At 36.2% G+C, this 57,688-nt stretch overlaps 1 protein-coding gene across 1 annotated transcript; it reads right to left on the minus strand.

The window, feature by feature from the left end:
- Positions 1-3,592: 3,592 nt before the first annotated feature.
- rab40b (RAB40B, member RAS oncogene family) lies at positions 3,593-52,797 on the minus strand. Its single transcript, XM_088599633.1, has 7 exons — positions 52,639-52,797; positions 51,864-52,115; positions 21,647-21,707; positions 14,895-14,955; positions 10,150-10,227; positions 7,472-7,694; positions 3,593-4,662 (listed from the first exon to the last, which is right to left on the minus strand). The coding sequence occupies exons 2-7, from the start codon at positions 52,003-52,005 to the stop codon at positions 4,388-4,390; spliced, it is 840 nt and encodes a 279-aa protein (XP_088455759.1). The 5' UTR covers positions 52,006-52,115; positions 52,639-52,797; the 3' UTR covers positions 3,593-4,387.
- Between the last annotated feature and the right edge of the window lie 4,891 nt (positions 52,798-57,688).

Here is a 57,688-nt window from a genome sequence, read left to right on the forward strand (position 1 = left end):
ACCATTTTCTGTTTTTACTACTGAAGATCTTTCTAGCTCGTGCATTTTGTGATTCTTGAATTATTCATTTTACTCTAAACTGTCATTAAAAAAGTCTTTTACACAACTGAAAAATACACTTGCATACTTGTCTAAGAGAAATCGGAGTTGTTTGCGTTGTCTATATTTTACTTGCATGTGCAGTTTGGCGGTGCGTTATTTTCACATGGCAACAGCGAAATTTTCGCCTAAGGTTGTTAAACATTACGGCATGGTGAAGCGGAAAAGTAGTCCCTAAGGGAAAATATGATACATTTGTGTGAAGCTTCATTTATTTAAAAGCCACATTCATTTATATATTTTCTCTTTCATAAGCTTCAGACACGCTTAAATTTTAAGCTCTTGATGTGAATATGACCTACTGCCTGCAGAAGTAGAACGATTAATCTGTTCTGAATTGACACTACAAAGCTTGTTTCTTCTCCTGGCAAGCTGGAATTTAGCAAGTAAACTGCTGCGAACAAATGTTATAATAGGTTTCTCGTCAGTGAAATTAAAATCCACTTTTACATAACATTCGAGTTTTTAGTCCCTCATATAAAATAATATTAAATGGAGTTGTGTTATTGTAGCTTATCAATTGGATAGAAAAGCATTAGAAATGCAAAAAATACTCATATATTCCATTCATTTTCCAGTTGAGGGTTACAACGCACTATAGTATTATTACTAGAAATTTTATTATTATTATTATTATTATTATTATTATTATTATTATTATTATTATTATTATTATTAATTAGTGCTCTTATCTCAATTGTGAATAATGTGCCAGTTATCTCTAGAGCCACATCTTGAATGAGTCACACATTAGCTTAGATGTGAATCCTTGAGAGCATATACTGTACCTACTGTTAAACAAAATATCATAGTAGTCATATGCTACAGTTACAGTGCCTAATCAACTCCTGGATTGTGAATCAGTAAACATGATTCTTTCTCTCACAGAACATTCCCAGTTGTAAACGCAGTGCTCAGAAAATCCCACTATTGGATTGATTCTTCCATTACAAAGCTGTTACTGCCAAATCACTTGCCTAAGGGACAGACTCTTGCTAAAGTGCACTGAGGCATGTGAAGCTGTGATGTCTGATACTGCCAAAATAAAATCAGTACCATCAATCCTGTTAGCCAGAAGAGCAAACTGATTTTTCCTGCCTGATAGTTACAGGTCGACTGTGTTTCTTCCTCCTGTTAGTGATCGGCCATGATAATTATGTAAGATTTAATCAGAAAAGGCAAAGTTGAAGGTCTCTGAAATATTCTTCAGAACGAATCTGTATTTCTGTGGCTTTATAACCCTCTATTTACTCTCTGTACAACTTACAAGAGCAATGAACCTCCTAATATAAAACAAAAATGAGGAACTTGCAGTTTAAAAATACTACACATAGCCCTTGAGTCATTCACTCTATGAAATCAGATCAAACAGATGTGTTATCATCACATAGTTACTAATATATTTAATTTTATCCCAACATTACATATCTAGAGGCCATTTCATTCACCATTGAAGTGCAGCACCAACATGATCACTATTACGCACCATCAGCCAGATTACACAGTGTAACAACTACAGAAGCGTGAAACTGCTTCACTAATTCAATTAAAGGAGAACTTTAGATGAGAAGATTTTGAAATCCTACAGTGTAATTTAGGACATGGGTTTAACACGTATTCTTCGATAGGATATTTAATGACCATATAGTGAAGACCTCTTAACACCTCCAGCAAATGGGAGTGCTCCATACCACAGAGTTCACCATGCTGGGGCACTGGACTGTTAGTTCTGATCCAGAGGAAGGAGTACCACCTACTGGTCCAATATCAATTGTTTTTCGCAGCAACCTAGTTTTCCCCTCCCATTCCAGTCCTGTAAAGGCTCCGTCTTGTTTATCTTTCAAGATTTGACAAAATCACTCCCGTAGAAAGCTTTTTATGTTCCTAAAATAATTAACTTGTATTAAATGAAACAAATGACCATATGTTTTATTTTTTACCACAAAATATTTAGCTTCCAGGTTTCCATAACCCTTTACTTGAGTTAGTGTCTTATTTATAATTGGTGGGTTGGATGGATGGATGAATCCACAGATGGATGAAACCACCAAAAACAGAAGTAATTATGCTTGGAACAATACTGAATAATCAATATCTTGTAGTTTAAGAGTGAAAAATACATTCAGAAGTGTGAATGGAAACTGTTCGTGGGACAATTGGTAATAACACCATCCATAGAAGAGTCAAGCATGTCAGAAAACAAAGGATCAAGGTAAGTGTAATAAAAAAGCACTGGTTTTCCCCACAATAAAATCAGAAAATGATTAAAAGTTGATGTACTGCAACAGGGAGAAACAAGAAAGATCACGTTTTTAGTGACTGCTTTTAAACCTTGAGATGTGTGGGAAATTAGATTGTTATTGTTATATTAATATTATATGTATGATATTTGTGAGTTCCTAAATTCACAAATATCATACAAGACCTTTGGCCTTAATTTATCTATTTGACACACTTTTGTATCACTAAAATACACTATGTCTTTAAATGCTATTCATAAGATTTTATTTCTGTAATAAAATCTTACAGACTACATTTAATGACATGGTAAAATAAAAAAAATGGTTAAACATTTCTTAAAACCTAAAATGGTTTATATGGTTTCCCTGGCAATAATCCATTCATTCATTGCATTTTTCATTGCACCACACTCTAAAAAATATCTTGGTGTAAATGTGTTGTGTTTGGCCAGCTCTCGGATGAAGAACTACATAATTTTGCTTATGATTGAAATGTTTTCTGGGGAAGAAAATGCTACAAAAGAAGAATTGTGGCTAACATCCTCCAGATGAAAATCCTAACAGCTTTGCAGCTTTCAACTTTCTCCAGCTCTTTTAGCTCACATTTAACTGCTTAGGAACAATTTTTTTACCTGTTTTACAAAAGCATGTTACTGCTGAGCTAAACCACAATTGAAGAAACAGCAGTATACTGTATTATCCCTAAATGGTTAATAATATTTCTATTTTATCATAAATCAGATATGAATTGCTAATTTTGCTTTGACACAGAATACCTGATTTAATGCATTCAGTAGTGCTGCAGGTTTTTATGAGGTATGAGCATAGTTTCCACTTTCCAATATTAGCATACCTACATTTCCACAATAAAATATGTAATCTGAAAACCAGTTACATGTTATATTGAACTCTTAACCAACAACTACATGTATTAGACCAAATAGTATGAAGATCATGAAGATCATAATGAAATGACACTAAGACAAGAATCAAGTCCATTCATTAATGTCAAAAGTGGCCCTACGTGGTCTTGGTAATGGATTACTACTATATACAGTACTACTCATTAAGTGTTCATTTCAAAATGGTTTAATGCACACAAGTTTTATCAGATGTAATAGATTATAGGTTTTAAAATAAGCAACTAATTTAAAATTTCAGATTTAATTTTAATAAATTATTATAACACTCATTGCATTTTTAAAATTGAGTCCAGGATTGTGCAATTAAAAGGAAAGCACAGCAAGGAGATATTTTCTTGTTCGAAACATTTATTGGAAATCTTAGTGTTCTTAGTTACAAAACATTGTGCAGGACATCTTCATTAATTCTTGCAGAGATACCTTCTAGACCCATCAAAAATGTCTTTGGCATCTTCCTGTGTTTTAACAACCCCCTGTCACTTTACACTGTTAAAAAAGGGAATTAATTTGTGATACAAACCAAACAATAAAACCACAATAGTATCAAACAACATAATTATATATATATTAAATACACATTAAAAGAGCTGCCTGTTCAGTTATTAATTTTCAGAGCAGATCCTCTCTTCATTAGTGCTTAGAAGAATTACAAGGCAATATGTTAAAGAAAATCCATATTATGGGCATCAGCAAGCTTTTGCATTTCCCACATCATGCAGCAATTTTGCAGATTCCAGATTGTATGGCATCAAAAAAATTCATGATGACAAACTTCCATGATACATCCCCTTGCAAAACTGAGCACAATCTCACATTTTAAGTGTATATCTTTTGGACTCAACAAACAAAAAAAACACTGGCTCAGACCCAATTTAAAATCCCTTGATTTTTATCTTATCCCCATCTTATCCTTACATCTGTACACTAAAGCAATTCTGTCTTTGGCAACACTGGTCCAGCAGTGACGCGGATGGCAATAAAACCCAAGAAGGCTGCTCCTATGCTCAGTCCACAGCTCCTAATGAAGGAGTCCACAGCACACAGCCTCTCCAGGATCATACGGAAACAACAAAACATGGCTTCAGATGAGTCAAAATCCCTGTAGTTGTTGTCAGAGAACCTCTGCTAGGAAATCTTACAGCTGTTCCTGGTGCAGCTCTGCGAGGGGCTCTGGGGGGGACGGATAATTTTGGTTTTCTTCAGGCTAGTCCTCTTGTTGCTGCTGTGGCTGGTGGTGAGGGAGTAGGAGCGTCCATGCATCATCCGGGCATTCAAACCGTTAGCCATGGAGAAGGACTTGAGGTGGCTCTTTAAGGCAACAGGGAGGGGGAGCTTGTCCACCAGGTGGACTGGAGTGCAGGAGACAATGGCACGGCAGCAAAGGTCTTGCAGGCTCAACACTGAAAGAGACAGAGAGGGCAAACAGGGTCAGGAAGAGGTATGAATGCAGCCCATTATTGCTTGCAGCTGTTGATTCACATTTCAAGACTTGCACATAGAACAGCATAAAGTGGCCACCCAATTTCAGCACAAACCTGGCTTATTTCAAAAGCTCCTGTCTGGCAGATGCCCCTTGGAAGAAAATGTTGGGATTTATATGTTTTACATTATAGGCTATTTTTCAATCAATTTCTCATTATACCCGTTTTATCTGCCGATATCTTTGATGCCACTCTCTGCATTAAAAAATGAAAACACATTAATAAAATTAAATGTAATGAACATTAAAAAGTGGTATGACTATAAGAGCAACATCAAACTTATATCCTAGGGTGTGCCAAACAAAAATACCCTAAGTTACAGAGTCAGTGTAGGCTTTGCAAGGCTAGAGTAATATCTGTTAATATTAAACTTTAAAAAAAAGCACTACAAAACAGTTTGTCATAAGAATGAGACCCCATGAAACAACAATGCAACAAATACATATCAATTCTAATAACTGTATGTGAAAAGCTTATTCATCACAACTTAACATATAATCCTCTGTTGTTTCTATTTATTACAACTCTAGTGGATACGAGATGAAGTTTGTAACACACCACTATACAAATCAGACAATTATTACATATAAACCTGAACATTAAAGAATAGATAAAAGGAAATGTACAATATTTGTGGAAAATATAACCCATATAGAACTAATAACTTATGGTAAAAAAATACAATTGGTTATTTTATTACAAACAATATGGCTGGCTGCATGCTGGACACAAAATCTCTCATTTCAAATTTTCCACAAAAAAAGAGTATTCTGCAGGCAGTCAAAGCAAAGCATAGTAAATTAAACCAATTGAAATAAAACAGTAAAATCAAAGGAATTATCCTAGTTACTTTATGCTGTTTTGTACTTAACCACTGGGTGGCAGCATTTGTATAACAGTGAATGCCAGCACACTCCTCTTTGAATTTCTCCTTCCATGTGTCTATGTTATTGTTACTCCACTTTAAGAAGAATAGATAGTTCATACAGTCACCCAGGTAGAAAATATGTAAAACAGAATCCCATAAAAAGCCACAAACATGCTCAAACATTTCAAGTAAAACTTGTGGGGCTTAGGAGGGTCATCAAAACGCTACAGGAAAATAACCATTTGGAAAATGTTTTAAATTTACTCTGTGGTGCATGCTGAACTGTACATCACTCAGAATGAAAGCCCCTGTGGGACAGTAAGAACAGAAGAACAGTTACAAATGGGAAGTACAACTAATCTATTTGGATGTTAATAACCTATTGATCCAAGGATTTCATCCAGCTGTTTCTTGAAATCAGACAGGGCACTGGCTTCAATGGTAGTTGTGGGTGGTTTGTTCCACACTCCCACAACCCTTTGGTTAAAGAAGTGCCTCCTGTTCTCTGTTTGAAATAAAACTCCACGTAATTTCTGCTTGTATCTTGTGCTTCATTTTTCACTGTTCATTCCATTGTCTAGAAATGTAAATTATGTCAGCATACATGTGAGTCTTTTTCACATTGTAAGTGTTCTAGCTTTATGTTTTCCATTTATAATTTGTTTTCGCTATCTACATATAAAAACCTTGTACTTGTCTACATTAAATATAACCTGTAGGATGTTTGCCAGTCTTGAATTTTTATATATATCTTCTTGAATATTGTGCTGCTTTTGTATTGAATTTCAGCAGCTACTGCTGTTAACTAATCAGCCAAATTTAGTAAAATCTGCAAATTTGGCTAGTTTACTAACTATACTAGAATCTAGGTCATTGATATAAATTCAAATTCATGGAGCAGTGGTCATAGTACAGATGGTACTTAGTGGTACTCTACTAATTACATCACCCCACTTTGATTCCTACCATCTATTATTTCTGAATTAAGCTATCAAAGCCTTCTGAAAGTCTAAATACATCTATGATGTATTATGTGTGCATCCACTAGTACTGTTGCTTGTTTAAAGAACTCTAACAAGTAGATTAGACAAGTCATTCCTTGTCTTAATCTATATTAACTATTCCCTAGTATCTGATTTCTATACTGCTGATCTCTAATTTAATTCTAATAACAGTTTTCATAACCTTACATATAATAAAAGTCAAACTTGTAATCAGTCTGTAATTACCTGGTTCAGTTTTGTCATGGATGGGCACTATATTAGCAATTCTCCAGTGCACAGGTGCTAACTCTGTCTTGAGCAACTGTTTGAAGAGTTGCAGCAATGGCTTCTGAATAAAATCTCTTGTTCAACTGAGTACAGTTTGTGAAATACCATCTGAAGGTAATAACCTGGGGATTATCAATATTTAGTGTTTTCAGTACCTGAATCATTTCTGCCTCGTCTATGCTAATAATCTAAAATACAGAACTCTGTCCTTCCTCTGCCTGAGGCGTGTTGTTGACTTCTTCTTTAGTGAATAACCCACGTGAAAAACTCATCTAGTAAATCAGCCATTCATCTGTCATTGTATATACGTTTCCCAGTATTGTTCCAGATGCATTTAACTTTTTTCTTTAAATTTCTCTCTTGGCCTTTCTAATTTATATATATTTACCGGTGCATGCAATTCACTATACTTCTTTTAACTGGATTGTACTGTTTTTTGTTTTTTTTTTAAAATCATTTTATAAAATGCTTCTTTTCCCTTATATTTTCCTACCTGATTTGTTGATCCATTTCAGATACCCTTTTTAACCTCTGACTTGCTCACTCTTGAGACAAAATAGTGTGCCCATATGACATGTAAACTCATTACCTTTGTTTGGCTTCCAGAGGCGCTCCATGCCATGCCTCATGAGCACAATCCGTGCAAGCTCAGTGAAGGACTCGGTGATGTTGAAGTTACACAGAGGACTGACTTCGAAGAAAGTGATACCCAAGCGCTCTGCGTACACCTGGGCCTGCTCCGTCGTCACCTGTCTCTTGTAGGCCAGGTGCAGCCTATTTCCCACTAGGATCTTGGGCACGCCTGGGGCATGCTGGGAAAAAATGTAAAGAAAATGTCAAAGCCAAGCAAGGCCTGATGATCATGACAAAACAGATAAAGATTGCTTGGAACAGGGCTGTGTAAACCTTAATTGCTACTATGATCTTTAAAAAGTCCAAAGCCAGGGCTTATATCATTCTGTATATGAAAATCGTAATTACATGTTTAAAAGCAAAAATATAACGTACAAAGTATGCTGGATCAAATCAGGAAAAAATGCTTTAGCCACGGGCTTTTGTTAAAAACAATAAAGAAAATCTAACCTCATACAGCCAAAACAACAATCAGGTAGAGCCTTAAAGACCGTGAATGCTGGATTTATTAGTTTCTACATCAAAGTTAAAAAATATCATCCTTCAAATTTCAGTTAATGCATTTAAATGACTATCAAATCTGAGAGATATCCAATGGTGGTTAACAAGGGACAGTACTTCTCAAATGTCTCAATCAATCAACACAGTCATCCAAGCAGTGAAAGAAGATGGCAGATGGGAGTTCTGAAATGGAACAGCTATGATACTGAAGTGCCTGAAGAGCATGAAGTGAGGAGGGTGCATTGACTTATTGATACACAAGGTCAGTCAAAAATGCAATGATGCAGCAAATCAGTATTTTATATGGAACGTGATTGTGAAGCCTACCACAATGTGCTGTTGTTGTGGGGGGAGTGTATTTAGCACATACAATGTGTTATGTATGTGATTAAGAGTCATTTAAAAAAACTGTCTTTTAAAATATACTTGATTTACAAAGATTTTACTTTAAATTAACAGTTATAAAATTGTTTAATAATCTGAATAATGGGATATAAAAGCTATTTGACATTTCATGTCTATATTGGTGCATTTGGGTAAGACCTTACCTGTAATAATCAGCTTTATGGCAAAAGAAACTTACTTAGCTGTTTAGGAACTCTTTTTAACAATATCTTAACATTACTACGTTTTTCAATTAGTTTAGAATTTCTTACACTTTGCAAAATGTGAGGTTAGGAAAAATATTATCGTAGCACAGGACTTGTAAGCTAATTAGTTTCATAACTAATTAAAAAACATAAAACTGGTAGAAAATAGATGTTTTATCATGCTATCAGAAAAGGGCTGAAATTACTTAGGGCTGAATCAAACTGAATCTACATAACTGCTGTAGCTGGACATACTACACAGAAGGACATTATCACCACACAGTCTGCAGCGCAGTTATACAGCCTCTTCATTTTAACCTGATCATCCAAACTATAGTCTTACCATAAAGAAATAAAAGAGCACTGATGCTGATTTGAGAACACAGTAGTCTAAGAGCATTCAACCAAATCAATGAAAATGGAAGTAAGTATGCATTCAGATCCAGTTTCATGGATACAACCCAAACACAGATGATTGTCTGGTATCAGATGAATGTATTACTTGATAATTATTCTTACTCTCTCGTATGAAACATGAACATAGTCCTGTACATATAATATATATTTCTTCCCCTATTTTACCAGGTAAATCAATTAAGAGCAAGTTCTCTTTTACAACGATGACCACTGCCCCAGATTTGAGCAATCTGACCTTGCTCAAGAGCACAGCAGGAGCACAGCAGCTGTGATTTGAACCCATGACCCTCCACATCCTATAATAATGCATTATGAGGGCTAAATCAAGATGCAATGATTCAATTTGTAGCTTTGATAAATACAGGTCAGAATATTACCTCTAAATTTAATGGTAATTGAAACCAAATCACCAATGTCTTATTCCAGACGTCCATGAGCTTTTGTGTAAAAGAGGTGTCTCTTGCTCTCAGTTTTGAAAGCAAGCACTTCTCCATAGTTAGTCTGCATTAAATGTAATCTTCCAGTTGACAGTTTTCACAACCTTAAATTCTAAATCTTTTTTTAATTCTCTTTGAAGTTGCTGCAGTGTTTGCTCATCTGGCTACTTTTGGTATCTACAAACTTAAGGTCAGTTCAGTTTAGTACATTTCTCCATTAATTTTTGAATATGTAATATATTTTATATAGTCTTTATTAATACTCCTGAAAAAACAGGACAGCCATGCTTTATTTCATCTGTAGTCTTTTAGCTCACTGAAGGTTTTTAGAGTCTATGGATGCTTTTGTCTTTCTGTACATGGCAATATCTACAGAAAATAAATGTTTAATTTTCTTAAAGGCACTGCTAAGATAAATACTGTTCTGAATTTTTTCACGATTTGCTAAGACACAGGTCAGGCCTGTTTTTCCAGCACTACCAAGAGCAGTTGACAAGCTAAAGAGTAAAGTGGTATTTGAAAAAGCCAGCACTCATCATGTTATAGTCATTAAAAAGCTACAGATAACTGCAGGTCAGGCAAAAAAAAGTACTGCATGTCTGGTGTTAAAGTTATATGATCCCAAGATGCACAGCACAGTGCTTGTATTTTTTTTCCCCTGTGATTTGCCATTGTTAGAATATGCCTACCTCATCAATTTCTTTGATCCACCTGTCAATTCCATCAAAGGACCAGCGATTGGTGATGTCATATACAAGGATTACCCCCTGTGAAAACACAGACATGGTCTGTTTTTAAACAGTAAAGGAGCAGTGATACTTGAAAAGCTGAGGCAAATGCAGGTTATTTAAAAAAAAAGGAGCTGACTTATATCATAAAAACATTCCATGAAAGAACCTGCTATCAAATGTACATGAAATGTGTAATTCCTTCTTTACTGAGAAGAACTTTCAGCTTTTCCACATCAACAAAACCATATCCAAACATGTCCAATATAACAGCATACATTTTTTTAGAAAACACTAATAAAGCATATTCAGTATACAATGCCTTGCAAAAGTATTCAGACACTTCTTGTACTGTCCCATTTTGTAAAGTTACAAAATGATAAATACACATTTTTAAACTGAATGTTTTATTCAAAACTAAAGATTCCGAAGGGTAAGCTAGGTTACAGTAAATATCACCAGAAACTAAAGAGAAAAGCCTGAAATATGTTGATTTGCATATGTAATCAAACAAACAATTATAAAATGTTTTAAAACTGTTAAATAGAATACTACAAATCTACAAACAACCTGATTTTAAAGAAAAGTGGCCATGTTAAGAAACCTGATATAAGCCATTAGAGTTCTTAAGATTGAATATTATACAGCAGTCTGGCACTTTGCAGTGGTTCAATATTTGCTGCTAAAGGGAAAGGGATTATTGAGCTGTCTTAGAATTCTGCCAGAAGTTACCAATACCATTAAATGCTAATACAGTTTACATTTTGCTACTGAGGATGTAAAAACAAATGTGTTTGTGCTTCAGAAACATGGACACAGTAAAAGCACTGAAATTCAGTGGAAAATAACTCCAAGCATTTGTCTACATTTACAGAAGATAAATCACGGAATATTGCAATGCTGCTCTGTAAAGAAAATTCCACTGTTCATCATTCATTCTTGTTGAATTGCACTACATTTAACAGTGATAGTTCCCAGACTGACAGCTATGGAAACTTAAATCTTTCAGCTAGCTATCAACCAGGAACGAGCCAAAAAAAGAGGTTTTTGTAGTAACACAGCAGTGTTGTGGAGGGCCATTCAGTTTTTCCAAATGAAAAAATGAGAAGATATATTGATATATTTCTGAAATGTAAAGGCCAATTCTCAAAGCTTCAGCCTTTATTCGTTGGTAATAAGAAACAGTAAAAGTTAGGTCCCTAGAATGTAAAAAATTTAGGTTTAGGTCATCACCCTTGCCTCAAGTCACTACAGCCTGAGTGCAGAGCTCGACTTTAAATAGCAGGAAGAATTTGGGGGGGGTGGGCTGCACTGTAAAATAAATGCAACTATTGCAATTCAGCTGTTCAGAACTTCCTGGTCTCTTATCTTCTCTGCATGATGGCATAACGGAAAATGATGAGCACACATTTATTGACCCTGACAAATTTCACTCCTGTCTCTCTCCAGTTCAGTTGCTTCTAAAAAAGCAAACAAACCAATTAAAGTTAAAGAACACAGCCACATTGAGAAATATACACAAATGAAAAAAGACATCCCACACAACAATAAAAATGTATTAAGAGTGGTGTATAAAATGAAATGTATTTGAGACTTTTCAGTCAGTAATGGTGCTGTGTTAAAGAAACAAGCCTGCCAAGAAAAACAAGACTTTTAATGATGTCAGGTTGCTTTTACCCAGAGATTAAGGTAACACAAAAATATTTTGTTCATAGCTTATCAGATATTCAAAATGTTGTATTTTGTAGGAGTTTATAAATAAAAAAGGAAAACAAAACGGTAGTGGTGTTAATCTTGCCAATTTTTTTCATGACATACAGACATTATTAATAGCCCCTTTCCATTGTGTTACCTGCTCATTTACACTTTCCTGTTGTGATTAAACAGGCAGAAATCATTAGCACACCCACTGACACGTTTTTTCCACAACAGACAAAGAGGGTGTGCTGGTGCTCAGAGGACAGATTGAATACCAGAGCTAACACGTAAAACACAGCCACAGTTACTGGATTGAAACTTACTGTTTTATTTCAACCTTTTTATTCATCATCATCATATACTGTACCTAGACTGAAAGTTTGTACAGGATTCTAACTGTGTGTTTAATTGCATCACACATTTAGTAGTTAAATGGGAAAATAAACACATACCCCTGCTTATCTCCTATTTTATGTTTAACACTCACATTTAACATTATTGCATTATTGAGGTTTAATGCTTAATACAACCTGTCACAGGTAAACAGACAATTTGTCTATTATTTTTGCAGCATTAGCTAATCATAGTACTGTGTTTACTCAGCTACCAAGTATTTTATCAGAAGGAAACTTCACATTGACAACTGGGATTTCAGTGTAGCCCAAAACACTGTGAGAAGATCAATCTTTTAGCAACTAATGATGCATGGCACTGTACAATTAAATGCACATATTTATCATCTTAGAGAAATGAATGTATATACTGTAATGGAGGAGTTCTGGATATATTAAAGGTAAAGGAGATATTGTATCTGTGACTTTCCACACTGTTTATCCTTTGAATACTACAAGGACAGCAAGGAGTTCCATAGTGTAATTTCCATGGTAACTGCTGGCCTACACACTAAACAGACTTCTGCCATAAGAAGGAACTGTTAAGAAGGAGAAGGTACAGTATCATTTTTTCCAGTTGGATTAAAATCTCTCCATAGCTCAGGGCCTATCAATTTGCAGTATGTCTTCTGCTTTCTTTTGCACCTGTCATTCTGTGTCTCCGGATAATGATGAATGATGATTCTGGGCTCTTACTGTTCCCTGTACTCACACTAACAAAGCTACTTCTCAAGGGGTCCTCTCCAATTGACACCTAACTCAACTGTGTCATAACATAATACGACAACTTGTCCTCACTCCCACAGCAAAAACACATACTACATGAGTCTTCCCTTTGCCAAACAGCACATATAAACACATCTTCAATTAAACATAAATGACATCCTCATTAACACCCCTCCCTCACTGAGTGATGCATTCATTTGTAAAACCATTTCCAGTCACCATGTACAATATATAGGTTTATTCCATGCTGAAAAAAAGAAGAAAGAGAACACAACGTTTCGGCCGTGGAGCCTTCTTCAGGTGTGAGAGAGACAATTGACTCTCTAACCCTAACCCTGACTGAAAACTGTCATTTTCATGCAGCTCACAAAGTTGAAATGGTGAGATGACAAACCTCACATATATCAAACAATTTCCTGCCCCTATATAAATGTGAGACATAATCCTTCCTTTGGATTATTTTACTTCTAAGCATTTTACCAGGGAAAACATTGACTAAACTGTCAATCCTGTTTCTTTACATTTTTTAGTGATTGTTGACTACTGTAGCTCAGAACAAAGAATAAATATTGGTGGAAACCCTAATTCTAGAATATTTTTTAAAGGTGAGCACAAAAAATGTCTCAACATTTTTTTAAATAACTCTCATTCTTGTAGAACGCACTAAAAATATTATTCATTTTCTTAATAATATAATCCCAGATCCAAATGCTCCAAAATGGCTGTTATGTTTCTACTGCAGATGTCATATTTAATTAAGAGAAGTTAACATGCTTTCCAGGTCTGTACTTTTTGACCTACAGGTTTGTGGCTCTCCAGGATCAGGGTTACATACACCCACCAAATCCAAAAAGTATTACAACGTTGATTCAAACCATAAATGACACAGTATTATTCAGATGAATATCGGTTTTCACCAAACTGTGATCCCTAAGGTCACATGATAGATAACCATCTGGTCTTCTAGTTGTTGGAACAATCTAAGACAGACAACCATTTTTTAATGCTCGAAGAGTAAAATATATAAACATGTCTATTAAACTTAAAACCTTAGTTGAATTTAGTACTCTTGCTTGCATAGGACAGGGCCTGATAATGCAAGAAAGAAAAAAATTGAAATATTTTAATTAGCATAATTCATTTAATTATCCAAGTTAACGTTGTTTGTCTTTTGCTAATTGATAATTGATCACCTTAATTTTCACTGACAGCCAGGTCAAATCAGTTAACATCAGATCCATTGAGTTACAGGAACAGCTAATAGCTAAACCAGTTTGACTCATAGCTATGCACAGTAAAGAAACATCAACAGGTCAAGTTGAAAATGTGTGACATTTAACTGACATATTCATTTTTTTTAATTTCAGGGCAGGTTTGAAGCCTGTTCTGTCTGAAGTTGCTTACAGCAAAGCTCAGTGGTAAAGCACACTTTCAGTTGTATTCCAGCATCTAAAGAATGAATTGGGACTTAAATCCCACTAAAGAATATTAGAATATATAATTGACTAGGTCATACTGCAGTGGAGAATATATAAGAAACAAACACATTATAAAAGTATTTAACAGCTGAGATAATTAAATGATAATACAACAGACAAACAATAAAACACAAAAAAACAATAAACAGAAGATAAGTAATTTTAGTGTAATTTTAACAACAAAAAATTATTTGCTTTGCAGGTTCAAGCTGGATTTGTGTGGTGCTTGAAGATACTGTGAGCAATAAAAATATGCGGCTTTTGTTATAATTCATGCCATTATTGTATTATCTAGAAATTGTGCATTTTTTTCTATTCTGCATGTTTAAGTCATAGGAAAAAGTTCCTTATAAATAATGCTTGAGCTAGATATCGGCTTTGTTCACGTTCTGGGCCTGACCACACTTCCTACCTGGGCTCCTCTGGAGTACGAGCGAAATATGGTGCAGAATCGCCCCTGGCCAGATGTGTCCCTGAAAGACAACAGAACAGAAGGTCAGTTTTACAGGTTAACGATACACAGATTTGGCGCAGTGGTTAGCACTGTACTGTCACAGCCCTGAGTCCAATTCCGGACCTGGGGTGCACTCTGTGTTCAGTTTGTGTGTTCTCCCTTTGTTCATTTGGGTTTCCTCCCGCAGTCCAAAAACATACTGGTAGGTAAATTGGCATTTGGGAAAATTATTCCTGTATGTGTGTGTATGTCTGTATCGTTATGTGCCCTGCAACGGACTGGCATTCAGGGCGTAGCCCACCTCGCGCCCGTTGCTAGCCAGGACAGGCTGCGGCTTCCCTGTAACCCTGAAGTGGATGAAGCGTTTAGATAATGGATGGATGGACTTATCCTCTGGATGTAGCTAATGAAAGAAGCCACATGTATTACCAATTAATTTACACACTGTAACTGGCTACTTAAAACATACGGAACTAGATGTCAGGACATATTAAAAATAAATCCTAAATTCTAGGTGACATCAGTGCTCTCAAGATATGTTACCTACAAAAATGCTTATATACTATCAAGATGTCGTTACCTACAAAAATATCATTCAGTGAAGAGGTGCCATGTCTGCCTTACCTACTCCACCATGAAAAGTGTCTCAGAGGAGGAGAAAACGATTCAGATTCCAAGTAACTGAAATCGGTTTCTGTGGGTTGGTCCACTTAAAACAAAACTCACTACCATGTAAGCTTGAAAATTAAATTTCAAAGTTTTTTGTCACTAGTATTTGGGCATAGTGTTTGGTCCTAGTCAGGGAAAAAATACTAGAAGAAATAGATTTAGTGTTACTGTACAGTATGTGCCTAAACCAACAACACTCCAGTTCAAATGCGGATTGCTTTCAATTTTACTCATTCGGCAACATTAATGGAGGAAATGAACATGGATGCTCAGGACATTTTGAAGCTCAGAAAAACAGCTATCTTCAATTACAGGGCAAGGGGAAGCAGGGGAGTCCGTCACATATACTGTATAATATCCATGCTTTCTGGAATGTCCACATGTTCTGTTATCATAGTGTAAAGTAATCAAGATGAACAGAGAGCTGTATATACAAATACAATCATCAACTTTAATAAACTATGCTCTTAGAAAAAAGGATTAAAATTTAAATGATAGAGCTTTTCAAGTATATACCTCTATACTGAACAGCCAAATAAAATTAAGACTTTTTCAAAAGATTTTTCTACGACTTCCAGAAACCTGTACACATAGAAACGAAAACTGAAAAAATATTGTTCTCAGAAGTTCTAAAAAAACTTTATCTCCCCTGAATCTTTAATGCAAGCAATCTTTATTTTAAGGGACCTTCTGAAACTATGTCTGCTTGCAACAGATATTTATTATGAGACTTGCGTTAGAATGACAAGCATAAAAATTAATAGGAAGACATAAGAACTTAAGATGCTGCCAGGATGCAGCCTTGAATATGGTCCATTTAAAACCATCGGGTCACGGGTGAGTTCTGTTTATTTGGGATGGAAATAAAAGTTGCTCTTGTGCATGCTTGAAGGGCTCAGATTATTAAACCACAAAAGGAAATCACATGCTAGGTTACATTATCTATTGATCCTGAGCTTGTAGCTGTGCTATAGAAAGATACCACATCAGTGTTGTTCTGCATTCCGTCTGTCAGACAGTGATACAGCTGGTAAGCAATTTTGTATGTCTACGCTTATCAGGACTTCAATAAGTTATGTATCATAAAATACTTTATACAATAACACTTCATTTTCTTCTAAAATTATTTCAAAATTCCCCCATTACCATAAAGATACAGAATGGTGTTGCAGGAAACAAACTGATAATTGACACGGATGTTCTTTCAATATTCTCATGTAAAGGGAGTGAACCACAGCTTGCAGGACAGCTCTCCTCCTAATAACTTTTATCCAAAGTGATGTTAAAGGTCTGAGCTAGTTTAATTTGGATGGCTTTGAAAAAGCTTTGTCCAGCTCAGTTTTTGGATATTTTTGACAGAATAATAAAACAGCTGCTTGCATAAAAATTCGGTGGCAAGGGAACTAATTTTCCTTGTTTTTGTATTGGCTTTGTTTTTCATTATCTGTTTCTTGTACAGTATGTAACACATTTGGCTTATCAGTTTCCATTATATAAAATTCCTGACTAGCAAAACAACTCATCCTCTGACGGATGTTCATACTTCACATATAGAGTGCTGATTCTTTAACATTAAAACATACATCTCTCAGTTGGGATGGGGGAGGGTCCTATTTAATTAATAAAAACAAGTGTGCTTCTCAATGATTTTTGAAGCATTTAAGAAGCAACTCATGTTTTATACTTCTGTTGGAAGAACCATAGTTATACTATGGAATAAGAAGAGTCTGCTGAGATTTATCATCAAATAAGTATTGATTAAAAATGATATAATTCAGGCTTTGCTGCACGTATTCTTAAGTGCGTTTTGCAACCTTTCCACAGTTTGATCTGAGAGCCTGAGATGCAATATAGAACGGCTAAGAAATTAACCGAGGCTTCAGTTTCAGTTTTTGTAATTACAAATCAAGGAACGGAAGTTCTCATAATGTTGCGTGGTTTTATGTACAGTATGTCATTCAAACAAAACTGGTAATATAATTTAACAGAAAGATGATACCACATTAAGACATTAACAAAGGTGATCTGTCATTTTTATGTTATGACAAAATTCTCCTCTAAGAAAACCTGTGGACTTTCAAAGTCTTGTCACTTTCAGTCTTTGTACTTTGATACAGACTAAGAAAAACCTAAAAAGCATTAATTTCAGAAGATGATGATGATTATTGACTCTCATGATTGATAGTCTTAACTTTAATGGTAATGCTGAAGAGCCACTATACTAGGCCATTATTTGACACTGTCTCCAAGAATTGTAATGTTGTTTTTTATGCCATTTTCTTTGTCAATGTTATGTCATATTTTATGTCATTTGTCATGTGAGGAAAGCACGCAAAAACGCATTTCATTGTACTTAGGTACATATGACAATAAACTTGAACTTGAAATATTAAGGGTAGGTGACACGAAACATTGACGTTTTGTTTCAGTCTTGTGCTCCACAAGACGTTTTGTACACAACACAAGTCAATCGCCCAGGTTTCTGCATTCCAGAAAATCTGAACACAGAGCTGACTCAGACGTGGCCTGGGCTTCATGCCAGAGAGCAAAAAGCCTGCACAATACGGAGAGCTCAGGAGTCTAGTACGGTCAATTGTACTGTTGTTACAGGCTCCAGCAAAAGGGGCACGGGCGTCTGAGAAAACTAGAGAGGAAACGGAAAGGACAGAGGTGTCTTTATCTGGGAAGACTGAAAACAATTCCCCTTCTCTGTAAACATTTCACTCATCATTGCATTTGACAGTTAAAACTCCACTGTCAAAACACAGCTAGCTTCTCTCTAAATTCAGAATGCCCACTTAAAATTACATAAAAAAAGGTACATTTGAGCATCTCACTATGTTAATTTGGTCAGATCTTTTGGCAATTCCTATTTTTAATATGGTTTATACACATTTATTTCAGAGCACTTTGGAATACTAACAAGAATACCACTACAACAAATTAGATTATTATAGTTGCACCAGGTTGTTCTTTTTATAAATAAAGACATATTTGCTCCAGTTGCAAAACACTATGTATGATAAGATCACCAAACATGCTCTCTATGGAGTTTTTCCATAACACAAATCTTAATCATTATTTGATCAATTGAAGTCACAATCTTAAAAGGCGACTTCAGTAAAAACTGAAGCACTGATGCACACTGAGCTGAAGATGTCTCTTGGAAGGCAGGAACATTTTAACAATTGCTTGTGTTTCTATGCAAGATAACATCAGTTACTGTACCTTGACTGTATAGATATGTGGTATCGGTTTTCCTGGAAAATTACTTCCAAGTGAAAAAGTGCAGGCAGCTTTGGAAACTGCTGTCAGGCTTATGAGTTTGTAGTCACACCTGTGTGGCAAAGGTCACATTCTCAGCCACAAAGACAGACCTCTTATGGCCTTTATAAACCTGTTCCAATGGCATCAGGACATGCATGACAACAATTAAAAGCCCTGTTTTGGGAAAGATGTGAATAGTGTGAAACGTGAATAATGAATGTACATAACCTTGGTTTAACACATTTCAAAGTAATAGAAAGTATTTAGTAAAAAATGTGGGACTAATTACAGTACCTTACTTTTATACTTATCTGAACAAGGTGGAAGCTCAGCCATGAGCTTTCTAACCTTTGTTCTAAACTCCGTTAACAGTACCTGTCACGTGTTCAGTTTCTTGAAGCACCTTCAGCATTTTTCCCTCAGCTACAGCTGTATACATGACAGTCAACCAAATAATAGCAGATATCTCCTCTTGCCCCTTCTGTTATGTGGTTGCCAGATGGGTGTGATTCAGATGGAGTCTCTAGCTGATGTCTTTCAGTAATGTACAAGGTACATCGTCTGAAAAGAGACAGTGCTCCCCATTTTGATGAGTATATCCTGTTGAAACTAAATGTGATCTGGTCTTAGAAAATGGCTTTCACTAACCATCTAAGAACAAAAATTATTTTAAAATATCCTTTGGTGATGAGGCCAAGAGGTGCTCGGCCTTGATCCTGACTCCTGATTGGCAACTGGAGTGCAGCCTTTCAGTGGTTTGAGAGGATAGATCACTTGAAAGCTCATACGCGTCCAACATGGATCTTGTCAGATGGAGGCTTTTACAGCATTGTGAACAATGCATTTCCTAGTAGTACATCTGACTTAAAAGACTACAAGAAAATGCTGAATAACGTTTCTACAAATGACCACTGACGTTCATTAAACAGTTTGAGTCTAGTCCACACCAAATATTTACCACAAAGTCATTGTGTAAGGTTAATTTGGAATTTCTGATTTATTTAATACAACCACCCTTTTCTTAGTTTAGTAACACCACTGAGATTCTTTGTAACAGACAAAATTACACTATTAACTATAATAATACTTCTGTATTTCTGAGCTTTGACTTGTACAACAACTTTTTTGCCTTCTTTTCTTTCCACGGCACCTAAATGAAGAAAAAGGACAGTTTAACAAGTTTTATTTTTTGATAAAATGACCATTTATCTCTAACTCTTTGTTGTTGTGGTTACACTTTAGGTCTGCTAAAAGCTGAAGTCTTGAGTTCAGTTCAAGTTTTCTTTCTAGTTAAAATGTCCTGGACAGAACTTCAAATCTAGAAGTACATTGCAAACTTGTTTCTCTGGCAAAAACTGGCAAGAAATGAGATCACAGAGTACTGGAATAACTTAATTGTCTAAAGGTTAAGCAGCATTAAATCATGACCCTGACTGAATTACATATAGGTGGTGGAGATGAGGTGCTTATTTTTTATTTTGCCACATGTTTTTACTATATAGATAGCAATGTTGAGTACTATTAAATAATTCAAAGAAATGGGATGTAAAAGTAATGTATAAGTTGGATACTGGAAAATTGGAAACACCATTTGAAACAGCTGTATATCCCAAGAGAAATCTTACAAAGTTTCAACATTTATAATTCAATATTTACTTCAGTGTGGTTCAAAATTTCAAGTTTATTCATAGATTTTAAACAACAGCTAAAACATTTTTTTTTTAGAAAAATGTGGAAAGCAGCACTGCTTGAGCAGCTGTGTATGAAAAGACCACATTGCAAATCTTGGAGATGCTTTTGGTATGCAAAGATATCATTATGTTCTAAAAAAATAAGAGTCCACATGCTTTGCATTTTGCTTCTGATCAGAACATTACAATACAGTGTTCTCTCTAAATGAAATTCAGATTAGATCATGGAGAAAACTGTGGCCTTTGAGAATTTAGCATTCTTTTCATGTTGTACATTAAATCAAACTAGCTGGTCAAAAAAGTCTAAAATACTGTGTCTGCAGACATTTTAAGGGTGGATTGTAAATGTTTGTAATGTTTGTAAAATTAGAATTTAACTAACATTTAGAACATTATAGAGGAATCAAACCCTCCTAGATTTATAAGTATTTAATAAATACTCCAGATATTTATAAAATGTTGCTTTCTGCTTTACAATATGTTTTAGCTTCCGTTCAATTAATTTACTTTTAGACATTACTAACTTAAAATTTCCAATTGCTTATCAGCTAGCCTGCTGCTAAAAACCCTATACTGTTCCGCAAAAGGAGAAGGTAGACATGTGCAAGTATTCATCTGACATGCTGAAGTTCCAGAGCCATTTGCCATTCGACTTGTGAAGTTCTGCCTTATTGGAGAGTGCATTTAATTTAGAGGAGTGATCTCTCTTACTGACAACACTTGACAGTACGCTGCCCTTTGACGGTGACTCTGGCCTACCCCATTCTGGTAAACTTAGCATCATATTCCAGGTTTGATACAGTAGTGTCTGCTCTACAGGGCTCAATGTTAACTCTGAGCAACTACCTTTACTGTTTGAGCCATTTTGGAGGATTTCTTCACAATAACAACACAATTTTGAAAACAAATTTTAGAGAGATGTGATGCGATGGAAGAGGCTAGTGGGCGAGGCAATGGACTGGCTTCCATTTGAGACGCCACTTCAGTAAGTAAGTAAGAAAACAAATTCAGGACAAAAACAGCAAACAAAGAAATGAAGATCTGGATTTCCAAAAAAGACTGTATTTTCTTTTAGAAACTTACCAGAGCTGTAGTTTAACCCTTCGTCCATCTAACAAGATAGTTGTTGTCTTGTAATCAATTCCTGTCAAAGATGAGAAGAAAATATTAGAGTTATCTGAATTCGGGTGAAAAAAATGCAGCATGCACACATAACACGTAACACCCACCGATATGAGAGAAAGGATTGTATTGTGTCTCTGTACGAGAAACAAATGGGAAGTCAGAAGTGTCACCTATGATAACAGATCAAAGGCAATGGAGAATAAAATTCACTTGCTTCATTCAGAATGTCTCCTTTTTCAGTTGATAGGAAAAAAATCAGGCATTTCTCATTTGTTTTATAAAACCAAAATCTTGCTTTGATATTTTTTGAGAACTCAAGAACTGATTCTCTCTTTAAACAGCCATTTATTCAATTACATAGTGAACGATTCAAAAACTACCAGCACATCCTTCAGTGATCGTTCAGTTGTTCATTCAGAATAATTCAGTGGCAAATTCTACATGAAATTCACAGCCCCATTCGCATCCTGTAATCTGTTGGTCAAGCAGATTGAGCGTTGTAGTCCAGGCATTACAGGTTCTAGTGAGGGCTATGTTATTAGGCAAATGCAGCCAGACTTCCCAATGTGAAAAAGCTAGATTTTCCATTTGCCACCTTCGCTGTCTGTGTTTGTAACTGAGCAATGTATACTTGCACATCAGTGACCTCTGTCTAAGCGCTAGAAAGCGTCCCACCATTCCTTCAGAATTTCTCACTCTGAGGCCCTAACTCCAGCTTTGGTGTTTTAGGCGAAATACCAATCATGAAAATTACTTAAAATACCCTCCTGCCAGCTATACCTTTCCATATCTATCCAAGGTTAGTATGGCATCACCACAATACAGTACTTTTCAGAGAGAGCACCACTTCACACTTTAAAAGGAACATGCTAGCATGTACCATGTCATTTGGAAACACTTCCAACTCTTCATGAATCTTTTGCCCTAACAAATTGCATAAGGAACCTGCACTTTTTCAATAGACCACGATTATTTTTTAAAATCTAATCTACAATACAAGTAGAAGCCACATTCTTTTTGAAGTGATGCTTTGATGAAAATCATGAATGCTCCCTGGTCTACCCTTACCAGACAGGTGGGGGGACTAGAGTTTCACACATTGTCCTCCTTCAGCTGATGAAACACCACAGGGAGCCCACTCAGTTTGGGTGAGCCAGTGGAATAGGGTAAACATGCATCTTCTGAGGATGCAGGTTTGTGGTCTCATGATTTCTGTACCAGCAATCAGTTTTTGCCTAAAGATCTTTAATATACTGAAGGTTTGCAGAACACTTCAGCCGAGCAATGATGCAATAGGATGCAATTCTCTCTGATGCACAAAAACCCAAAAGTTGGTAGACATGTACTGTAGCATTTAATACTGTATCTGCTAAAGAACCCTCTTGTTTTCCTCACGAATGGAGGCTGTTGTGTCAGGTTCATCTGAGTAGCTGACAAAGCCTTCTACATTCACTGTAATTTTCTGAGATTCTTTTTGTTACACTGGTGCTTAGGGATAGAAAGGCCTCAGTTAAAAGCAAAAGTCTTTCTTGAAATTTTACATAATATTGGTCTTATAACAAGCATGTGTTTATACCTTTCAAAGTCACTTAAGAGGTTAGACCCTCTAGGTGCATCTTTGAAACTTAAAACTTCATGCAATCTGACTAAACCTGTAAATAAAACTGCTGATAAAGCTTTGCAAGATCCAAAGAACTTCAGATTTGCTATATTAATTACAGGGTTGAAAGATTATTACAATAATAATGAAAGAAATGGCATGGAAATTACTAGAATTTCATAGACCTACAGTACATGATCTCCTTAAAATGGAATTCAGTGGGTGGCAAAGGTAAAATTATACTGTTGAATTTTAGAAAAGTATTCCATAGCCCTTTCAGATAATTAATTTTAAGATAAATTAATTCACAATAAATCTACAACATAAACCTTTCTGTAGCTTTGTCAGGTGCTGATAACAGGAGGCATACAAATAAATCAAAACGTAACCAAAGAAAAATGTTTTCAGTTTTCAAAATATAACAAAATAAGTTAAAACACATTTTCCAAAGCTCAAAACTATGATGAACAAAATGATTTAACATGAAATTTCATCTCCGTCCGAGGCTCAGTATTGGACCCACACAGGAATGAGTTTCAGTGGAGGCAACCATTAACCAAAAATCACCTTTTCCTGAAAAGCAGGTGAAAATGTTACCTATACCACCTTCCAAGGTGTACTGTGTACACAGAACCTTAAAGTACAGTATATTTAACTGCTGAGCTTAGGAGCAGGGGGTAATGATGTTTACCTAATAACAAAGCAAGCCCTGGTCCACTTTCAAAGCAATCTATTTAAGTGGTATTTCTATACAGATTATTATATATAGTGTAGTGAATAGAGCAGGTCCCTGAGCTGTCACCCCCTTTAAAATAACATAGCTCTACAGACTTTCACACACTGCCTCAGCGAACAGTCAGAAATAACATAGTAAGGGGACCAGGATAGGTCATTATAATCTGTGTAAGTCATGTTGGAAAAGAAACAGTAGACAAATCAATATTATGAGGCACTGGTGATTCAGTGGTTAAACGCTTGCCTTGGGTGCCAAAGACTCAGGTTTGATAGCTAGCCAATGCATCACAGCTGTTCTTTACTAGGTGTAGGCAAATCGACAGACATAATAGTTTCTTCCAAAGCTGTACATGTAATGGACATTCAACTACACAAAAACAAAAAGGAATACAAATGGATTGAGACCCTTTGATTTCCAAGGCCTTTGCGTAATTCAGATACTGAATTGGCCATGACGAACAGCAGTGGCATGGGGGTCATTGCTACTGACTTGCTCCAAGGTTCAAGGTACTTGGACAGCAAATGCAATGTGGAGTCTGCATGTTCTACTCAGGTCTAAAAGGGTTTTTTCTCTGTGCTCCTATCTCATTCATTCTCCCACAGACTTGACAGGCTTTTACAATTGATTGGCTACTCCAGACTGTCCCATTGTCCAGGTGGGGTTTCATACTTGGAGGGTATGTTATCAGTACAACCAATTCTGAATATGTAGCTATGGAGAAAAATATGGCCTCCTGTCTTTTGTGGCTTTTCTGATGCTCTGAGCTTTTTATGAAATTCAATACTATAAAAAGCTTCCAGCGAAAGCTGCTGATTTATTATACCCAAAGGTCTTTTCTTTTTCTTTCTTTTGATTTTCTCTCTGTTTCCCAGAACCATTAAAAATGACTTCATGATGTTTTTCTGATATACTAAACTATATTTCATGTTGTAATGCTATGTGTTAGGGATTATTCCTTTGGAAGGCATGCAGTATACAATAGAATTACACTGTGCTACTAATCTTATTACTAGGAGAAAAAAATATAAAGAATCTTGGTGTAAGAAAAACAAAACCGAGCCACATCAACCTAATTTACAAACTGGTTTAGTGTGAGCCAAGCCAGATGTGTTGGCAATTAAGTAACAAAGTTTCAAAAGACAGTCACTGTCTGTAGTAATATGTAACAGCTTAACATGTGTGAGGTAATGAAAATAAGGGACACATTTCAGCATTTGAGTAAAACATTAATTTGAAAATTCTTTAAATTTAAGAAATTTTAGATATCTAAGATTCAAAATGCATGTCTTTTGAATGACAAAAGACTAGTAATTGTATTGTGGCAGAATCCTAGCTCAGCAGCTGTGTGGAGGAGTGGTTAGGGCTCCAGATTTGCAATTTGCTCGCATGTAGGGTTTTGTACACTGAACAAGGAACTTCACTCAGATTGCTTCAGTAGAATGTCCACTGCAATATATGACTACAAATGTAAGTCATCATTTTTGATAAAAGCACCAGGCAGACAAATTAAATTGTAATAGTTAATGATTAGTAACAGATTATGTCAGACAGATGGATTTTGACCTAAGGAAACTAATCTCAACTCAAGACTGCAGTATCATTCAATTAACTGTAACAAAGAGACAGAAGGTGAAATTGTACGTTAGGCCAGAAATAAAATGTTCTTTACCTCAAACTACACATGATCTTAAAGACATGAGGTACTGCAATGTAAACTAATCTGTGAGAGGACCTCTCTGTGTATGAGCAAAAACAGTCTGTGGAAATTCACCAAACACAAATGTTAACCATGGAAACAAAAGAAGTAAAGATGATACACTGCTACCAAAACAGTGTGAAAAAGATAAAATTCAACAAAAACAAATCTGACACAGGCAGAAAGAACTGGAAGCTAACTGCAGAACTGCTAACTGCAGAAGAGGTTTTGAATCACAAAATCACAAAAGAGCTGTGCTGCTACAAGCAATGAGCTGTGATGTTCTGACGAGTGACAGTGAAAGAAAGATAAAACTGGAAAAATCCAAATATTCCAACAGTTCAGATCATTTCAGACATTCAACATCCCACATCACAGAATTAGAGTGCTTCACAATGACATTAAAAATGCCCAGAAACGATGGTGAAGACGATGCTACAGATCACTCTGTGAAGTCTGCCTGCAAGACAAGCCTTTTCATGTTGTCTTTAACGATACAAAAATAGACATCAATGTATAAAAATCTCATCTAGTGGGAACATGGTTGTGACTGTATTGTATATTTTTTATTTCATTCTGATAAGAATGATTTGTATCGATAATCACAGTGACAAAGACTTTGAAACCTGGAGTACAAGACTTTCATTCTTCTTGGAACTGTAAATTTATACACCTCAACATAATGCACCACAAAAACAATTTCCCTTTGATGGCTAAAAGGACAAAACAAAGATTCTTCTTGTTTTAAAGAAAAAAAAAATAATCCTGTTTAAAGTTGTGTTGAAATCTAAACTCTAATTTGTCTCAGAAATAGTATTGAAAGTATATAACAAGCAAAGAAATTCTGTGATGATTTATTATCAAGAAACAGATCAAAGCAAGTGGGATTATGAGGAAGAGAAAGCACACTCCCTCTAAAAACAGTGTAGCACGTAAAGTTGGTAGCTCTTCTCCCTATCACTTCATCAGGGCAGAGGTTTCTGAAGCCACAAGAAAACAATTTAAACCTTTAAACATGACAGGAATTACTGCCTGCAAAACCATACAAATTAACGCACTCATTTCAATAAAGAAGTAATATGTCCCCATGCAGAAATTAATTTTAGGAAATGGGACTAGATGTGAGTATCTGCCATTTTCAACCTTATTTTTTTAAATATTGAAAAGGGAGACTGCATGTTAATCTCCTAGCACCCACTGCAAATACCTAACCTTGGGGCCTGAGGTTTTGCTCAGTCTAGAGAAATGCAAATGGATAGCTGACAAAGCCCAGTGAAAATCAAATTCTGCCTAATAATAAAATCTTTACAATTATACGTATAGGGGTTAAGACAACAATGCCTGTTGGACTGCTGATCCCAGATTGTGCATTACACAGACTGTACATTTCATATCAATACCCATACTTACTCTTACTCTTAAATCATCCACAAAAAATATCTTACTTCTGTTCTAATTTTTTTAATAAATTATGAAAGAAAGTGGACAGCATTTTCATCACTTAAAAAGTAGCTCAGTTTAAACCAAAAGATGCACCTTTGAATAGGAAACAAAGGCCCACTGGACACGTCCTATCCCTTTTCACATGCACAGACACATGTCTGCACCCACAGGAGTTTTCTCTCAGTGTATCTTTTTATTTTTTTCCTGCCAGGCAGATAGGGAACAACAGAAGGTGGGTTTGGAAATGAACAAATAAGAACACAGCACAGTTAACCACGGTGGCATCTGCTATTGTGTGTTCTTTATTTTTGCTTCAATAAATAAAAATAGAGGAAGCTGTTTCTTAGTGTTTGCCTGCGGTACACTCTGGCTTTGAAAAGAAGGTTCTTTATAATCAACGAATGTCAAAAAATTGCTTGTTCCTGACAGCATTGTTCTGAATCAGAGGCTGCTAATAACAGACCTCTTCCAGGTTATGTAAGGGAGCACTCACTTGAGCTGACACTATTTCTTCAGCTCTTGAGATGGAGAATCAAAGAGCTGCCGAACTCTAGTGGTTCTCGGGTCTTTGTGAGTGATTAATGTTTTAAACAAATGTATGTATTAAATGAGAACAGTGTTGCTTTATCTGCTTCTGACAGCATAATATTAACCATGCACACACGCCACAGGCACAGAGGAGAGGAAGATTTATTTTATTTCAATGCACCAGACTGACAATGTCCAGGAGGTATCTGATTTTCTTCATATTTACTTGATTTGAGGCACTTCTCTTTCATCTTTTAAAATTAAAATTAGTAAACACATCTATATTCAAGGAGTTTCAATCATGCATGTGATAAGCTGGAAAAAGATGCAGGAATGCATCTAACACTTATATAAAATTGCTGAGGAGACAGAGCTCTCACAATATGCTCAATATGTGCACTTGATCCAAAAAATCCATTCTAGGCCACTTAAAAGGAGCCATCTACACCCAGGAGACATAGTTGACTGTTTGCAAATCAGTGAGAAAGGTATCTAGGAGATACTGCAAAGAAAGCATCAGATGCACCAACAGCAAATTCGGCTTTTTAGGTTTTTATAGAACAAAGAATAACATGCTATCATTATTAATAATAGTGTATGAAGTGTAGAATCAGATCTCAATGGGACAAAATAGCACAATGAAGAATACAAAAAGGCACCTTAATCAAATTGGCTAGAAGCAGTAAACAGCTATGAAGCAAGAGCACATAAATCTAGAGTTCTTTCACACTCTGAACACCAGCTGAAAGTTAAAACATCAACATTTAAAATACTATCCCTAAGTGTTAAAAAAATAAACTTTTTATTTTCAAGTGTAAATGGGGTAGCTTTAGAGAACAGCACATTTTCTTACAGTTTCATGAATATTAATTTACCTCAACAGGCAGTCTTTCTTTTTTACCTAGTCTGCCTTATCCACAACACGGAATAGAGCACAAAAATCAATTCTGTGCTAGCACTGCATGTACAGTACATTTCACATCTCATTATAATGACACTGCTGAGAGGTCTCCTATTTAACTATTACTTTAGATCAAATGGAAATGCCTATAACACACACACTCAGTATACCTTGTGACTAAAAAAGTTTTATTAAAACAAGATAAAACTGACAACAGATTTTGTTTTTCTTCCCTCATAACAACACAGAAGAGGATATACAACACTTAATGCTCATGCTACATTCAAACCATGCTTGGCGACCAACAACAATTTTTGTTTTTTTAGGGTTTTAAGTACGACTGCTATTCCAGAATGAAATTATTTGATTGATTTTTGTATTTTGTATTTTTTGTATTTCCTGGCTACAGTTATTATAACAAATTACAACAGGTCAATCCAATCTACAGCACGGAAAACATTCCCTAACAGAACATGTTCAACAGATTGCATTCTAATAAAATAAATACAGCAGACGTCACACTGTATATTTGCTGTAGGACACGAGAATGACAAGCATAAAGCCAAAAAACAAAACTTTCTAGTTAGTTCATTAGCTTGCTGAAGGAGGTAAATCTGGAGGTGTGAGCACTTTTTAAAGACCCAAAGAAATCTGAGATTGTAAATCCTGAGATTTTGAGGACATGGAAAACTCTTAAGCTTATTTGGTAACTAATGTATTTTCTTCAGAACTTATTAAAGTGAGTGGGTTTCATCTTGAAGCTAGGTTTGTAGAACATGCAAAGTGAACCTTTTTGACTTACAGTAATAACCTGCTAATGTTCACAGTAAAGTAACAAGAAGATTTTGAATGTACTGGGTAAGAATGTATAAAGAACCTTTTGAGAAAAGCATAGGGAACACAGGGAACTGAGACAAACAAATATTGTACTTATATTAATTAGCCCTTGCCATTTCACTAAGATGAGAGACAAAGCTTAATTAATAGTCTTCTAATTCTGCTTTTTACATGATTTCAGAATCACAGAATATACATTCTATACACCTGTGTCCAAGATGTCCCTCTGTCAGGTAGTGACATAGTAGCATAGAATCAACAAATCATAGTAGCACAGAATCAAAAAGTGCCAATGCAGCTCACCACCCAATGAACACTGTCCATGTGGGAAAATGGATGGAGAAGGAACTGGCAGAACACTGACATCAGTCAGCAAAAGACCTACAACTGGGACCAAATTTAATGTTTCATAAATTAAAGCAGAAAGCCACAGCTACATTATATTACAGCTGTGGCCTTGTGCTTGAGTTTATAAAAAAATGAAATTTGGTCCCAGTTTAGTTCTTGTAACTTTTGATAAAATATAGTAAATATCCTGGGAAGGCCTAGAAGAGATAGCTACAAACAGAAAACTTCAGGAACTGCAGAGCTCACAACTGAAAGTAAAGACACTTTACAAATGTCCTTCTGTACCTGTATTCTAGCTGCCAAACCACATTATGTGTTGGTCATCTGTAATCCCATGCTGATAAAAGTGCTCAACCCAGGTTTGAGCTCAGCGGGATTATGTAAGAGATTGTAACTATAATCATAATCTCCTATGACATGCATCACAAATCCTTATGCTCACCGGAAAATAGAAAAGTTCTGTGAAATGCAAGTTAAATAAGCACAAAAGAAATACTGTGAAAAATTTCTCCACCATTCCAGTTTTTCATTTGCCTATCATCTGCAAGTGATAACCCCTGAATTTGATATCCACAAACATGGGTATTACATTTTAACAACTGAGGCTTTTTCCTTACCCATCTCAATGTGTGACTTGCCATCAAGTGCAGTGGGTATAATCACAGCAGCTGCATGGCTTAATGGGACACACCAGCTTCTACAGTTTAAAACACTGTCATTATAGATTTGATTTCAAATCAAAGAAGAACTTCAATGAAAAAGAGACTGTATGTAACTTACATGTCATTTATAACTCGACCATTTGGAGAAACAGAATAACAAATCCAAAACATATTAATGTGTAGTGGGAAAATGCATCAATATGACTATACATTGTAAACACTGTGCATCTTTATATTACACCTTCAATTATTCCACTGTCACTGCCTGACGAGGATGAATAACGTCTGTAAACTCAAACAATGACTTCATTAACTGCAGACAGTAAACCTTGGGAAATGTATTGCAAAAATGAGGACGTTGACAAGACATTTGTTCTTACTGACTGTAATTTACTGTAATAATTCAGTCACAGTATTACAGTTAAATTACCCACTCATTAGAAATCAGTAGTCTGCACACTGCACCGGGCTTGATACTTGCTTTTAAAAGCTTATAGTATGAACAGTATGAATCCTAACTGTGTACATAAATCATGCTAACAGACTATTACAATATCTGGAATGACAGGAATGTCTTTTAGTTTAATCTCTGGTCAATTAAGAAAACATTAACCCACTCGCCTGATATCTATTGACCTTTGCTTCTCATTAAATAGTTTGACCCTTGTCTTGTTGTACAGCATGAACACTGTGACATAATAGGGTATTTCTGCTTTGAGGTTTTAGTTAAAAACATATTAAAAATATACAGATATATAATATATAGTCTGTCTCGTATTTTTTATTTCCTAGCAGTACACAGATCTGAGGACCTCATCCTTTCCATGACAAAATAATGTTACAATGCCTACCGAAAAAAGCAATTCATACTTATTTTAGTGACTTATTTTATAGATTTACTAGTTTCACTAGTTTTATCTATGCATTCATTTCCTCAGGATTTAAATTTCACAATATAAAAAGAGCAGTATACTGCTCACAGACAACTAGACGGTGATATAGTTTTGTTCTCATGCTTTTGAGCATGAAGAATTATGGAATAGTGAACATCATCATTTAGCATATATTTTCCCCATTAGTGGTAAAATAATCATACATGTTGTTGAATATGATACTCAAACTGGCTTCTTTTGAGAAATGGCTGGACAAGATCCTTGGATCAATTAGCTAATAGCAATCAAACACATTTAAACACATTTAATATGATTTTCTGTCTCAACTTAGAATAAAGTATGTGACATTAAAGATGTTATATGCAAAATGCTGTACCATGCAGCTATTTCTGGATATGAACATGTTCTTTAAAATATGTTGAATATTATATAGGTTTGATGTGGTTCATTTGATTAAACACCTGCTTTCGTAAGACATAAGAAATTCCTAGCTGACCCTGAAGACCTTAACTAGGTTACACTGCGAATGGACATTTTAGACAAAAGACACAGCATAAAACAGACTAGAGAATAAAATACATAAAACTTATACCCTGGACATCCCAACACAATTTCATAGTATAAGCAGCAGTGAAGAGTACCGTTGAAGTGAAGTAACATAATTAATCAGCTAAACCAATAAAATGTAATTGGAGCTAATAGTTAATTTTACAAGTTCAATTCATATCACCTACACTCAAAAAATAAATTATCTTTTTATCTAAAATGAATAAACACCTGAGTCTACTGCAGAGTAAAGGTTAATACCCTTCTGAGACTTCATTCCAAGCAGAGATTATTATAATTAAGAACAGATCTAGAGATACTGTTGAAAAATACTGGGGGTGTTTACTTGCTGAAAGTTCACTTGAATTACACTATGCAAAAAACATGACTAATAGCACTCAAAACTTCCTGGATGAAAGGGAGGAGGTTAGTGTTGAACACCTACAGTTGGTGTGGCAAATGAAAATAAAGAACAGACACAGCCAACTGAAATAAAATTCCTTTCCCCTTAAAGTGAAATGGACACATCTTTATTCACGCTTGCTGTTATAGTATCTGGGGAATTGGTCAGGTATGCTATTAACTTGCCTGCTGTCACCAAACCCATTCATTACACTAATGATGAAAAATGTCAGTGGCTGCACCCTACACAAAATCTCTGTGTACCCACTGTATGTGTTAGCTAGCAGTAGGAGGTACGCACAGTGTTTAGGCTCATTTCTCATTCTTTGAATAGTTAGCACAATAGCTTCCTAGAGGTTTTCTGTGCTTCTGCTTGCTATTAATCCACCAAAATTAAGAGTCTGGCTGACAGAACTGCAGTGCACAACAAAATGTTTAGTGAGGAGAAAAATCTTTAAGAATGACAGGTATGATTTCCCATACCGTATGTTTCAGAGTAGTTTCTTCACTTAATGCTCTTTCCTGAGAATGGTGTGCTTTTCAAGAGATATTACTCTCTGCTTGTGATGTGACTGGTTTCTCAGTTGCAAAAGACGGCTTAAATCTTGCATCTTCATTTACGACTGGCATGACGTATGCCATATAGACTCATACAACTATTTTTTAATCAAGTATACCCTTAAAATGAACTCAATGAAATCCAAGTAGGCTTACTGTATCTGTGGAGTTGAGAATTGGGAACCAATGCACTTTTAATTTACAGTATTACAGTATGAAGCCATATTCATTGTCTTCCAAAATAAATTACATTCCAGCACATCAAATCTTCTGCATCTCATGCTGGGTTGACTTTAACTATTCCCCCTACTGTCATTTGTCAAAACTAACAGATTTCCTCAGTAATGTAGGCTTATATTGTTCCATATTAACTCTAGAGTACACTTTCAGTACATTATGGGAATAAGGCATTATATGAGGCACAAATTAACACAATTTTCATTTTATACCAGATTCATACATGTATGTTAATGACAACATTATTTTATTCTCACTTAAAGGGCAAATGAATTACATACTTTTAGTTATTTCTAATTGCTTTCATTGCCCTGTTTCTTTTATTATTAAGCTGCAAACAGCAGTTTTGAAGTCTAAGTGACAAAGAATCATCCTGAGCTGTTCTAATCCTTCAAACACCAAAACGCACTTGAGCTCTACAGACACAGAGATGACCAGAAAAGACTTGCTCCCCATTGAGCAGTCCTCCACTCCTCTGCTGCTGAGAGCAGTGGGATGTGTAATATACTCATCCCAGGTGGCTCCTTGGTCTTATGATTCATTTACACGACAGCATCTCGAAAATAACAACTGCTTACATACTGTATCTTGTGACTGGCATCACACACATACACACCCACAATTCTACTTGTGCCACAAACCACTTTATGTTCTGCTACTTGAAACACTTGGCTTACAAAAGACAGGCATGGCATAAGTAGTAAAAGCTTCCACTTTGCAACTGCAAAATTCCCATATCTATAGATATCATCAGTGAATAGTGGGACATAATTGACCATTTATTGCTGAGGAGTGTGGTTGACTCAGGGAATCTATGGCTTAGGTATACAAAAAAGCATGTGAACATATTGAAAACAGACCTCCCTACATACCATAAGGTTTTATGAAATGTTATGCGATATAATCTGCACTGGACAAGTAATACAAGAAAGTGAAGTGTGGAGACCATGGTACAGATTCATCACGCCCTGTTCATCTTTTCTTTATCACATTAAGAAAATGATCATCGCGAAGAAACACAAACTCACAACAATCTGTCACTAGAATAAGAAAAGTAAAATAATTGAGCAGTATAATATTAGAAAATATTTCACGCAGCTCAATAAAACAGGCTATTTTTGGCATGACTGAGGAATGACTGTCATACTGTATCTTTTCAATTAAACATGTTTGTGACCACACCCCAGATACCTGTGACAGAAATGAAGAGGTCAGTGCACTGATATCTTTAATTCCTTGGGAGAACATATTAAATATTGTTGCAAAAATACTCATTCAAGTACTGAAAACTAGTTAGGAGCTACACTATTATGTATTTTAATTAACATTTTACTTTCTACTCATCAGCCCAAGCCACCTCAACTGGCTCCTCTGGATGAGCAGTGACTCTACTCCAACACCCTTCCACACTGCCGAACTCCTCACCCTCTCACGGCGAGTAAGTCCATCAACCCTTCAGAGGCGCCTCATTTCCGCCACTTGTACTCACAATCACTTTCTTTCAGTCACCACCCAAAGCTTGTGACCATAGGTATGGATAGGGACGTAGATCAACCAGAAAACCAAGAAACTCAGCTTGTGCTTCACCACCATGGTTTGGCACAAAATCCATGTTACTGCAGCCACTGCACCAATCCACTGGTCAATCTCACTTCCCTCTATCCTGACTCGTCAACCAGACTCTTAGGTAAACTCCACTACTTGGGGTAGCTGTTCCTCCCTCATGTGGTGAGAAAAATCCATTCCTCAGATTTGAAGGTGCTGACCCTCACCCTGAATGCAGCACACTCAGCTGTGAATTTCTCCAGTATGTGCCAAAGATTACAGTCAGATGAGACAAAGGGGCAATACCATCCACAAATAACAAAGATACAATTCTCAGGCTGTATATACTCAAAACCTAAATGTGTAGAAGTTAACTTTAATCTTTTAATTAACAGGTGCTTAATAAACATGCACACAGCTTAGAAAAGGGCTATGTTAGATAAGTCAAATACTTTTTACTAAACCACCACATAATAAGGATAAAGCTGATATATAAGCTAATAATGGACAGCTGTAGATGTTGGTCTCCACCTTTAGGAATAAAGATCTGAAATAGGATGGACTCTGTGTGAATCTTACAGCAAAAAAACAAAGCCTGAAACAGTTCACACCAACAAAGAGGTTAAAGTGATGTTTTAACATACTGTATATTACTGCACTTGGCCCTTTCCCATGACTTTGAATTCATTAAGTTGCAACACACGAAAGTTTTTTTCTCTTAGACAGACAAACCAATTATTTTGAATTTTCTCAAGATATTTTCCCTTCTCACTGCATAATGTTTCAAGTAGCACTTGCAAAGTCATTCTTTTTTGGAAATTCCTTGTTGTCCTTTCCTTAGTAACAATGCAGAAAATATGTTTGAAGTGACAAAAATATGTTTCTCTAGCCCACCAGCCTTCAGTGTTCGGTATTCACAGTTATGGCAAGTCTCCAAAGTATGTTTTTCATAAACATTGCCATCTAGCCGTTCAGGATTTCATTGTAAACCTTACAGAAATAATCAACTTCTGATTAAACTTTATAATCCCTACTATAGCCTCAGATAAGAAACAATGTATGTAACTGCTTTGCCGTTGTCTTGTCCAATCATTTTTATGAAACATTTAAAAAGTATAAAAAACACCATTTATTACTGTTGGGAGCAAGACATTAGGAGAGTAGTGTACTATTAAAATTATTTGGATACCAAAACCAAAGCCATAATGCAAACCTTCATTATAAACACACCCTGCTCATGCCAGATAGTGCTTGATGTTTCTCAGCTGTTGCCAAATATTTTTACCATATTGGGATGGGTTTCAAATAAGACATGACATGCAAATGATATTTAAATTAATAAGTTCCTTATTAAGAACCTTCATGAAAGAATTCCCATACAGTCTCATATTCCCCAAAGGAATATAAGTGCATAAGGAAAGTTAAAGACTTAAGCAACTTAATCCAAGGATATCGCAAAATAAAAGATATTCATCAGGACTGCAAGATTGATTCTCATGCATGAACAATCAGTTGGCCTACTAAATAAGAAAACAACAAGAATTTAGCACCTCAATAACTAATGACATTCAGATATACCTCGGGCTGAAACAAATGAGTACATTAGAGGCTTGTCTGCTATCTTCCAAGGGATTCCTACTTCCATTATTTGGTATGACAGTTTTCTTGGTTATAGTCACATACTTAAAAGCTCAAATACAGACTGGGCTCCGTATCTATTAAATTCAAATCTAATGTTTATTTCAGCATCCTATTCAATTTCTACAAGGTCTCCAAAAACCCTGCAATCTACCTTATTGTGACAAACAACATGCCTATAGTCTTGAATAGATTTCCTTCTTCTCCTTGTCTCAATTCCACTTGTTAAAGAGGAGATTTTGACAGAAAATGAAGATGGTATTTAAAACTTAATTATAAACTGCACAGCTTCTTTATTACTTGACCTAGGCATTTACAAGTTATGGAAATACCACATGGGCATAGGACCAGGCAGAAAGGAACATAAATGACAAGTATGTCTTCTGTAAATCCTTTGCATTAAAAACCTATTATGTGTTATACAGCAATATTCCATTATTACATCTGAGATTTACAAAAATGTGTTAAGTATTTATTTACTGTAGAATGAGATACAAAGATGAAAACCTAAAGAAGTATTGACTATAGAACCTGTATTCTGAAAGGAAAGAAAAAGTAATTTCCATTATAAAACATGCAAATTATATGTGAAAAGGTCTTGTACATACAATATCTCTGTTAATGAGCACTTTTTTTTATAAAAATAATTTACCAGAAATTGTTAATGGAAATTGTCCTTGAAAATTCTCACTGTTCCGTTTGCCAAACTGCACAGATGACATGTGCAGGATTTAGAATTTTTCTAGCTAGCCTGGGTGTAAAATTCAACCCACCAGGTGCTTCAGCTGTAGTGTACTACTTGTGAGCCAAGAGCACAGTCTCCACTGAGTCAGTGACACTGAACTGTCCAGTTGACCTGACAGAGCAATGAATAAACTTGTTAGCCATCTGCAAAGGGACAGAAAGTGTATAGGAAAGGGTACGGACCATCATCTTTGAACACATGCAATGAAAGAATGTTCAAATCAAGTTGCTATGCTGTATGTGTAAACAATGAATTCTGAAACCTCTGAAAGTCTCTCATGTTCAAGAAATCCAAAAATGAATAGATCTTCTCTGTCTGTATTCATCCAAACAGTTCATTTGGAAATGAAAAGTTACCCTGTAAAGTACATGTGGTCTCAGTTAGAATATATCTGTTGGATTATGTGTGGAAATAGTGGCACCAACTAGTCTAATATCTGCGGTTCATGGCCACATTGCTATTGATACATGAGCTTTAGTATTTTTATGTGTGAAGTCAGCTTTGGTCTTAACACTGAAAAATGTAAACTGTTTTCATAAAGGCACTTTCGTCCATTCAAAACCTGAACCACATCAATGCTCTGATCAGTGCCTTTAAGTATATTTTCATAACCCACTGTAGACACAGATACAAGCACTGAGAACAAATACTGTAATTGGACACTGGGCCTCAAGAGAAACCACTCTCTGGCAAAGGAAGACTACCCTACAACCCAAGTAGTTCAAGGAAAATCTCTGTAATAATTTGTATGTAATCTCTAAGAGATGTAGGAAACTATTAGGGATTATAAATATGTACTGCCAAAACTAGCCACTAACTACACTTTCAGCTGATTTAAGACTGGCAATTTGCTCCTACTGGTCCTGTATTTCAGCTGACTTTACCCTTTCTGACATCAGGCAATTTATAAAAGCAGGCCTCTCACTGCTTTTATAAAACAGAGGGGTCAAGGTCACCCAGGAACCTGCAGGCTTATAAATGTAGTTCGCAGAAGCCAGATGGATGAGAATAGCTGAAGACAAATTTTGTGCAAGAGCCGTGGGGAGTCCTTCATCAGCTTATTGGACAGAAAAAAACTGGATAAAGGCTGAAGACTATGGTGGTGGTTAAAAAAAGAATCAATTCCTTTACAGAACAGCATGCAACTGATGAGCAAGGAAAAACAAACAACAGCTACAGCAGCAGGGAGGGGACCTCGGGGATCTGGTTTCATTCTTTCTAGCCATGATGATGCAATACGAAGAGCTGTTTATATCCTAGCAGGGCCATAAACCTGGAGCACCAAGGGAAAAGGAGGCTGCCAGCTACCCGTAAGTAGCATATCAGTGGAATCGGGTATATTTCCATATCTTTAACATGGCCCCTCATTAACCATTCATTTCCAGGCAAGCTGCTGTTCACAAATGAATCCACTGACACAGAGGTTGGAAAGTAGCACTCAAGTTATGCATAAACTGTTTTAGACTGAAAGAAAACATGCAAAATGTGTAAAACAGTGAACACACATAGCAAGCAAAATTGCCTTATTTAGCTGCCATCCTTAGCTGCACCGTGCTTTCCAGGAATTCACAAAAGATAATAGATTAAACAGATAAAAGATAAAATTCCATGTGTTTCAGCAGCCTCTTGTTTTGAGACTGCTTCAAACACTTTAATAATTGTCTGAAATTTATTGGTTATTGTCTGAAATTTATGGGTTACAAAATACAATTTCTGTCAAAATCAGTTTAATTCATCATCATACTGTATTTAGTGTTAACATTACAGAAGAGTATTACTTCTGTGATCATAACCTCGACATGTTCATTAAAACCCATTTCACAAGCCCATTTTTCAATTTCCACTTTAGTGGTCCAGATTTCCTAAGAGTGAACATTAACATTTTTTTTCCATAAGATTAACATCTTCACACATAAACCCAATTGGACCATCACGCAAGTAAATTAATCATTCTTTTCTGTCTTACAATAAATCCCTAATTACACATCTCTCACGAAAGAAATCGTTACAAATCTGGTCAATTTAATCAACTAATACATTTTTTAAATCCCTATTCAAGAAATGGGAAATTATAAAAGCCTTCGGCACTGAAAGCATAAAGATGAAATAACTAAAATCCTAAAGTTATACTATATACACTTCACAAACACATTGCTATTTTTTGTCACAAAATATAACTGTTGCACGTATACCAAATGTATGATTTAAATAAACACATGCGTACGCATTCAATAAACCTACACAGTTTTTGAAGCCTTCACTGCCTGCCACTAAATTATTACAGTATGGTATGATTTATTAAAACTGTACAGCCATCTTCCCATAAAGGCCTTTCCATTGAAGCAGACAGAGCAAAGTCATGTCTCCAGCAGAGAGTATTTTTTTGCCAGAAGAGTCCAACTGTTTACATCTGTGGGACTGCAAAAAAAAAAGTCTGGACCCACACCAGAGAGTTCACATTTTGCGAATGAGCATGTGACTCCGCAAACAAGCAACTGCTGCATCATGATGTACACATGGGGCTCAATCTCATGTCTAAACCCATGATACTCAATCAGCTCTGGCCAAAGCATGAGTGTAGAACTGGTTTAAAGAGCTCAGGTAAAATGGCACAATTAATCTCGCACTGCGTTCACAATCTGACCCTGTACTCCCTAGGCTCTCTCCTGTTGGTCCGAGACCAATAAGACAAATTTCAAATTGGGAGCAGGGAAGAAAACAAATGTGCTGCGAGACTTTGGCAAAATGAAAATTGTGGCAAACTTTAATAGTGCAGATCAATTACAGTACATGAAACCAACTAAACCCTTTTCATTTTGACACACAGCAGAAAGGCCAAGGCACTATATGAATGCTGCGTTTTCCCCTTTTTGTCCAGGAGGAATTCAGCATACACTCAACAGATGAGCCCTTCACGGGACAAACAAAAGAAAAACAAGCAGTACATGCCAAGGACAATCCTGGAAAAAAACATTGGAAAAGAACAAGAAAAGTTATCAGGAAAAAATACTGCAGAGTACTACCATCAGCTGAAACAAAATAACAATATCAAAGTACAGTCTTGCACATTCAACCACTGCTGCTGTTGGTACTTGTAATAAGCTTGTTTTCTAACTGCAAAAAAGATTACAATCTGTTATGTAAATGTTTTGTACTTAAATCTGCTTATATGAAAATCTGTGTTTCAATAACATTAACAATAACAAAATAATGAGTGATATAATTTGGCAAGATGTGTAAAAAAAAGGAAAGGAGGCCATCAAATTGCAGAAGGATTATATTTAAGAATTACAGAAAATTAAAAGGAATATTTAGTTAAGCAGTCTTAAATAGTTAGCAGAATAACAGTATCTGGTTAATACCCTTAATAACCTCATATTGATCCATTCATTTTCTATCCACTTCTTCCAATTCAGAGCCCATCCTAGCAAGAAACAGCGCAAGGCTGGGCACACCCTGGACAGGATACCAGTCCAGGACAGACACGCGCACACATTCACACCGGGGTCAGCTTCCCAGGAGCCAATTAACCTACAGTATGTTTTTGGACTGTGGGAGGAGACTCAGGCAAACATACAAACTCCATGCAGACAGTACCCCAGCTCCGGAACTGAACCCAGGGTCCCAGTGTTGTGAGGCAGCAATGATAACCACTGCTCCACTGTGCTGCATTAATAGGTAAAGCACAAAGAGTTAAACACAGTACACTGCAAAGCACTACAAAACCATAGGAAAACTGTAATATTGTGGACATTTACTAAAGAGAACTTTCTATAAGGGCATCTGGTACATTTCTTCAAAGAGCTATAAAGTTACTTGGTATAACCAATGTACACAAATGACTTCATCAACTGCAATAGATCAACAATACAGTATCAAGCAAATTTACTTTGATAGAGGCTATGTTAAAAAGTGTATTGAGTGTAGCACTATTGCAGCCAAATATTTGAAATGTACTTCTCACTATAAAAATGCTTATCATGGTTAAACATGGCATTTAAAAGTCAAGACAATTACTACAAACACTATGCAAAACAGCAGTATCAGCTTAATTCATATCTGACTAGGAAAGAAAAACAGAGTTTACATCAGAATAAATTAAATCATTTGGTTTCTATTACAGTATGCTGGACATTGCTTCTATCACACAATTCTACTAAATATGAAATTAAAAAAACAACCACACACTTTTATATTCATGCTCATGTAGTGATCATGCCTACAATACAGTAAATATATACGCTTATGACCGTTATTTTTAAAATAGCATCAGCTCTTATACAGGGATTTCTCATTTCTCTTTGAGGTGCATCTGTACCCAGGCTGTCTAATATGGAAAGATCTCTCCCAACACGTAAGTGATGCAAAGGTTTAAAATTAGAAGCAACATCAGCTTTCTTCCGGACACTTCCAGGTTAGAAATAACACTCAGTTACCGAAGAAGGAGCTATTTATAAACACTTCCATATCCGTTCTGCTTGAAAAGGACATGTGACTTAAGTCTATCCTGGGCAACCTGCTTCCCTGATTTTCAATACACCAGCAGCTGTTGCAGCTCAAAAATACCTCATGACTTTACAGAAAGAACAAGTCACCAAATATGCCTGGCTTTCTAGGTCTCCAAACGTAACAGTGTCACCTAATGACCTCTGTAATTAATTCAAGGTCTACCACATAAAGGATTTTTTTTCCAAATCCAGTGCAGAGCGGAATTGTTCCCTAACTTTAAGCCAATTCTTCTCATCAGAGCAAGGCCTACGAGCACAGAGTCTCTGAAGTTGCTGAGTGTGAGCAAGAGTTTCCAAATTACACTCAAGGTGATCTTTCACTGGGTCATTTCAGGGCTGTGACTTTTTGTTTGTAAATGTGAAGTAAACATAGCAGAGTAGTTATAATTTACTTATCCTTAATTACTTTAGCCAAACTTTAAACCTGAATCAAGGGAATACTGGAAACATGTCCATGAACTTAAAATGACTAACTCATTTTGGACACTGTATTGTATATGTAGCCTAGGTATTACAATTATTACACACTAACACACTGCAAATATTCAGCCCCTATACAGTGAAAATACAGTGTTCTATACAGTGAAGAAAGGCAAGGTAAATTACTTTCTGAATAAACAGCAGTAAGTAACTTGTAATCAGCTCACTATACCAATCCAGGCTGAATCAAAATTAAAAAAATGGAATAACCCAGTGGTCTTTACCAGGACCACAGCCTTGTACCAGCAGGCAAAGGAAAAGGAAACTCCATGGAAACAAGAATTCCATCTGTAAGAAACAAATCTCCTCTTCACTGGCTAAAAATGAGCGAGCTCCTGAGAATAAGAGCTATTAACTAGCCTGGGATAACCCAACTATTGTAATTATTCATCTTAAAATTGCAAGCACATTCATAGAATAGGGGATACTGAAACTATAACCTTCAATTGGTATATTTTATCCAGTAGTCTGGTTCAGTCTTTCTAGGCTTCTTTTTAAAATATGTTTCTAAAAAACATACCTAAAACCTTTGTTGAATAATTCTCTATAGGTACTGTGGACTCATCTACTTCTTTATTTCATTGTTGAGATGTTTGGAATTTTTTAATTGGTCTATGATTCTACACAATTCTAATTTTTGGAATTGTTAATACATAATTCTACAATCTTGTCGCTTACATGAATTCTTGCATTGATTTAAAAGCAATATGATTACTGAATCCAATGCTAACAAGTTTGCAATATGTAGGTGTTTAACCCATCATAGCTATATGATTGGCTTTAATGAGGTGACATTCAAATTGCACATTGCAGTTTTCTGAAATGTTGGCTAGTTATGAAGAATAGTTTAATATTAGTATAATCACCACACTTCTAAAATTTCACCACTGAAGATTGGAAAACCTGGGTATAACCTTACGTTATTCAATTTCACGATACTTCAATTCCCTAGATATTTACAATGATTTAGCGACTCTACCTTCAGATGGGATTTTTTATTTTGTTCCAGTATTTGCTTGTTAATTGGAACTAATTCTTTCTTTTCCTCTTCAATAAACTTCAAACCTCTTAAAGAAAAAATGAAGAGTTAAAAGGCTAATGTTCAGACAGAGCAAACAATATATGAGTTTCTTTCATCAGTTTAGCCCTGAAAGCCACATTACGGTCTACTGTTCAAACATGCACTGTATCTGTTGCATCAGGTTTTAGAGAATCACATTATAATGTCAATATATCTTGTGGATTAAAAAGGACAATGATGTGGTTTTTCTTCTAAAGGGTTTTTTTCTATCTACTGTGAATAATAAGAGATTGTAGTAACATTTTATAAAACCCAATGGCTGAACTCCTAAAGAGTAGACAGATCCCTCCAGGTTTTTAAAGCAATTGCTGCTATGCGTTTCTCATCAACACAGAAATGAATGCAATCCTACTGCACTTTAGACAACTTAGGTGTTCCAGCTGTGCTGCAGGAAAATTATGCTCAGTTGCTGGAGGGCATAGTTTCAGATAGGCATAATGTGTCTTAATATTCATTTTACATTGATACTATAAAATCAAAGTAGTAGTAGGCATGCCCTACATACAAGCAAAAGGATTCGGGCTTTGAAAGCATTATTTTTTCTAATTATACAAATACATATAAAGCAATAAGGGATCAATCACAAAGTAAGAAGGAGGAACATTGTGGTCTTCAGGTTTTATGCAGATTTTATGTAGTTCTAAGTATTTGTGTATCCCTAGCAGGCCTTCATTTTTATGGATGAAATTACACAGCAATAACATGTGAACCAATGTCTTATCTTTAACGTAATTGCTAAAATTGGGCTACATAGTTCTTCAAAAGAAATTCTTCAATTCAAAGAGAATGCAGACATTTTTACCTGTACAAGAATTGTCTGTTAGCAGGATTCACCAGCAACATTGAGTTGACTGCTGTCAACTATAAGATGAAAGTTGGCAAAAATTGAATTTATATCACTTAATAAATTTCTACTGTAACTAAGCATAAACAAGGAAAAATGCCAATGCAGACCAAATGCATGACTTTCAGAGTTTGCATGAAGTTTAATGAAGACTACCAAATAATGTACTTATGAATGAGCTCAAACAACTGTTACACATCTAGAACAGTTTAAATGCTGCTTGCGCCTACTGTATCAGTCTTACGTGGATCAGCCAGCAGCCATATCACCCTGCAACTCACAACTGACAACCCACTGAAGCTAAGCAGGTGTGAGCCTGGTCAGTACCTGGATGGGAGACCTCCTGGAAAAAACTAAGGTTGCTGCTGGAAGTGGTGTTAGTGGGGACAGCAGGGGGCGCTCACTCTGCGGTCTGTGTGGGTCCTAATGCCCCAGTATTGTGACAGGGACACTATACTGCAAACAGGCGCCGTCCTTCGGATGAGATGTAAAACCGAGGTCCTGACTCTCTGTGGTCATTAAAAATCCCAGGGCATTTCTCGAAAAGAGTAGGGGTGGCATCCTTGACAAATTTCCCATGGGCCCTTACCAATCATGGCCTCCTAACAATCCCCCCCTATGAATTGGCTACGTTACTCTGCTCTCCTCCCCACTAATAGTTGATGTGTGGCGAGTGTTCTGGCGCACTATGGCTGCCGTCACATCATCCAGGTGGATGCTGCACATTGGTGGTGGTGGTGGAGGGGAGTCCCCATTACCTGTAAAGGGCTTTGAGTGGAGTGTCCAGAAAAGTGCTATATAAGTGTAAGCAATTATTATAATTATTATTATTTGTCACAATCTGTTTAACTTTTATCATGAACTTGTATGTTGTATCAGTGTTAGTATTTCAGATTTGTACTGGTAGCATCCATTGAAATGCAAGGTTCAACACCAGGTGTGTCAACTTTAACACAATATTTCTAAATATTTTAATACATTATATGTCTTATAACTACAGTTGTTACAAACCATGCATTTATGAACCCTTTACACACAATGAGCGCATTTCATTGAACTGTGCCAAATCCTACTTACATACTGAGCAATGTAGTTAAAAAGTCAACTGTTGTTTAAACAGAAAACAGCACATTTATTGTAAAAGGTAGGTACAGTAGATGTACAGTATAAGAAGCATGGTGAGGGATTGGAAATTTTGGCCACTATCAGAACGTAGTACACCTAGGTTAGTTGATACAAAGAAAATGTATCAAAATGTTACAGCAAAGAGATTTTTAGTGAGCAGCCACCAATTAATTATAAGCTTAAGTGTTTTTACAAAAAGATTGTTTTTATATTATTAAACCATGAAGAACGGTAAGGTTTTGCGGCATGATGATAAACATCATCCACAGCAACAATTTCTTGAGAACTTGTTGAAAGACTCGTCTGTTACAACTGCCCTAACAATGAGGACAGTCTCTTTGAAATAAAATGTTTGACTGGAAGCTAGGATTTTGCAACAGCTCAAAGCAAAATTATTTTTTCTTTTTATATTTCTGACCTCACATAATGCCAGTCTTGTCTTTGCAATGGTTTTGTGCATAGTTGTCTCTCTATAATGCCTTCTTTATAGCACCAGCCCAGCTTACTGCCAAAGTACACTGGTCTGTAACTTCTAAAACTGTATCACCCACCATTGCAGACTAATAATGAATAATGACTATTTTAATGTCATATTACCTTCCAGCTTGCCATCTGTAGAATCAAAAGGAGTTTTTTTTAATTATTTTAGTTGTGAGTTACATTAAATGCTTTTTAAAACCAATAAATCACTGAAGTCAGGTCTGACACATTTGATGCAGTTTAGTTCAAACCTTCTTTGAAATATATGTTGCTTTTTGAACATTCTCTTCTCCCGGTCAGAAAAAAAGTGGTGCAAGATGGAAGATACTGCACAATCAATTTCAGTTCCAATGGATTCCAATTTCTATGCTAAATTTCTATGCTAAAATCCTAACTAAAAAAAAAAACAGATAAGAGACAAACTAACAAGCAAGTCAAAGATTTCTGAATGCAGAAAAAATAAACAATGAACAGCAAACTTACATTATGTCATTTGCTTTAATGTTTTGGTTCCCCGAAGAGGAGTTACTCATTTGACTAAATGTGAACTGAGTCAAATGTAAGAACTCACAAATGTCCTGAAGATTAATCAGTGGGAGGGAGAAATCACAGGTGGCCAGATTTTCAATTAAAAGTTCTTTGCTTTTGTGCAGATTTTCAATATCGGCACACTTGGAGAAGGAGATGTGTCTTGGCAGCAATTTCCAATTTTAAGTTGCAAATAAACACCTGGAACAGACAACGTACCCAGAGTAAAGCATGCATAGTTCTAACAGCACTGACAAACAGATGACATTTTCAAAATATATGGAAACAAGAAATAGCTCCTTGAATAGACAACCTGGATTCACACTTACACGACATTCTAGGTGTTTTTAAAACAAACACTTTGCACAATAAAAGGACTTGGCAAGCACCATAATAAACTAGGAATCAAGGACACATAGAAAACCTCAAGTCAACATGTAAGCCACACTAACAGGTTTTGCTTAACAGCAGCAGTACACGTCTACAGTTGGGAAGCATGAGTAAAAGACGTAAATGTATTTTTACTGACACTGCCATGCCTGCCATGTCAGGAAATCAATATCTGAGCCAGATTTTCTCACGACTCCAACAAGTTTGAGCGCGTCACACAAATGCAATACTTTTGGTCGTTTCATAATTCTTCATCAACACATCATTCGTGAGTAACTATGTTTTTGAGTAAAAAGAAAAGAGCATCCTGTCATAAATTCTAATTTATCTCTTCTGTTGCCGATCTAAATTTTACAGGTTACTTGTTTTTTTAGATTATATTTCATGTGAGAGAACAGTGAACTAGAAAATACTGCACCATGAAATATTTACATACCCTAAATACTCTTGCTACTTTTGCTCATTTACAAACAAGCTCTTTTAATACCTATTCTTTTTTCATGAAAACAATGCCAACTAAATTATCCCTGGATCAATATTTTTTAAGTCTCAATAGCCTACTCAATCATGCTTTAGCAGAATAATAAGCACTGTTTTTGTTTTTTTACTATGAACCTTATAAAACATATTAGAGTGCATAAGTCATTATAAACAACTCACACTCTTCTTCAGAAATACTGATTTTCTGGAACACTCCTTGGCTTTAACCAATTTCAGGCTTGAACAAAATCGTTTTTATGTTTGTTTTTTATAATAAACTATGGTCTCAAGAATGAAAGATTTAAGAGCCAGTTGCACCATACTCCACAGCTTTAATTAAAGAAAAGAAGCAATTCATAGAAAGGCATTATGAATGATGCAGGATTTATAAAAGAAAACTGATTACAACAGCAAAACAAAAATCAGAAAGACTTACAAAATTTAAAATCCTTTTAATGGAGCTTCTGAGCAGGATGCCCCCTGCTTAAAAGCAGATTTTAGCTTTGGGAACTTGGCACACTTTTTCCAACACAGAAACAACATGTTTACAATTTCACTCCGTTTTGGATCTCTTACAATATTGAGTAAGTCTTTATCCCTCAAGTGCTGAACATGGAAGCCTTCTGTGGGTTTCAGAAATACATCCTTTCCAAATTTACAGTTCCTGGCATCTAAGCAAAATCATGCACTGTGTGTCTGAAATAGAAACTCTTAAAGAACCAGTAATATTTTAAAAATAAATATAAAAAATTAAATAATAATATGGTTATTTTAATAATCCAACATAATCATTCTCAATTTTAAGACTGTTGTAATGAGACTGCTCATCTAAAGACTGTTGTGAAAAAAAATGTTTGAAGCTACTAACTTTATTCTCTGAAGGATGTTGAGCCGCTGTCTCACCCTGCTTCTCATCTTCTTTAAATGGAATGCTTTTGTGTCTACTTTTAGTTCAGCCATCACACATTCAACAGAAAGAATGCATTCAATGCTCTCTGTACGTTAAATTAAATTCACCTACACACCTTTGACATATACCTAGAGAAACCATATAGTTTTTAAACTTTGTTTTACACAAGAATCATGGCTACAACACCCTCAGCTTAGTTAACAGCCAAGTCCTACAGGCTTTGCAATTACTTTTCACTTAGAAAATTATTAAGACCTAAGTCATTTGACTTCTTAGCCAACTAATTAGTTCAAATGAGTAATTAGTAATGTGTGACACCAATTGAAACTGCGGAGATTGTAGAGTTCAGGCATTTTTTTCTGAAATGCAAGAGTATGCACTAAAATTCATGGTGACTACTCAAGGCACTTCTGCCATTCCAATACTTCGCTCCTCCAAAACCCTGTCAGTTAAAAAAGGAGCAGTATGCGTGCTTTTGTGTGCTTTTTTATTTAATTTCTCAGGTGAAAATATTTTCTATACGTGTTGCACACTTTCCAATTTCTTCTTCTTGTTTTTTTCCCCCCATGTGAGCTAAACACAGAAAAAACATTTTCAAAAGACTGCTCACAGGTTCCCAGAGGAAAAAAATGGTTTCAGCCTCTATAAACAGTGTACGATATGATACAAAAGTACACCTCCAAACTGTTTACAGGCCTATTTGTTTCACAAGCAACACAATGCATCACACAGAGATTGTATTAGTAAATAGCCCAACCAGTGCATAAAGACAATAGCCAGAAATGTGCGCGTGTTCCCAGATGCCCCCACATGGTATTGCTAAAAAACTCCTGGAGAAGAAAACAGGGTTAAAAGAAAACTTGCTTTAAGGTGTTAAATGAAACTAACATTATTTGGCAAGTGCCATGATAAAGACAATTCTTGCAGCCACATCTGTTGTAATGCTAGAGTGCACAACAATTCCATTTTGGCACAGTTTTCTGCTCATTTCTGAACTACCTCAGTCAATGTCATGACTCCACTGCATAAGCATCAATGGACGGCCTCAGTGTAAGACAATGTGAAATGTCAATCATTGAAGCTACTTCTTCTCGAGAAAATAACAGCTATAGTCTACTTTCCAGATTAGAAATTCGGACTGTTCTGAACTGAAAGAATCTCAGTGGTATGCTTTTTAGAGGGATTTTCCATCCATCCATTTTCTAACTGCTTTATCCAATTCAGAGTTGTGGGGGAGTCAGATCAGGTAGATTAAGTTTAATGTTATTAGCTTAACTGATAACAGGTAAACAAGTGTGTTTTGCATGCAAGTACTAAAAACAAACTATAAATACAAATTATTAAACACTGAGCTAAAAAAAGCTACCAACGAAAAAGATGTACTGTAGCTGTTTATGTTGACACATGACTTACATCTATTAAAGAATAAGCAGAAGCAATAAAAAGGCAAATAAAGTAGTGGATATATAGCAAGAAGTGCAGAACTTAAATCAAGGGATGTTATGTTAAAATTGTGTAATACACTAGTAAGGCCTCATTTAACATATTGTGGACAACTGTCGTCACTTCATTACAGAAGAGACATTGTAATTCCAGTATCCGTTAAGAAAAGAGCAACCAGATACATTCTGAGACTAAAGGGAATGCCCTAAACTAACAGGCTGATGGAACTGGACCTTTAGGTCTGGAAAAGAAAAAAAGAGAAGAGAAGGACAAAGAGAAGGCTATAAGGGAACCTTATACAAGTATTGATAATCCAAGCTATTGTCAATCCAGTGGACTTCTTCAAAATAAACATCTATCCATCCATTGACCACACAGGTCAAAAAGAAAGCAGGCAAGACAATCTTCCTAAGAACATTCATTTCTGGCACATTATAATAAAAAATTAAAGAAATATTGAAATACTATTTCTACTATTTAATTAATACTATTCATCCAAATATAAGATTTCTGACTTCAAAGGGACCATTGCACACCACATAGCGTACTAAGTATAGGCCTATCCAGCTTCTCTCTTTTATCCTGGCAAGAATACTTTGGTTGACACAGAGTCAAAGGTTGACAGTCTTTTACCAGAAAGGGTTCCATATACTTATTTGGCAATATGAGCAAGGAGGCATTTTTAAAAAATTGCGACTGAATCTGCTGGACTTGCTCAAAGGCAGACCAGCTTTAATCACACTGCAACAATATTAGGGCTTAGGAAAAGATCATAGTCATGTGTTTTGGAAAATTTGCAGCCAGAAATGCTGCAAGTGAGCTGATGTGCATGACTGCAGTTTGATTTATTGATGACAAAATCCTGGATACTCGCAAAGGGTTGAGGTTTTTTACGTTTTCCAGTGACATCATTTGACAACACTTGAGCACAAGTATTGGTTGGTAGCACAAGAAGGATCACAGAGGAATGTGTAAATGGAAGACTTTATTTTGGTGGAGGTATCATAGTAGAGTGATGGGCAATTTATTCTACATTTAGAAGCTGGGGTTTGTACACCAAGGTAATCTCACTTCCTAGCATTAGGCTGACCAAATGTTCATACATTGTTGTGAAAAACATCAATGTCAATGTAATGCCCTGATATTTCAATAAAATATTGCTAGTTCCACATAAAGGTCCCTCTGTAATGAATGTTATACATTTGCCTGCTGTGCTCTACCTAATCACGCTTCTCTAGGAGAAAGTTTAAGTGTGAAGCATATCATATGCAAAGAAATAACATCATTAATCATATACTGTACAGTTGTGCTGTATGGAATGCCAAAAATGCACACTTTTCATCATAATCTGGTTACCAGCAGCATAATCCAACAAATCTTTCATAAATCATAAATACTTGTGATGCCTTTCAAACTGTTGATCACAACATCTATCTTAAATGTGTTAAAAAATTGAATTTGCAATACCGAGACTGTTCTCTCTCCATCTAAATCTTATTTGCACAATACAACACAGTTTGTATCACTTGGTCATTGTACTTTTGGAACAAAAGCTCTTGGTACTGGTGTGTCCCAGAGTCTATATTAGGTCCTCTCTTGTTTACCACCCATGTTGCTCTGAGGTCAAATACTTCAGAAACATAGCATTGTACATCATATCTATGCTGACCCACTCAAATTTACTTAATGAGCTAAATAAATTGTGCTTAAAAAAGCTGCTCAAGTCCTGACAAAATTTAAACCAGGATGTCAATTCACAACTCTGTTGCAATCCCTTTACTGGTTACAGAGCAGCTTTAAAGATCTTACATTGTTTTTAACATACAAAGCTTAACATAACCTTGGTCCACTGTATATGAGAAACCTTCTGCAACCATATATTTCCTATTTTGTGCCCTTTTTCCACGAGGTGCAGGTATATTGTTTGTGTCACAAACAGGCTTGAAAATTACGGGTGACTCAGCTTTTGTTGTCTGAATTCTTTGTCCGTATCCGACACAAACTCTTGAGTCTGTAAATATTCCTACAGCTCTTCTGAAGTCTTACTGTTATGCACGCCGAAGTATTTTCCATCCTAAAATACTGTTCACTCTTTCGATATTTTCTGGTGATGTTTGCATGATTACTCTTTAAAAAATGTTGTTTAAGGTACAATGAGTATTATTTTATAACTCGGCAGCCACACCTGTAATCCATGACATACATCCATGTACGTGTGTGTTTTTGGTAGGGGGACTGAAATACAAAAAATGTGCTTAAAAACCAGGCAAATACTTTAGGCGCTTTCAAGCTGTTTACGTCTGTTTAATCACCTACAATTTTTGCATTCGACACATCACAACCAACAGAAAGTGACACAATGTAACCAGCAACAAACTACGCGTCGGCGTACAGCCTAACTTCACGATTTTGTTGTGTTCACTGTACTTTCATTCTGTAATGTGCGCTAATTCAATTTCAAAAGCGTTCTTTGTAAAAAAAAACATCATACAATAATTTCGGCATAATATTTTATGTAAGAAAGTGAATATAACCCAAAAAGATTACATTAAGCCCCGGAGCCCTTGATTTCCAAGTTCAGTTACACTTACCCATGTTGTATCCATAAGGAGACTCGCTGGCTCCGTCCTGTAAACTCGCCAAGATTTCTCCTTTTCCGACGTCGCTGTCTCCGACCAGCAGAAACTTGAGCAGAAAGTCGTAAGCCCTTGCGGGACTACCCTTGTTGGTCATTCTCCTGGCATATCACCTCCAATGTCCCATAATGGAACAAACGCAACCTGCTGGTTCACTTCGCTTCGCTGTGAATTTTTCCCCACGGACGTTGTGTGGCAAAGATGTCACTGAACAAGTTTTCACACGCGCGTCAGTGTCATTGTTCCAGAAACTTTTTTTCCAGATCCCTAACGAATACCACTTTCTCACACCTTATTAATTTTTTCCCCGAAACAAAAGACCTCCTTCACCGCATTACACCTAGAAAATACTTCATGCTACTTATTGAAAACAAGGCAATTCCGACGTCTCCTTCTGGTGTAGCTTAGCTCTCATTCACAGTGACGCTGATATAGTCCGTTTAATCACCCTAGCAGTAGAAGTATGGCAATACCACCCAAAATTAAAATGCCATTTAGAAAAATTGGGAAAACAGCATCAACGTCAAATTTAATGCAATAAATTAAACTCGGTGATAACTCAGTCGAACACATAAAATATGCAAAGTCCTTATTACGAGAACATCCAGACCGTCAATGATTAACTGTATTTGCAATTATATTTTAATTATGTCAGCTGAAACCTTAGCCAGCAAAAGTCAATGTCCGTTGTCTCACAGTCCTATCCTTTAATAACTGCATCGCAAGTTACCTGAGAATTTAAAACTTCACCATGACCGAGTTCTCTGTTACCGCGAGCGAAAGGGTATAACAATGTCATTTCGAAAAACATATTTTCTCGGATTGCAAACGACACCGCTCTTGGTTCATGCGTTGCTTCTGTCTGGATCCACCACTAGTATACTTCACTAGCCTGTCTGTAGTCCTGCCCATGTACTCTCTAATTCGTTCTTCTGCTGAGTTGCTAGGGTATCTCCTCTACATCATTGGATAAGATACACGTTTGTCAAATTCAGCAATGCCCGCAGGACATCCTTGTAGGGCGGAGCTCAAGTGGCAGAGTTTGCAAAGGGGGCGGGGTGCTATTTGTTATTGTTTACCACTATTTGACAGACGCACGCGTAGCCACAGAAGCATTTAATGATATTATCCTGATTTGCAATGCTAATAAAGTAACATATGTAATAATACATTCACAGAGACTGTAAAAATACGTATTCACAAAATGGCCAGGAGTTTAAAATAACTACTAGACCCTATTACAAATCTGTTCACGCTAATACCTGCTAATATAGTATTAACTACTAATAACAATACTGAGAGGACTGTCCATGTGAAGTATTGTTAGAAATTGTCACCGGCCTTTCACTGATACCTGTACAGTGCTGGATGAAGGCGTCCTCAAGATTTTACAATCTGTTGTCTTCAACTGTTCGTATCCAAACATACTATATAAAATACGCAAGAAAGCAGGTTTGGTGCTGTGTACACCACTGTACTTGTATACGTGATAGCTTATACAGTACGTATTGGCCGATATAAAAGGCACAAGTAAGAAACTGTAGGATTAAGCAGCATCACTAAAGACCTGTGGAGAAGTACAGATGGATGTTAAGCCGCTACTGTAATATTAAAGACTAACCGTTCGATTCGCTGGATGATATTTGGACGGTGGATGGCAGTTATGTAAGGGAAAGCAGTTGTCTCATGCGCTGTATATTGTGTAATTCCAAGATCCTGTTACATGCAAACAAGGCAGAGTAGCGGAGATAACGCAGATACAACAGAGCAGGAATGTGAATGCCTTTCAACTTTGTTTATATTTTATATTATATATTATTTTTTTCAAATATTTAATGGAAAGATTAATTTTAAAGAAACTCGTTTTAAACATATGCATCTGACAACTGAACCACATAAAAAACGTTTGCAGCAAGAGCTGTCCATTTGACCTATCTAGTTTTTTGGCTGATATTAGCATAACCCTGCAACTCACAACTGGCAACCCACTGAAGCTAAGCTTGGTGAGCCTGGTCAGTACCTGGATGGGAGACCTCCTGGGAAAAACTAAGGTTGCTGCTGGAAGAGGTGTTAGTGGGGCCAGCAGGGGGTGCTCACCCTGCGGTCCATGTGGGTCCTAATGCCCCAGTATAGTGACGGGGACACTATACTGTAAACAGGTGCTGTCCTTTGGATGAGATGTAAAACTGAGGTCCTGACTCTCTGTGGTCATCAAAAATCCCAGGGCACTTCTCGAAAAGAGTAGGGGTGTAACCCTGGTGCCCTTACCAATCATGGCCTCCTAATAACCCCCCTCTATGAATTGGCTATGTTACTCTGCTCTCCTCCCCACTGATAGTTGATGTGTGGTGAGCGTTCTGGCGCACTATGGCTGCCATCGCATCATCCAGGTGGATGCTGCACATTGGTGGTGGAGGGGAGTCCCCATTACCTGTAAAGTGCTTTGAGGGGAGTGTCCAGAAAAGCGCTTTATAAGTGTAAGCTATTATTATTAATGAAGCCAGGTGAGGTGAAACCGTGAGGGTCAGCTTTAACAACACAACTGAGTAGTTTGTTCCAGATTTCTACAAATGAAAAGAAATACTGTCTACCAAATGGCAGGACTGCAATTCAAAATAAAACCTGTCATTCTATTTGAGTGAGACTAAATTTCACTGATCTGCATTGTCAGTGGATCCCTGTCGGACACAATGTGATACTGGAACTATGAGGCAGCAGAACTTTGAACAGTGGTCTTACAGACTATGATTATCACTAGCTTTGGTCTCCTAAAATTATTCCAGATTAACGAGTCTAGAAATATGGTAAATTTTGGCTTCTGAAACCATATACAGTATTTGGTTTATAATGACCAAACATGAAAAAGCAGTCAACCAGGAGTCAGTACGGATCCCATTTTTAAAGAAAAATGCAAACAATAATTCACAAAACTCAAATTATATCAAGCATATCTTCTTTGACAGTTAGGGTTAGGAAACTCTTTCAGTAATTATTTTTGTTTGGTAATTTCATGTTGCTCAAACTTGGTTCCAATTTATTCAGTCAGATTACAGTTTTTCAGCCATTTTTTGCCATTAATATCTAGGTATTGCAACTGCTACAGCTAGTGATAGTAGTGTGTTAAAAATAATTTTTATTGTCAGGAAAAGGAATACTCTCTCATTTCAAGACTGTGGGGAATGAGACAAAATGAGAAAAATGAAACTGTGGGGTTGAACACAATTCTTTCCCAGAGATTCAAGTGACAGCACTACCTCCTGTCTGCCAACAAGGTTGCCATATTTTCTTGACCAGACATTTGATATTTAGAATGTGTATTCTTCAAACCTGTAAGCAGAGCTTAACTCTTGTAAACTTTAGCCGTTAACTGAATTTGCGAAGGTTTTCATGTTTTCATTGCTCCTTAAATAGGTTTTTTTTTAATCAGCTGCGAATTTAACAAGCTTGCTATGCCAGAGTACAGATATTTGATATAAATTACGAGGAACAATGGCTCTATCAAATGTTCTGCTGTTTGTTACCTGAGTCTGAGGTCTCATCTATAATCACATTTCCGCACTTTAATATACTGTACACAATCTCAGATTCCTACAGGGTTCTATTTGAGAATTAATTTTCAAGGCTTTCTGTGCAATTTGACTAAGGGCAGCAAGATTAATTTTTGGCTTAAAAGGAATGTCCTTTGAAGAAAGATTAAAGAGACTGAATCCCTTTCTTTTCTCTTTTGGATTAAAGAAGACTAAGAGAAGACTTGATACAACGATTTCATTACTCAAAATCTAAAGGCAAAGTAAACCCAGAGGACCTGTTTCTTCAAAATCAGTCCTGAGAGGTTGAAAGTTGGAATTTGAGACATAAGTGGAGAGCAGGAGGGTCTGCATTTCAGAATGAAAACAGGAATGTCTGGAACAAGCTGTTCTGCCATGTTGTTGAATTAGATTCCCTGGAGTTCTTCAGGACAGGAATGGACATGGCCCTTGGATAATTAAGATACTAGTATCATCCGATCTCCCCGTTTGCTTATTGGATCAGGTTTATAAAACTACTTGATCTTATAGTTTTGCTACATAGGTTTTGTCCTGTAAATTTATTACAATATATTGGCCTGCAAAAACATCTTTGCCAGTTTTACAAATTTTGACCTCCACACCACATCTACAGTGGTGGCACTGTGGCTAGGGATCTGTGCCTGTGGTTGGAACATTGCTGGTTCAAATCCTGCGGCTGGTAGATAAATCCTACTCTGTTGGGCCCCTCAGCAAGGGCCTTAACCCCAACTGTTCCAGGGGTGCTGTATCAATGGCTGCCCCTGCACTCTGACCCCAAGCTTCTCTCCCTGTCTGTGTCTCATGGAGATCAAGCTGGGGTATGTAAAAAGACAAATTCCTAATGCAAGAAATTGTAAATGGCTAATAAAGTTATCTTATTTGCCTTTTTTGTGGGATTTGCATTGAAAGGGGAATTTGGTAACTAAGATAAAAGCCCTTCCCTAAAAACAGAGGGTGGTATAATCTCCTTGCTTCTAGGGGCCACAAAGGCCATGTATACTTTGTTTTCTAATTACAATCTTATTATTCATACAATTATCATAAGGTTCAGATTTGATTAATGTACATTGAAATCTACAAGTTTAGTACAGGTTGGATTGAATCATTGTCTCAGTTTTGACCCTTTTTTTTGTACCTGTTCATACTGGAGGGCATTTCCCATCTGTTGCTTTTTTGTAATTAACTTGTATCTAAAATTATTTCCAAACAGTGGGCCATGTTCTATATTTCCATGAAGTTACTTGGTAATGAGCAATTTCCAAGTGGTCAATAACTTCTGATGCCCAACCCAAGCATTTTATGTAAAGCAAGACTTTTCTATGCATTAAAACATATTCTAAGTCTATACAGTAAGGAGGAGTTTTGGGAAGCCTAAGGAAACCTTTCTGATCACTATAAAGAAAATGTAATAAAGGCAGGTACAGATTGAGAATACTTACAAAAAAAAGGATATACAAATCTAGATTTTCTTTAAACTGCTCAGATAACCTTAAATCTCAATTGTCTTCACGGATCTTAATGTTTCTTTTGAGGTTCAAGCGAGAAGCTGTGTCAGTGTGAGAGTTGAGGAGTACAGTATGTACTGTACAGTATATCTGTTGTCAAGATCAACATTATGTGCTCACTTTTTTTCACTTCAGTTCAGTATTAGCTCGGTTGCACATTTACTTCTATGCACCACACGTATTTCTTTATAGATACAGTAGTTTTACTTTAATGTAAAGAATAGTAATACACCTTTGGCAGGCCAGCACGTGGTCTCCAGCAGTAGCAGGGTGATTTTTATTCCTTCACAAACTCACAAGGAACTCAAATCAATGCACTCCCGCCACCTTGTGTTTTAACTTGGTTACTACAATTTAAGTCACTACTCACAATGCTCGTCAAGTATTTCATAAAATTACAATCACCCATTTTCATATTTTTTGAAAATAGGACATCTATGCAGACGTGCAAGAATATCTAGACCTAGCCTCAAACAAAAATGAGTCCAAATTTGACCTTAAAAGGAATAACTTTGTATCAATACTAATTACAGAACTACAGAAATATTATTTTAAAGAACTTGTGTGAAACTCAACACTGAAGTCCGTTTACTGTAGTGACCTTACTATGCATTGTGCACAACAATAACAGAAGCTCTTAGTAGATTCCAGAGAACTGGAATACAGGAAAACAAATCTTTAAACACTGATCCTCTGAAAAACAAGAGACAGAGGAGGGAAAAAAATA

This window comes from Lepisosteus platostomus, chromosome 11 (genome assembly GCF_059453375.1).
Source record: "Lepisosteus platostomus isolate fLepPlt1 chromosome 11, fLepPlt1.hap1, whole genome shotgun sequence".
NCBI classification, from domain to species: domain Eukaryota; kingdom Metazoa; phylum Chordata; class Actinopteri; order Semionotiformes; family Lepisosteidae; genus Lepisosteus; species Lepisosteus platostomus.

Excerpts from the sequence above, each read along its gene's own strand:
- rab40b (XM_088599633.1), bottom strand. The coding sequence starts at position 52,005 with ATGACCAACAAGGGTAGTCCCGCAAGGGCTTACGACTTTCTGCTCAAG. Across the intron at positions 14,956-21,646 it reads AGGGTTAAACTACAGCTCTG|GGACACATCTGGCCAGGGGC; the intron begins GTAAGTTTCTAA and ends GTTGTCTTTCAG. Across the intron at positions 7,695-10,149 it reads GGATCAAAGAAATTGATGAG|CATGCCCCAGGCGTGCCCAA; the intron begins GTAGGCATATTC and ends ATTTTTTCCCAG.